General features: G+C 47.5%; 1 protein-coding gene across 7 annotated transcripts; it reads right to left on the bottom strand.

Moving 5' to 3' along the window:
* Positions 1-29,905: 29,905 nt before the first annotated feature.
* DISP3 (dispatched RND transporter family member 3) lies at positions 29,906-69,746 on the bottom strand. 7 transcript variants are annotated; one of them, XM_088066505.1, is made up of 21 exons: positions 69,546-69,746; positions 49,875-50,811; positions 48,446-48,665; positions 46,882-47,018; positions 46,319-46,453; positions 45,929-46,089; positions 45,489-45,628; positions 44,691-44,836; positions 43,116-43,277; positions 42,592-42,753; positions 42,034-42,156; positions 41,311-41,447; positions 40,626-40,807; positions 40,062-40,192; positions 39,802-39,977; positions 39,015-39,141; positions 38,048-38,193; positions 37,585-37,744; positions 37,090-37,203; positions 35,948-36,114; positions 29,906-35,311 (listed from the first exon to the last, which is right to left on the bottom strand). In XM_088066505.1, the coding sequence occupies exons 2-21, from the start codon at positions 50,800-50,802 to the stop codon at positions 34,946-34,948; spliced, it is 4,020 nt and encodes a 1,339-aa protein (XP_087922631.1). In that variant the 5' UTR covers positions 50,803-50,811; positions 69,546-69,746; the 3' UTR covers positions 29,906-34,945. The 7 variants fall into 7 exon arrangements, with proteins under 7 accessions (XP_087922631.1, XP_005528354.2, XP_087922628.1 ...); XM_005528297.2 differs by having other exon boundaries at positions 29,906-35,308; XM_088066502.1 differs by having other exon boundaries at positions 39,802-39,974; positions 69,546-69,656.
* Positions 69,747-71,553: the final 1,807 nt, after the last annotated feature.

Here is a 71,553-nt window from a genome sequence, read left to right as displayed (position 1 = left end):
TTGACTAGTGTCCCTGCCTCTCTGGGGATCTCTTCAAGCTCCTTTCCCCCAGTTTTTCTGGAGCTTGCCCCTCTCAGGCCCTGGGTCACATCAGCCTTTGTGTGACCAGCTCACGTTTGTGTTCAGGGAGGTGGGGACAGCTCAGGGAACCAAGGGGAAGCCACAGGATCCCGTGGCACTGCCCCCATCCTCCTCCCTGCAGCTGCCTGGGAGATGAGGTGACTATTATCTTGATATAATGAAGGTTCATTAATTCCTCCAGGCAGATGTTCCCCAGCAATGACAGCCCAGAGGTCAAAGCACTTTTTTCACTGAAATCAAAGCAGGATCATGTGGCTGAGTCTTCCCCATTTTTAATGACTGCTCACGGGGCATTTCAGGAGTCTCTTGTTTTGTCCCAGCTGGAATTATGGGCAGTCCTACTAAAAGGACCTTTCTGTGGTGCAGATAGATGCACTAATCTGTTTTAATGGCTTTTCCAGCAAAGCCTTTGACACATTTTCATTACAGTAATGCTTTAATGCAGAAAGCATCCATAGAATTAGGATAAAGTTTTCAGGATCACCTCTTTATGAGGGTTTCTTTTTATTCATGCTTTCAACTCACACAGCAGGACCAGCTTCAAAAAGCTGCTTTGTACAGGCCAAACTGGACCAATTCCATCCTTTAACAACAAAATAAAACCCCTACCAAACAAACCCCTAACTTCCTATTTACTAGGTCAGCAGCACAGCTGGTGTATAAACATGCATCATCCTCCTCCATAATCCTGGCCATGGCAGAGCAGAGTGTTTCACAGCCAAGTGCCAGCTCAGGATATTATCCAGTTTCCATAGTGTCTCAATTTCGAGACAAATTTCAGAAGAAAATGCCCTGGAATGAACATTTCCTCTAAGGAGAAAGGGCTTCAATAACTCCCTTTTCTTCTGCCAATGAGAGAAGAATCTTTATCACTCTCTGCAACTCCCTGAAAGGTTTCTGCAGTCAGGTGGGGTCAGTCTCTTTCTCCAAGCAGCCACTGGCAGAACGAGGGGACAAAAACTTCAACTGTGCCAAGGGAAATATAGGTTGGATATTAGGGTAAAGTTTTTTACACAAAGAGAGGTAAAATACTAGAATTTTCTGCCTGGGGAGGTGCTGGAGTCACCATCCCTGGCTGTGTTTAAAAAAAGACTGGATGTGGCACTCATGGTTTAGTTGAAGTGTTGGGGCTGGGTTGGATTCAATGATCTTAAAGGTCTCTTCCATCCTGGTGGTTCTGGGATCTTGGCTATATGAAAGCTCCAGCCAGGCTCAGCTGGCAATACCTGTGTTCCCCCTGAAGAAGTTTCTCCCATGAGCTAATGTTTTACCAGACTGGTGGTTGTTACTTAGGAAAGCAGCTGGACAGGGGAGACACCACTCCTAATGCTTTTCCTTCAATTATGCAAAGTTTTGGACTTGATGATCTCAAAGGTCTCTTCCAACCTGGTGATTCTGAGAAATGGGTATCAGGGGTTGAAAGTGAAAAAAACCTCCTGCTTATTAACAAATATATATATATATATATAAAAGCTTGTCCAGCAAGCATTACTCATCCTGCAATGATCCTGCTTCAGACAGGGAGGCTTATTTCAGGCTGTGAGCAGGCTGTCTCAGAGGACAGGTTTATTCTTAATGGGAAAAACAAGGAAACCCCTTGCCTCTTCATTTCACACTGATGATGTGAATGAATTTTCTATTGGCTTGAAATTATATTTCAGTGAGAGATGACTGCCAGCAGAGGGGGTGGTGGGTTTTCCATCTGCCCTGCTGAGAAGAAAGGGCTCTTGTGAAAGGCAGAGCTGGCAGCATTTCAGCTCCACTGGAGCAACAGAGAGAGATCTCTTCCCTCAGCAGCGAGGGAACAGTGCACAGTGACAGTGTGGAGAACAGGGACTGAGCCTCACAGAGGCAGCCCCAAGTCAGAGGGAAATACCAGGGATGGAGAGAAAATACCAGGGATGGAGAGAAAATACCAGGGATGGGGAGAATATCAGGGATGGAGAGAATGCCAGGGATGGAGAGAATATCAGGGATGGAGAGAATATCAGGGATGGAGAGAATATCAGGGATGGAGAGAATATCAGGGATGGAGAGAATGCCAGGGATGGAGAGAGAATGCCAGGGATGAAGAGAATGCCAGGGATGAAGAGAATGCCAGGGATGAAGAGAATGCCAGGGATGAAGAGAATGCCAGGGATGGAGAGAATATCAGGGATGGAGAGAATATCAGGGATGAAGAGAATATCAGGGATGGAGAGAATATCAGGGATGGAGAGAATGCCAGGGATGAAGAGAATATCAGGGATGGAGAGAATATCAGGGATGGAGAGAATATCAGGGATGGAGAGAATGCCAGGGATGAAGAGAATATCAGGGATGGAGAGAATATCAGGGATGAAGAGAATGCCAGGGATGGAGAGAATATCAGGGATGAAGAGAATGCCAGGGATGGAGAGAGAATGCCAGGGATGAAGAGAATATCAGGGATGGAGAGAATATCAGGGATGAAGAGAATATCAGGGATGGAGAGAATGCCAGGGATGAAGAGCAAGCAGCAGCTCCCTTCGCAGATGACATAACAAGGACAACACGTGTCCTCACGGGGAGAACCTCACTGCCTCACACCCATTTGGCTCTGGTGGGAGATGGAGCAGTGAGGTTTCCTGGACACTCTGGAGCCTGCTGTAGTCTCAGCTTTCCACAGACTTCACCACCACTGCAGAATAACTACAACCTCTGCAGAGCTATGTCCTGCCTCCAAGTACAAATCAACCCCAAGCTGAACAGTATTTCTACCAGAACTGAGATGAGACAAGTGTTTCACAGTGCTTCTGAAAAATGTGAGCAAGGGAAAAAGACAGTTCATTTATCCTCCTGTGTCTTACAACTCCCCACTGTGCCCACAGGCTGCACCCTCTGCAGTGCTGACCTTTCCTCAGAAGAAAGGAGGGTTTTTCCCTCATTTTTGGGGGTGCATGGCAGTGCTGCTGTTACTGACTGAGGTCATCTTTGCCCCAGCCTCCCACCAGCAGGGCAGAGCACCCTGATCTGTGCAATTTCCTGGCAGAAAACAGTTGTTACAGTGTTAATTGATTGCTGCCAAACATTATTAAGTGTGCAGCATGACAGTGGGATACAGGCACATCTGAGGCAGGAGCACCATCCCCATCTGGAGTCTCACTCTTCCCCATCACTGCTCACAAACAGCAGTGTCAGTGCAGGGCTTTCCCTCCAAACATCAGCTGATCAGAGGGCACTGCAGGAACAAGCTGAACAGGGTACCCCAGGTTAATGGGGAATCTGTCACTTGAAATGTCACCAGTAATGTTGCAATGATTAAATTCCAGTCTGAAGTCCCCAGCCCATTTTTTACTGATTAAATCAAGTGTGTTATATTGACAGGGTTTCTGTACACTGTGCCAAGGCACAGAGAAATCAATTCAGTATTAGACTAGCCAGGCCACAAAGGCAAATCTGAACATAAGATTCTGAATAAAAAACCTGAGAAATCTGGTGCTTTTCCTGCCATAATTCAATCCTACTCTTCACATTTTACCTCTGCCCTCAAAAGTCTGATGGATGCTGTGAGTGACAGGCACCAAGGAAAGGAGACACAGCTCCATCCCTACCCACTATCCCCACTCAACACCTGCCAGGGCTCTGCTCTCTGCACCTTCAGACAGTGCCCACTGGGCCAAAAGACAAAGCCTCTTGCCCAAGCTGGGAATATTTTAACTGTATTGTGCATCACTTGGCTTTCCTGAGGTTTATTTCTCTCTCTCTCTCTCTGTATTTTTTTTATTCACTTCAATTATTATGGTATTTTGCCTTATTTCAATTATTAAACTGTTCTTATCTCAACCCACAGGTTTTACCTTTTCTGATTTCCCCCATCCCCGTGGGGATGATGCCACAGTGAGTGGCTGGGGGTGCTCAGGTGCCAGCTGGGGTTAAACCATGGCAGCACCCTATTGATAAAGGGAGAAAAGCTGAGACAAAATGAGCCAGCTCTACATCTCGACAGCCTAAGCTGAACAAATATCCATTTTCCTCAGACATCTCATATTTAGTGCCCAGGTACCCAGTGGAGCAATTACCAGATGCTCTAAGCCCCTGCATCTTCTGCCAAGGGGTGTTTAAAGGGTTACTCCTGCCATCTCTATGCCACCCTCCATCCCCTCTAGAAATGGGATCACTCAAAATGAGCATTTCTGGAGTATTGGGCTGGACTAACTGGCCAGGCATTTCTCATGCTAAATGGGACAGAAAAACAAAACCTGTCAGGAGGGACATATAGCAACAACCCTCTGAGACAGTCTGTAAAAATATGGAGGGAAACAGCTATACAGCTGTGCACAGGAACAAACCATGGACCTGTCCCACAGCCTTTTGTTTAAAAAAAACAAAAAGAAAGAAAGAAAGAAAAGAAATTACTGTTATCTAACACACCATGATAGCAAAATCAATTCCTCTGCACCAAATTACCTGTATTTAAATAGATTTATTTTATGCCACTTGCCAGAGAAATGCATCTTCTATTGACAGTAAAGCAAGGCTCTTTGTTCCTTTTTAAAGGAAAGGAAGCTTTTCACAATGTGTTACCAGCAGGGAAGATGTTGGATGGGCTCTTATTTTCTTAGTACTCTCAGTAATAGGACTGCTTATGGAGCTTGAAAAGGAGCAGAGTTTTTACAGTTAAGAGGTACAGGGAGCTCTGCAACATCAAACAACCACCCCAGCCCTGCAGAATTGAGCAAAGTGTGCTCTTGCCTTCCCTGGAGTGTCTGGGGAACATGGGCTGGAAACAAATGCAGAACTGTCAGTGGCTGAGACCTGCATTCCCTGGCCACCAGAGACACCCCAGCCCCTCCATCTGTGTCACTCCAGCTTCTCCTCGTGGTTTCCTCATCCTCTTCACTGCTCTCCCAGGCTCAGGATGAACAAAGAGATGCTGTCTGGCAGGGACACTGCCATACCAGCTCTGGAGTCAGTCTGAGGGATTGTTATTGCATCTCTGTGCCATTAACCACTTGTTAATGGGTGGAAGGAGCATTTGCAGCAATAACCTCTATTCATCATCCCGTGCTCAGCTGAAGGCAGAGCCAGGAGTGCTCAGCAGCACTCCAGAGTCTTTCTTCTGCCAGGATCCAACGAGGCAGGGCCTCCACCAAACACCCACTGATGATCCAACACCCCTCCCCATGACACCCCAAAGAGCAGGGGCACAAGGGAGAGCCTGCTCAGCCCAATCACAGCAGAATCTCTAATAGAAACAAATTTCCCAGGACTGCTACCAACCCAGAGACTCAGAAATCCTCCCTGGCATCAGCAAGGCAGCAGAGAAGGCAGCAGAGAAGACCATAACCTTGAAAGGGGAGGACAGGCCAAAATTTAACTTGGCTCCTCCCCTGAGCCTGGAGGGGAGCATGGAGGAGACAGGCAGATAATCCATTTACTCCAGCAGGATGTGTACCACTGTTTTTTCCCAATTAAGCTCCAATTAAACACTGACATAGAGGAATCAGAGAACCCAATTAAGAAAAATGCTAGGACACAAATTCAGTTAGGGCCAAGTCAAGAGTACTTAAGTATCCAGAAATAAACATGCCTGACATCTGGATAGACAATTATGCTTTCCAAGCCATTGAGCAAGTACTGAGCACTTGGCCACCCCATTCTCCCCTGGACTGAGCAAGTGCAAGCCAGGCAATTCCTACTCATCAGCTGGGAGGATTCATCAAACCAGACCATGGGAAGAGGGAGGAAACCCAGGCATCAGCACCTGAGCAAGTCACATACATTTAGGTGCTTTTGCAATTGCTCATACCCCAGCCATGTCTGAAAGGCCCTGAATCAGCCCCTGCTCCTGCAGAGTGAGACTGAAAAGTGCTCCCTGCTTGAAGCACCTTGGACCACGAGCACACACCAGGAGGAAAGAGCTTGTTCTCATCACTCACAGATCTGCACAGGGCACGTGGGACCATGGAAAACCCCAGCTGGACCAGCCTGGCTTGCAGAGCCGCTGCCCTGGCTATCAGAAGAGAGACAGAGCAGGGGAGACACACAGACAAGGAGGCACAGTCTGGTCACTCTCAGCTCCTTACAGGACCTCAGGTTTCCCAGCACAGCTACAGGAGTCCTGGCTTACTTCACAGAGATAGTGAGGCACATGCAAGAAAGCTTTTTCCAGTCCTGTAAATGCTGACTTCCAAAACATGCCCTTGATTGCCCAAGCTGAGCAGGGTGGGAAAATACCATGTCCAAGAAAAGAGCCAAACAGTTTTACTTCATCCACTCTCACAACTTGCCAGGGAAGTTCACTTGCAGGCAGTAACTCAGCCCAGCAAACAGGAGCAATGTCACACTGCTGATCTCAGGCTGGGCAAAGCAGAAAATCAATGAGGTGCTTGGGATTTGTGTTAGTGACAGGGAAAGCATCAAAGATAAACACAATGGATTTTTACTTCTTTTCATCTGTTTGCTCCAATCGAGCTGAGATGATGCTCAGTTTAAATTCCACCAAGAAATGAGCCTGAAGATTGAAGTACACTTTCATATCCTCCAAATTCCTCCTCCTGCTCTTTCCAGTGTCTTTGGCCATTTTTTGAATTTCCTTAACAAGTCTTCTCTCCAGCACAGAAGAGCTGTTCTTCAACTGAATAGTAATGGGGCAGATTGTAGGGCCCACAGGTCCCAGCAGCTTACAGGGCAACTGAGAAAAATCCCAGACTCCTCAATTGGCAGATAAAGAACTAATCCCAACAGAAAATTTGTTTTCCATAATATTGTGCATTCTGCAAAAGGAAAATGGAAGAGGCTGGAGGGGGCTCAGATTGTACTCAGCAATCATTGTTATACTGTGAAACCTGTCTGCAAGGAGCTGAGCTGGGCCACACAGGATCCCTGTGTGAAAAACGAGGTTCACATAATTTTTATAGAATTTAAAAGTTTAATAAAAAAGACAATTAGGAGAAAAAAATAAAGTATACAGATACAGCCAGGTGTCTCTGCACTCAGCCAAGAGAGCACACCTTGCTAACAAAGGATTGTCCCTTAAAAACAGAACCCTACTACATATCCATAAATTCTCATACATATTCATCCATTCTTCTCAGGATCTTTGGTGTTCTTCTCTTTAGTTTTCTCTTGCCCCCTTCCCATTAGATCAATCTTCTTGGTGCCCTTGACATTTACATTCCCTGATACCAGAAATGCAATAAATTCCTCCCCCCCAGAGTTCTGGTCACTGCTGTCTTCATCTGGATAAGAGAGTTTATAAAAGGAAAAAAAGGTCTCCAGCTATCTTTTTCAGTCTTTGGGTTATACAGACAGAAGTAGTTTTTGTTTTAATGCTATGTCATAGCTTAACATACATGTATTATACCACTATTTCTAAGTTTCATTAATAACAGAAATAAAGAAGACTATATGATTACAGCTGAATTTTCTAATCTTATACATATAATATTCATTATAATACTTGCAAAAAGTCAATAATATGATATGCATTTATAACAAGAAGAAGGTGGCCAGCAGCAGATTGGGGAAGGCATCTTGGCATTCATTCATTCATTGGAGAATGAATTCAGCTCAAAACAGCAGCTGGGGTCAGTGACAGCTCTGTCTGTGGCTGAGAAGACCAAGCTCAGAACTGCAGGTCGAGGAACAGCAGCTGCCATTACCAGAGAAGCCCTGATAACATAATCCTTTAATAATACCAACATAATACCAGCAGCTGAGGGCAGAGCTGGGAAAGCTGGCCCTGATCTGGTGTGGATTGATGTGAGAGAGGACAGTGTGTGCCCAGGCTGGGGCACAGGTGAGGGTGGGTCTCTCTGAGCACAGGATGCGTGCCTCAATTACTTTTAATTACAATCAACTTTAATTACTGCTGGTTTTAACTTTTTCCCCACTCCAAAGGGAGCAGTAGGATTTGTGCTCCTATTCATGCCCTGAACTAACACTGCAGATGCCTGCTGGGAGAGGAGGAATCCCCTTTGGAGCTGGGGATCTTCACACTTGAAGAGCTTGGGATGAGAGGGCTGTGTCCTCCTCAGGCACTGCAGCTTTTCAGAAGGGGGGAGTTTGTGCAGAGCATTGAAAATAATGCAAAAAGTGTAGCTTGGCTCTTACTGGATGTGCTGTCCCTCTGCCCCCACTTAAGAAAATATTGCCCTCCAAATTCAATCCTGTAGCCCATTATTCATGAGGTCATTACTGTTTAATTTAATCACCAAATGTCAGCTGAATCCCATTTATTCTGCCAGCTCACTAGAGATTTACCTATTTATTTTACATTTCAAATGAATTGCTCATTATTCTGTCATTCTGGGATTTTATTCTGTAATTTATTTTGTGGGCCCTGACAAGTTGAAAATGAGCCCTGGTTCTTTCCTGTCTCACATGTTAATTGTCAGGTCCATGGCTCAAGTGTTTTCTTGCAGGACCAAGGGATCTGACCCTTAATTCAGGGAGGGAGGGCAGCCAGGCTTTGTAATCCCACAGCTGCTGGTGGTGATTCAAATGTGACAAGAAGGAAATACTTTTTCTGTTTCCTCCCTGCCACACCTCTTGGGTCAATGTGAAAGGACAAGTTATCCTGTGCAGCTTGCCCCTGGAGCACATCACAGCAAATCAGAGCTGTGTGGGCATGGGAATGTGTGCTTGAAGTCCTGAGAGAAAGGCTTTAAAAATAAATGTTGGAGAGAAAACAACATTTGAGGTATAAATCCCAGCCCTCTTTTAATGAGTTTAGGGTGAAATGGTCCTCAGTGAGGAATAATCCTCACATCTGCTATTTCTAGCTGCAGTTTTCTCTCCTTTGCTCTTGCTTTTGGCTTGTGTTGGTGCTGGACAAGACAGAGCAGGCTCCTGTGGTGTCCCTTCACCTGGATGAGGTTTGACTTTCTCTAGTAGGTCCAGGTCTTATAAATGCATATCATATTATTGGCTTTTCACAAGTATTATAATGAATATTATATGTATAAGATTAGAAAAATCAACTGTAATAATATAGTCTTCTTTATTTCTGTTATTAATGAAACTTAGAAGTAGTGGTATAATACATGTATGTTAAGCTATGACATAGCATTAAAACAAAAACTACTTCTGTCTGTATAACCCAAAGACTGAAAAAGATAGCTGGAGACCTTTTTTTTCTTTTATAAACTCTCTTATCCAGATGAAGACAGCAGTGACCAGAACTCTGGGGGGAGGAATTTATTGCATTTCTGGTATCAGGGAATGTAAATGTCAAGGGCACCAAGAAGATTGATCTAATGGGAAGGGGGCAAGAGAAAACTAAAGAGAAGAACACCAAAGATCCTGAGAAGAATGGATGAATATGTATGAGAATTTATGGATATGTAGTAGGGTTCTGTTTTTAAGGGACAATCCTTTGTTAGCAAGGTGTGCTCTCTTGGCTGAGTGCAGAGACACCTGGCTGTATCTGTATACTTTACTTTATTTTTTTCTCCTAATTGTCTTTTTTATTAAACTTTTAAATTCTATAAAAATTATGTGAACCTCGTTTTTCACATTCTCCAAAAACTCCAGGATCCCCAAGGATCCAGGGCCAATCTCTCCTTTCTCAGCCAAAACCTTGGCAGCCTGGGGAAGGACTTGATTCAGTGAGTTCATTTCTTTGTTTGCTTTAACTTTGTAATTCACTGAGAAAGATATGAAAAGTGAGGTTTCCTGTTGGTTCAAGTCCAGAAAATTCTGGTTTGTATCAAATGGAAGAAAAATAAAGACTTTGTTTTAAAACAGACTTAAACATTTCCAAACAAAATACAAATTCTGAAACTTAAAATATTTATCTTCCTGCCTCACTTCACCCTCCTGGCACCAACTTTGGCTCAAAACTTCATTTTGCAGGTATGCTTGAAAAAAAGCTTTTTTCCTCAAACTCAGATATGCAATATTGAGGGACAGAGGTTATCCCAAGATGGGAAAGGAGAATAATTAACTCATCAAGGTAACATCCAGTGTGGGAAATATTGCCATAGTTTGCTTAACCTACATCACAAAACATAGATGATTTGGTCAAGAAGAGTTCCTTTTACTAATGCAGAACAAACTTGCTGGTCTAATAACTTTTCCCCCCCTACAAATCAAAGCTAAGCAGAAGTGTTGCCACAGGCCAATAGATTGAGAGCAGGGAAATAAATCAAGACCTACAGAGATATAAAACCTAATAATTCTATTAAGACCAAGTTAAGACAATTAATTACTGGTGAGACATCAAAAAGCTAAGTAGCCTGAAGATGATGATTTTATAAATGAACCAATTCATTTAAATCTATGCCCTCATTAATTACATTTAATCCTTGCTACACATCTCAAGCTCCAAACCTCTCCTGCTGGAAGTCACAGTCCCAAGCATGTTCTGCTAAGAGAGTCACTGGGGAGAAGTGCTGCTGTCTTCACCTTGGATCAGTAAGGAGTGATGGTTGAGGAGCCTCAAAAGGTCTCTTCCCCCATACCTGCCTCACACACAGCCTCTGGACCTGCCAGGACCTGGAGATCAGCTCTCCCAGTTCAGATCCAGACCAGCAGCACTGCTGCTGGCACTCTGGTTACAGGCTGCCTGGCCCGTTTCATTCTGCAAGCCAAATGCCTTCAGAAAACCAGCAAAGTTGGTTAATTATTATTTATAGTTAATATTATTTATAGTTAATATTATTTATAGTTAATTTATGCCTTAGCCCTCAGCAGCCTGTGAAGTGATGGACATTCCTCTCCTGTAACACAAGGACCAGAGTTATCAGAAGAGAAAGTAACTTACATCAGTCATAAAAGAGATGAAGAGGATTTAAGTACACAGCTCTTCACAAAGCAAAATCCCTGCAATATTCCTGTAAAGGCTGGAACAGCCCAGCTCCTGTGAGCTCTGGGTAATGCTGCCTTGGACGTGTCTCAGAAAAGCTATCCCAAACTATGACTGATCCCAGTCACACTGCACTGTCAAATCAAATAATAAAAACATCAGATGGCTAAATCCCTGTACCTCAGCTCCTGATGCCTCGGCTGAGAGACCAAATTTCTGCTGATTCTGTTCCAATTCACAATATCTTGGAAGAATAGGACAAGTTATACAAATGAAAAATGTGACACAACTTACCCTCTCCTAACCTCTCTCCCCCCACTGCCCTCCCAAGGCTCCTTCTTCAGTATCTCCATGACTATCCACACCCTCCTTCCTTCTTTCCAGACCTGTAGGTTTATCAGGGATTGAGAACCCTGACAAAGAACATCTCTCCTTGAGATAGGAATGGAGTGTTTGGAAAGGGATGATTTGGGTGGGGAGATTTGGGAAGGGAAGGTTTGGGGGAGGGAATGATTTGGAGAGGGATGATTTGAGTATGGAATGTTTCAGTAGGGAGGTGTGGGAGGGGATGATTTGGATCCTGATAAATTTTGGAAGGGCTGATTTGGGCAGGTGTGGTTTGAGAAAGGAAGATCTGTGTGGGGAGGATTTGGGAATGGAAAAGGAAGGTTTGTGAGAAGATGGGATTTGAGAATGGAGGTTTTTGGGAAGGGGACATTTGGGCAGGAATTATTTGGGGAAAGCAATGATTTGGGTGGGGATGATTTGAGAAGGGAAGATTTGGGTAAGGAAGTTTTGGGTGGGGAGGATCTGGATAGGGATGATTTGGGTGGGGAATATCAGGGAAGGGATGATTTGGGAAAGGAAGGTTTGGGTAGGGAAGAGTTGGGAGGATTTGGGATGGTCTGCTTTGGGTGGGGATGATTTAGGAAGTTTTGGGAGGATCTGGGAAGAAATGTTTTGGGAAATGAGGATTTGGGAATAGAAGGTTTGGGAAGGGATGATTTGAATGGGGAATATCTAGGAAGGGATGGTTTGGGTGGGCAGGATTGGGGAAAGGATGATTTATGAATGATTGATTTGGGTAGAGCTGATTTTGGAGAGGATGATTTGGAAAGAGATGTTTTGGGTTGGGAATAAATTATTTGGGTTAGGAAAATTTGGGAAAGGGATATTTGGGTAGGGAGGGTTTGGGTAAGGAGATTTTAGAAAAGGAAAGTTTGGGAAAGGCTGATTTGAGTGGGGATAATTTAGGGAGGTCTGACTTGGGCAGGTGAGGTTTGGGTAGGGATGATTTGGGAAAGGAAGGGATGATTTGGGAAGGGATGATCTGGGTAGAAATGGTTTGGGAAGGGAGGATTTGGAAAGGATGATTTGAACACCTTGCAGGCTTTGCTCACATTCACCCACGTACTGCCTGCAAAGCCTGGTGCTCTGCTTGAAAACTTTTGCCAAGAAATCTAAATAGGTTACAGCTGAGGTTTCAGCTGCAGAGGTACAGCAGGGGAAGCCCAAGGAGCCCAAATACAGCACCAAGAGAGACTACAGCAAACTCAGCTGAGCATACTCACAGTGACAGAGCAACCTCACACTAAGACCAGGAATAAAAACTATCTTGGGGTGATTTTTATGATTTTTAGGATATTGCATTTCCTAATCCTCTGCTTCATGCCCAGAAATGGCTGCTGTAGCTTTAATGTGGATGCAGAGGAGGGGTGGGGAGCCTTGGGGGATCCTGTTCAGAGATTCCCTCTGGAGCAGCAGGGCTTCTGTGCATCGGATCTTACATTGTTGCTTTGGCTAGATTATTTATTTTGCTAGTTTAAGAAAGAAATTTCCTTTTTTCCTTCTCCTGGCCTGCACCAGCAATCCTTTCAGCAGCTTCTGTGTTGTTTTCTCTGGAACTGTTCAGCTGGTTTTTAGTCTGAAGTTGGGTGGTCGCTGATGTGATCTTCCAGGACCTGCAGGTCATTTCTCTCATTGGCACAAAAGGGAGGTTACTGAAGCCCTTCACTTTAGAGAAAACACTCATCCCAGTGTTTTCTCCTAAATTTGTCTCTAAACCAAGACCCTGGTGCCTTTAAATAATGGTTGGCCTTGGAGTGGGTGAAGATCTTTCTCCCCCTCAGCTCGTTCTGACTGATTGCCAAGAGCCAGCATTCCAATTTCTGCACTAACACATGCTCTAGCCTGGCAGTCACAGCACAGAGCCTTTGCCTCCCTCACTCCATGGCAGAGCAAGCCTTGATTCAGCAGCAGAACTGAGGTGCTCCAGCTCAGCTCCTCTGTGAGGAGTTCAGGCACCAGCAGAAGAGCTGGAACACAGCCCAGTGCCCCACTGCTGTTCCCATCCCTCGCTGCTCCTGCTCCTCCTGGAGCTGGCTCAGACTCCAGCAGTGATCCAGCTCCTGGGGAGACCCCCCCCCATCAGCTCTTCCTTGTAACTTTTCTCTAAAAAGTCTTTTTTCTGTTTCTTTGTTTCTGCTGCATCTCTTCTGTATTTTTTTTTTATTCTTGGATTTCTCAGCCTCCTTTGGACTGAATTCTTTTGGGATCCTCCCTCGTGGGGAGCCCTGCTTATCTCAGTCCTTATTATTCGATGAAAACTCCCGAGCTCGTTAGAATCTTGTTTCTCGTGTTTATTAACAGGTGATCACAAAACTTAACAGGTCTCTCCAGGCTGGTTACAAGGTTAACCTTTACAATTTGGCACATTTCTTTCTTCTGATGGTACAAACAAGGCCTTGTGGCACACTTCGTGTCTGATGCACAAAATGGCCCCGAAACACGCAGTTCTTTTATCTTTATACCTATTTTTACCCAATTAACAATGTAAATTATTTTTAACAATTACAACATGTAAATTATTTTTCTTAATGACCCAATGACCCATCACCTGTGTGCTGCACTGTGGCATTTTCTATCCAATCATTTACTATTACCCAAAAACCCCTAGGGGAAGAACATGAAGAAGAAAGAAGAAGGGACAAGGGACAACACCCTAAATCCTCCATCTTGTCTCCTATTCTCTAAACTAACCCTTTCACCCAGTGATCAAAAATACTTTCCAATCTACACACTCTTGTAGCTTTTTCTATCTAACTTTAACATTTGTTTTCATCTATCACCATGAAAACATGCTCATGAATTTCATATTATATGAAATTCAGTGTTTTTCTAGATCTTATGAGAAACAAGGGCACACACTCTGTATTTCAGACTCCAGCATTCCTGGGCTGTCAGCAGAGTGGGCACTCCACACAATCCTCCACACGCTGCAGGGGAAAGGCACATTGTTTACATGAATGCCTGGCTCAACCCTGGCATTTCCAACGCTTGTGCTCACTTTTCCCACTTAAACGAGTGCTGTTACAATAGGAGTCCCCCTGGTGAGAGCCTGATAAAGCAGATTATGTGCTTTAAGTCTGATTCCCACTAGGTCCCACTTGGCATGGTGTCAGATCTTAGCCCAGCTGTACAGCAATATTCACCAGGCATGTGCCAGCCTTGGCAGTCACTCCAAAGCTCCTCACAGCATCCAAATCCTTTTCTGGAGCAAAAGACAGAACCTTCAGTACAGCTCCCAGAGCACTGGAAGGAAAAGCTTCCCCTGTCCTTACATGCTTCACCTCAGCACTACAAGGAAGGGACAAAAGCATTTTGATTATAAAGAGCATTTGCAAAGGTCAAAGCACAGTTATTACTTGTAATTACAGTGTCCCAGTTCAGCAAAAGGACATCCTCTTATGCAGGTCTAACCAGTGAAAATGTTGTTTTTACAGATACCTCTTACCTTACCAAACAAAGACCTTTAAAATGCTGTTATTTTCTGAATTCTGCATTAGCCCATCATCTTCCAAAGTCTCCTTACAGCCTCCTGAAACAAAGCAAAGCCCAGTCCAAACAATATCAAGATCTACCACAAACAACCTTTCCAGCTATTATATTGCAGGTTTACATTCTGCACATTCAGCAGAAACTCTGCTTGCTGTAAAGGCTACAGTTATTAAAATACACATACATTAGTTCTTTAGAGCCCCAAGAGCCACAGCCTCGACAATTTACATGCACTCATTTTCATCTCTGCTACACCCACACCTTGCTGTTGCTACCCTAAATTTTAGTGAAAAGCTTTCCAGGTTTGTCCTGATGCAACAAAGATCAGCCCCTGGTTGTGAAGAGAGATGGAGCAGATGCAGGTTTTTTTTTATTTATGAAATCTCCCACTCTCTGCCTCCTGGCAAATCATATATCCTGCCAAGTCAGTACACACTGAAACCAAAATTAAAATACAATAAACTATCGTAAGAAAAAAGGGCTGAAAACTCACACTCATAACATTTCCACAGATAAATACAGCTGAGTATAGAGATCCAATTAGGAACAGAAAGAAAGGGCTCAGCAATTGGCCTTTTTAAAAGGCTGTATTTGCATGGTGCTGGCAGGATAGGGGAGCAGTGTCTGAGACTGGGACTGTCACCACAAGAACTGGCAGGTTTTGGCTGACCTACAAGTGTTAGGGGTTGGATGGAGGGAGCTGAACCCTAGCTAGGGTCATTCCACAGTGGGAGCCTGGACAAGTCCCAAGAAAATGATGGGGCTGCTTCAGCACCACAATCACCTGCCCATGTGCAGGGTGAGGCCAGTGAAGATCAGGGCTCTGGGCCAAGTCTCCAGAGCACCTCATTTCTGGTTCTCCCATCAATCTCCAGGACAGACTCAGGACAGATGAAGAGCAGAAACCTTCTCGTGGCACCTCCTAATGGTGACAAATGCCACACAACAGCATCTTGGTAAACAGGCACCTCACTTCCCCTGCAGAATGAGCTGGATACCTCTGTCCCCTGCCAGTCACATCCACTTTGAGTGTAATCCTTCAAACCAACTGCATCCTTCCCCTTCACAAGGGCAGTGGGCGGCACAGGGGAGCCCTGATCTCAGCCAGGCCAGACGAGCCCCCAGAAAAAGTAATAACACTGTAATCACAAGGCATATTACTCTAGCAGCAGGTGAAACCCCACATTATAAAAACCTCTTGCAGATCACATTTGCCCAGAAACCACATCAGGGGAATGTGAGTGCCCTTGAAAAGTCTGCTCCACCTTCCATCGCTCTGGAAGGCTATTCCTCACCTAAGATAAATAGCCCTCTGCTCAGCAGGGCATCAGAGTGTTTACAGATTAATTTTTCTTTCCCCAAAAGAACATCTACTCCATAAAACAACAATTAGCTGCACTCTGAATTTATGAGTGTAATTTGCAGTACTGTTAAAGCATGGGCAGCCGTGGCTTTCGTGCAGGGGTAATTGCATGGCTGTGAAGGAGCCTGAATAAGGCACACTGCTGGCTTTTGGGGATTGCTGGAAAAATGAGAGGCTCTTGTTCTTCATGGGAGAGAACTGCCACCACCTTGGTGGGCACACACTTGGTACCATTATCACCTGCAGTGATGCAGTGACCACCCCAAAAACATTTGATTAGATTCTGACCACAGAGAGTGATGGGAAGGATTATGTTGTGAGTTTTGGCTACCAGATTTCTCATCTTGGCTGCATCACCAAGAACCAGATGAGGCAAAGAGGACCAAGCAAAGCTGGAAGCTAAGCTTTTCAGAAAGGCAATAGTAATGAAAAGACTTTGCATAATTGAGACATGAAGGAAAAGCATTAGGAGTGGTGTCTCCCCTGTCCAGCTGCTTTCCTAAGTAACAACCACCAGTCTGGTAAAACATTAGCTCATGGGAGAAACTTCTTCAGGGGGAACACAGGTATTGCCAGCTGAGCCTGGCTGGAGCTTTCATATAGCCAAGATCCCAGAACCACCAGGATGGAAGAGACCTTTAAGATCATTGAATCCAACCCAGCCCCAACACCTCAACTAAACCATGAGTGCCACATCCAGTCTTTTTTTAAACACAGCCAGGGATGGTGACTCCAGCACCTCCCCAGGCAGAAAATTCTAGTATTTTATCACTCTTTGTGTAAAAACTTTACCCTAATATCCAACCTATATTTCCCTTGGCACAGTTTAAGATCCCCAGTGGAATTTAATTCATTCACATATCCAGCCACTCAGCATTAGCTTGTGCCAAATAACCATCTTGTGGAAAGATGCTTTCCCATAAATCTCTCTCTCTAGGTTCTTTTCAACACCTCTGGAAGCACAGGTAAGGCTAAAGGATGCAATAACTTCTCAGTTGGTATAAATTTCATCTTTACAATGATCACCCACTATTTAAAGGCACCTTTCCACTTGGTAAAGAGCACTGGTAGAAGGAAATTATAGTTTTATCTTAAATTATTTGAATCATCAGCTGGCATTTACAAGAAAGGTACATCTAAATGTGATGTGTATGGTGCAGGGAGGGAGATTTTCTCACTAAGTTTTGATAGTCTGATCTTTACATCCAAAATAAATTTTTAATGGCAAGGAGGAGGTCAATTTTGCAAAGGCTGGAAGCAATAGCTCATGTAAACATCCAGCCACAGACTGGAGACTGCACTCCACAAGTACTGCCAACAAAATCCATTTCCATGGCCTTTTAATTCACAAGTTATTGTGTATAACACTGAGAACATAATCCTCCAGGCACTCAGCCTGCCCATCCACGGCACCGAGGGCACTGCTCGGGGTGCTGCCAGTTTGGGCAGTACAGCAGAGAATCCTCCACAGCCTCCCACTCCAAACACAGCTGAGCCACGTGAGGGAAGCCCCCTTGTCCCTCCCATGACCTTGGCTGGACATCTCTCCCTGTGTCCCCCTGCAGTCACTCAGCCTGGGGTAGCACTCACCTCCTGGAGGAGGAATTCAGCAGAAATTCTTCTGCCTCATGCACGAGGGTGATGTGACACGAAAAGCCCAGACTGTGACATTATTAATGCCAGAAGAAGTCCAAGGAAATGCCAACCAAGGCAGCAGAGCTGCTCCAGCTGACAGCAGGCTGGACCTCCTGAGCACTGACCAAACTGGACCGTCCATCACTGGCACCTCAGGGCTCCGAGCTGCACCCCTTGTGCCAGCACACACAAACCACTCAGGCTGTCCCTGAAAGCATTCACAACATTTGCAGGCACAGTGAAATGGCAGGAAAAGAAAACCAAAGAGTAAAAAAAGCAAAGAGTCAGACAGACAGAGCTGACACCAGAGTGGCAGCAGGAGACTGAGGCTGCCTCCTGGGCTCTCACAGCAGCAGCAAGAGCACTTCAGCAACCCTCAGGCTGGCCTCAGACTCCACCTCAGACTCCTCACCACCCCAGTTTTAATAGATTTGGGGACACATTCCTCTCTTAAAACCATAACAAGAATTCAGATGTATTTTTTTACAGTGCTATGAACTCCAAGGCTATTTACTGCTACCTTAATGTTGCGCCTGGAGTTAACGTGTACCAAAAGAAAGTTACAATACAAGGAATATGCAAAGAGTGCAGTCTCTCCCAGAGCCTTTCTCACCTCCTGTTTGCTGCAGTGATGGAGACAGTCAGCACTTTTTTCACAGATCAATACTGAACTTAAATGTGACCACCACTCCAATTACTGCCTCAATTACAGACACAAGTGTACTCCTGCACCTCTACTCTTTTGTTGAAAAAACACCTTGCATAAGCTGTCCCTTGAAAAGGTACCTGTGGGAAATCATTAACCCACTAATTTGAAATCAATTTAAAGTCCATTTGCCTAATGACATGAGCACTGTAAATTATCTATAAATTGTTAATTTATGAGAATATGACATCAGAATTTTTGTTTTATTAATTGGCTTTTCCAGTTGCAAGTTATTTCTGAAGCTTTATAATCCAAGTCTCTCGGTGAGCAAACGTTCAAACCCACTTAATAAGACAACTTTTATGCCAAGAAGAAGAATAAAATGAGTAAACCAACTCCTGTGAACACTTCAGAATAAGGGTTTATGCATTCATCCTAGCAATTAGAGAAGAAGTCACAGAGAGATTGAAAAAAGGTCCTTTGAGTGTCTGTTCACGTTCTTGAACAAAATTGGTTCCAACCACATTTGCATTTTTCAGAAGCAAAACTCCTCTAAGTGCAGAAACCGACATCAGCCCAGGTCACCTCTTCCATCATCCCCATCCCTCCTTGGCAAGGACTCAGCCAGGCACAGACTGAGCTAAGAACCCATCTCTCAGCAAATATTTGAGTGACAGGCTCACTTGCCAGAGCATTTGTAGGAAATGATTCTCAAAGTCTGTGTTGTGGGACCACATTGTGATTTCTTTGCTGATATGGAGGTAGTAGAGAATAAATTTTCCTATCTACTACTAGTACAGGAGTGCAGAGACTTCAGATTATTTTCTTGTAATATCAGGTCCACACAAGTTAAGTATCTCATCACCTAACTCCTATTTCAGTCTCTCACTCCTGCTGGGTCTGTATTTTGATGTCCCATGCCGTACCACAGGTCCCAAATTTCCCTCCTACCCCAGAGAGCTGCTCGGGAATTGCTCACACTCTACCCACAGAAGTCAAGTCCATTTCTCTACTCCATGGTAACCAGGCAACATAACTGAAATTTTCAAATATCAATATTTATCGACAAAAATACAAATGCAAAGAAATCAGGGTTTGGCTGACCCCAAAGAGCAAATGCACCTGAGGAACCTGCAGCCTGCACCCAGACAATCCCTGGGCACAGATCTAGTGCAGATGAGTTTTTGGTACTCATCTTTACTGAACAATCAGAATTAAAATCTTCAGATGCACCATGACCTTGACAAGAAGGAAAAAAAAAAAAAAAAAAAGGAGTATAATGATTTCAGCTTCTGTCTGATGTTCAGCAAATCTTTCAGCACTGGGCTTTCCAATTTCAGTGTGATTTTAAGGGAAAGGAGTACAGGAGCAAGGTAATGGGAGCTCAGCAGAGCCAGCCTGGAAGACAGCAGGACAGCAGGGAGAGGCACTGCTCAGCAGTGCTTCAAAGCCTCAGTTCCCACCTGAGAAGAAAGACAAAGCCACGAGATCTTTCCCAGATGAGTCCTGCAGCAACTTGCAGGTCATCAGGCCAGTCAGCTTCAGCTGTGTCTGGAGAAAGGCAAGTGAGCCCAAAGCTGGTGACATTACTGCTCCTTCCACCATGGTGCACTCACACATGGTTAGCCAGCTCCATTGCCTCTCTTCCTGACCTTTTTAAGACTTGATCCAAAAAATTCCCCCAGTCAGCACGGAGGCCCTCAGGAGTGCTGGTGTGCACACAAATGAAAGCTTCTCCCAGCCACCCCTGCACTCCAGCAGCAGCTGGCATGCACAGAAAGATCCCTTTTTTTTTTTTCCAGAATAGAAAGCTGCAATCTCAAATCTTCCCCTCTTCCCTTAATGCTCTATTTAAGTTAGTCTTTGAATCTGTCTGCATTACAAACCCATCCTCTCCCAACAAAGGCCCTTCCCAGACAACCCTCCCCTCCTCTCTGTTAAATAGACACTAAATATAAATATATAGCCAGGAGAATGTGTTGGGGGAAAAAGAGGACGGGGATTTTTAAAGTCTTCCCTGTCCTTCATCTACTCCACAAACACACCAGAACAGAGCTGCTTTGTTTTTGGCTTTCATAGTTTCTAATTGAGAGTTCATCCCTCCTCTGCTGGCATTCATTGCCACAGCTTCTGCTGCAGAGTGCAGTGCTGGGAATACCTTTCTGCAGGGAATACCTTTCTGCAGGGAATACCTTCCTGCAGGGAATCTCTTCCTGCAGGGAATACCTTTCTGCAGGGAATACCTTTCTGCAGGGAATATCTTCCTGCAGGGAATATCTTTCTGCAGGGAATACCTTTCTGCAGGGAATACCTTTCTGCAGGGAATATCTTTCTCCTGGGAATACCTTTCTCCTGGGAATCTCTTTCTGCAGGGAATACCTTTCTGCAGGGAATCTCTTTCTCCTGGGAATACCTTTCTCCTGGGAATCTCTTCCTGCAGGGAATATCTTCCTGCAGGGAATACCTTCCTGCAGGGAATACCTTCCTGCAGGGATAGCCAGCTCTCTGCTGCTCTGCCCCAGCAGATCCCTGCTCTGCATTGACAGGGCAAATGATGAATGCAAGAGTGCTCAAAGAAAAACAGCCAGATGAATGCTGGCCCTATTGCCCAATCCTTTAGAGAAACCAATCCAGTTGGAAAAATTCTTTCCTGCTGATATGTGAATAGTGTAAACAAGCTTTAATTGTTTTCCCAACACTGCCTGTGCCACTTGCACACCCACACCAGCCTCCCTCTGCCACACCTGCCCAAAGAGAGGAGACACTGGCTGCTATGGGGCTGTTCTGCATGTCCCACTTGTGCTCTGAATGTATTTATTCTGGTGTGAAATCACAGCACCACCTGTTCTGATCATGTCAAAGTTCCATTTAAAAGATGAGGGCCTATAAGAGAATCCAGCAGTCCTTGTACTGTCTGCTCTTGAAAACAGGAGGGGAAAGGTGTGGGTGAAGGTGCTGGAGAGATCAGAGAGTGACACAGCATCAGGTGAAGGTGCTGGAGAGATCAGAGAGTGACACAGCATTGGGTGAAGGTGCTGGAGACATCAGTGAGTCACACAGCATTGGGTGAAGGTGCTGGAGACATCAGTGAGTCACACAGCATTGGGTGAAGGTGCTGGAGACATCAGTGAGTCACACAGCATTGGGTGAAGGTGCTGGAGACATCAGTGAGTCACACAGCATCCTTAGCCAGCCCACACTCCTCATCTGCAGCTCCCTCAGAACCCAGCAGTGACTGAGCTGGAGGTAACACACCTGCACGGGGTTGAGCTTTGCTGCTGCAGCTCTAGGGATGCAGAGGTGGCTGATCAGACTAATTCACCTCCTTTCCATCAAACATGTTTCCTCCAATTTTGTTCTGGCATTAAACAAGCATTTCATTTGCTCTAGCTTTCTGTTCAGAGAGGTTGTGGCTTACAGTCCCCCAGGCAAGTCACTTGAAGCAGCAGGATGATATGCCTGGCCCTCAGGAGGACTTTGTTGTCCCCACAGAAATAATCACTTTCCTCCTGTAGTAGTTTGTTCCCAGTCCCTCCCCTTGCCCTGAATTTGAGCTCTAAGCTCCCCCAATAACACAGCCCTGCTTCAGGCTGGATCCAAACATCACAGTTCTGCCCACACTGTCATATAATCAATGTTATCCAGGACAAGACCTCTGCAGTGTTCCCAAGGAAGAAGAAGTTTTTGACCAGCAACTCCTCCTCTCTCTTCCCCAAATTTTCTTTCCCAGCTAACACATCCTTCCTTGAGAGGAGGTTGCATAACCTGATGCAGATAAGACACCAGAGAACCTCAGTGTTGTCTCTTCCCAGGTACAATGCAAGGCTTTGCCAAGCTCCCTGGAAACATCTTTGGTTTTATGTTTATTTTTCAGTGTGATCATCAAGCAAGACAGCAAACTGACTCATCACCATCCATCACGACCTTCACTGTTTAGTAATAAGATGTATTGCCCCCTTGCAGCAAAATAACACTCCAGCCACAGCTCCCATTTGTTATGATCTGGCTGACTAGGACAGCTGTTCATGTCAATGCTGTAAACACTCCATTTGGAGCAGAGACAGCATGTTTTAACTGCTAATAAATGGGACAGCAGGCTGCAAGTGCACACGAGGTTAGCAGCTGGTCACCAGCAGCCTTCCCCAGCCAGGTTCCTGGAGCAGCTCCCAGCCAGTGCTGCCCTTCAAACACAGGACAGGGAGCGTGGCAGGATATCCCAGCTCTGTCCCACATGTGCACACAGTTAACCCTGCTGGCAGCTGCCACACCATCCCACAGTGCCCCCAAAATCCAGCTGCCACATGAGCAGATAGTTTGGTATGAGTCAGGTGGGTAAGGCAGTGTGAAAAACGAGGTTCTCATAATTTTTATAGAATTTAAAATTTAATAAAAAAGATAATTAGGAGAAAAAAATAAAGTATACAGATACAGCCAGGTGTCTCTGCATTCAGCCAAGAGAGCACACCTTGCTAACAAAGGATTGTCCCTTAAAAACAGAACCCTACTACATATCCATGAATTCTCATACATATTCATCCATTCTTCTCAGGATCTTTGGTGTTCTTCTCTTTAGTTTTCTCTTGCCCCCTTCCCATTAGATCAATCTTCTTGGCACCATTGAGATTTACATTCCCTGATACCAGAAATGCAATAAATTCCTCCCCCCCAGAGTTCTGGTCACTGCTGTCTTCATCTGGATAAGAGAGTTTATAAAAGGAAAAAGATCTCCAGCTATCTTTTTCAGTCTTTGGGTTATACAAACAAAAGCAGTTTTTATTTTAATACTATGCCATAGCCTAACATATATGTATTATACCACTATTTCTAAGTTTCATCAATAACAGAAATAAAGAAAACTATATTAATACAACAAAAATTTCCATTCTTATACACATAACATTCATTTTAATATTTGTGAAAAGCCAACAATATATGGATCTATAACAGCAGTTTTCTCAGCTCAGAGGAATGGGCTCAGAGTAGCTGTGCTGGAGAAAAAAAAATTACCTGTCTCCATGCACTGGGAGCAAGCTGAACCTGATTTTCTGTAGTTAGCTTTATTAGAAATGGCCCCAGCAAAACAGACAGCAGAGAGAAAATCTGGGAGAGCACTGGCAGACTTCTCCAGTAGCACACAATGATAATGTGGAGGACAAATGCTTAGTTGGGTGTCTCTGATCTGGTGCCCTCTCTGCTTTCCAGGGCTAAGCCATGCTCTTCTCTCAGGTGATTACCAGCTGCAGATTGCTCAGCCCTAAAGCTCCAGAGCAGCAAAGGCCCAGCAAAGCTGAGGCTCCAGCAGCAGCTGGGAGATGATACCTGCATATTGGAGGGTGAGATTGGTCACCACAGCAGATGCCTAAACACACAGTGGGGCAGCTGAGAGCATCCTCTGCCCACATGAACTCCACTGTGGCCAGTGTAAGCCAGCACCAAGGAAACAGCAGTGTTCCCATATTCCCAGCCAGTGAAAAGAGCCCTGGGACATGCTGACAGTGCCTGCAAAGCAGCTGAGCAAAGGCAGAGCAGCCCTAGATGATGCATGAGGGTCTTCTGGCAGCATCCATCAGCACATTTCACTGAGGTCACAGCCTCACATTAGACACAGATGTCACTTCCATTCTTACATCAGGAAAAATGAAGCTTAAAAACATACAGACACAAAGCACTGGCAAGATATCATGATTTATCATCACTGTCACTCCAAGCATTCACAACAGCCTTTGGCTGCCTTATAGCAGCTCCTTAAAGAGCTACATGAATGTAGGGGAAAGATCTGTTTATTCACACCTATGTCTGTGACAAACTAAAACCTTCAGGAAAACTGCAAGAGTTAAATTATTTTAAAAATCTGCAGCCAACCTTAAAAACTGCCATCAGGAGCAGTTCACCCCCAAAGAGAATACAGTGGGAACACTACCCAGAGTTAGCTCAATAGCAGTTGCAAGGAAAATAAAAAGCTGGTCTAGCTCTCCCAGAGTTCAGTCAGACCCTTGGACTGTCTCAGGCAGTGTCTCAGTGCCAGAGTGCAGAGACTGAGCCTAAAGACAGAACTGGTAAAGGCAGCAAACATCACCAAAGCAGCACATCTCCACTACCTTCCCTTGAGCAGTCAGGCAGCTTAAGAGGGAATTTCTCTAGTTGGAAACTTCCCCCTCTCCAAACAAAGAGCTGGAAAGAAAATCCCCCAGGCAGCATTTGTTGGGCTGTATCTCATCCAGAAAATGACCAGGTGGTACTGAAGGTGATGAACTGCCCCTGCTCCCTTCTCAAGAGACAAAACTTTCTTGTCCATCAAACACAAAGTCTGTGGAGCAGAGCAGCCACAGCAAACTCATCACACCCTGAGTGCCACCAAGGGCCAGCCCTGTCTCACAGCACCTTTCTGAAGGATGTTACAGATACAGAGTGTAATATTGGCTTTTCACAAGTATGAATTGATGAAATCAGATGAATCAGATGAATGCTATATGTGTAACATTAAAATGTTTGAACTGTGTGCTCAGTTAGGATAACATTCAGTGAACAGATGATGGGGACCCTGCTGATTATCAACACTCACCCTCTGTGGAAAGAAGGAGCCAAGGCCCAAATTAAAAGGTGATAAGAAGAGGATTAAAACCACAAGCCAAGAAACACACGTGCTCTAAAAAGGTGGACCCAAGGAGTGGCTAAACAGTTCCTGGAAAATGTAAACTAGTTAATAGAAAAGTCTGAATATGCATGAAGATCTATGGACATGCATCAAGTTGATGCAATAGAAATGTTCTATAAAGGGTGTTTCCAAAACACCAGGTGTGCTCTTTGCAGAGTGCCAAGCACCCAACCATTTTAACCCTTTGCTTTATTGTCTTTGACTCCTATTGTCTTTTTTATTAAACCTTTTAAAATTTACCAGAACAGTGGATTTTTTTTTCACAAGGAGAGCCTTTAATGTATGAGATAGGTTGTGATTTAGGCAGGCAGTAGAAATGTTCTGTTTGTAATTTAATTCACTCTCCTCCTCATCCCACCACAAGCTGTTTGCTGGCTGCTGCCTTCCAGCCCAGCCAAGGGTGCCCTTCACTGCCAGATTAATCCATTGTCAACCCCACCTGGCAAAATAGCTCCTCTGCTTCAAATCTGGGTTTGAAACCAAATCTCTGGCAATTTTTTTTCACCCTAGCTAAAGACACTTCAGGCCTTATTCAGCTCCTTCTCTGCTTTTCTCCAAGTCAAAACACCCATCAGAGTGCTATAAAAGGCTTCCTGGCCCTGCCTACTGCTTGTTGCAGTATTCAATTTTAAATTTTAATGTTTATTGCATTCAATAAACTTGCTCTGACTTGAGAGAGAAAAAAAAAAAATAAATAAGGCAACAAGAAATAGGCATTATGGGCCAGCACTTAGAAAATCACAATCCACAAAGCTCTGGGGCTCCCATTGCTTTGGGCTCAGCTCCTGCAGTGGCTGAAGGAGAGCCTGGCACAGAGCCTGTCTGGCTTCTGCTCATCACCATCCTCAGCTTTATTCAGTAGTAACTGAATAAATGAGGATAAAAAAGGAGCATCCCAGAGGCACAGCTCCCCACGGGGCAGCCAGAGCTCTTGGAAAAGCCACTAAGATGTGTCACTTACAGGGTGACAAATCACTGGGGAGGAGGGTGACTGATCCTGCTTGTCTGCCCTCTGTGCCAGAGGGAGAAGGCTGCTCCCCAGCTACTCAGAAATGGGTAAAGAGCCATGTGGGGCTCTCAGGAACCAGCCAGGGACCAAACTCAAATGCCCCTGGTGGCTCTGTCTCAGAAAGGATGGGCAAGTGGCAGCCAGCACAGCATGGGGCAGAAAAACATCAAGGAGTAAAACATAATTTTAAAAAAAAACCCTATTTTTTATATATATTAAAATATAAATTAATATTTATTTATTTATATTTATTATATTATATATATTATTATTATATATATTTATATTTATTTATTTATTCATTTATATTATTTATATAATATATTTATATATTGAAACCTATTAAAAACCTATTTTATATATATTAAAATATAAATTTATATTTATATAAAATGATATTTAATTTACACATTTATATATATACTTTCTATTTTAATTTATATTTAATTTATATTTATTAAAAATTTATATTTCTGTAATTTTATATTTCTATAAAATACACATTTATATTTTTTATTTTATTTATTTTATTTTAATATATATATTTTTTCCCCCTATCAGCATGACTGGGTCAAGCAAGGGTAAGGTTTAAAAGCTATTTCTGTGCTTAAGCCACCAGCAGCAGAGGAGAAAGGGAAGTGGCCCAGGCTGGGCACGGTTCTGAGGGCACAGACCTTGACATGGAGTTTCTCCTTGGGTTGGCACCAGGTGTGTCCTGTTGGAAGCAGCTGAGGTGAAGCAGCACACACACCCCCTGTCCCCTAGGAAAAGATAAAAAGATAAAAGATAAAAAGGTAAAAAGGTAAAAGATAAAAGCAGCCCCCTACCCCAGGCCCACTTCAGGCTCTTCAGCATTTTCCCCTCAAAGAAAGGGGCACCCACGAGCCCAGCCTACCTCTCCAGCTCCTCAGAAACCCCACTGGGACAGGGGGGTCACACAGGTACATCATCATCATCCTCATCATCATCATCATCATCCTCATCATCATCATCCTTATCATCATCATCATCATCATCATCATCATCATCATCATCCTCATCATCATCATCCTCATCCTCATCCTCATCATCATCATACTCATCATCATCATCCTCATCATCATCATCGTCATCCTCATCATCCTCATCCTCATCATCATCATCATCATCATCATCCTCATCATGATCATCCTCATCATCCTCATCATCATCATCATCCTCATCATCATCATCCTCATCATGATCATCCTCATCATCATCATCATCATCCTCATCATCATCATCATCATCATCATCATCATCATCATCATCATCCTCATCATTGTCATCCTCATCATCATCGTCATCATCATCATCATCATCATCCTCATCATCATCATCATCCTCATCATCCTCATCATCATCATCCTCATCATCATCATCATCATCATCATCCTCATCATCATCATCATCCTCATCATCATCATCCTCATCATCATCATCATCATCATCATCATCATCCTCATCATCATCATCATCATCATCCTCATCATCATCATCCTCATCATCATCATCATCATCATCATCCTCATCATCATCATCCTCATCATCATCATCCTCATCATCATCATCCTCATCATCATCCTCATCATCATCATCCTCATCATCATCATCATCATCCTCATCATCATCATCCTCATCATCATCATCATCATCATCATCATCATCATCATCCTCATCCTCATCATCTGACAGTCTGGCAGAGAGAAGGAGGCTTTTCCCTTTCAAAGGCCCTGAACTGGGGGGTGGTTTTGGGCTGGGAAGGAGTTTGTGGGAGAAGGCACCAGGAAGCACAGGCAGAGCCCCCAAAGGCTGGTGTGGAGGTACTGGAGACCTTCCTGTGCCAGAGGCTGGCAGCAGACACGGGGGAATTCGCTGTGTGTGATGAAGACTTTGCTGCAGACCCGCTCACCAGGAAGGAGAGATGGGGCTCTGCTAATGGTAGGCAGCAGGTTTTGGAGTGTGGACTGTCAGGCTGAGCCAGCAGCCTGTGTTGGACAGGCTCCCCCAGATGGAAACACAATTCCTTCCCTCCTCTGCGAGCTTAAAATGAACACCAAGCAGCTGTCACCCCTCCTCCAAGCTCCTTTTCGCTGTCCCAAACCCTTCCTCAGTCCAGCAGCTGTTTTCTGAGGAGCTGTGGACACCCAGCCCATCTCTGGCCATGCCTGCAGCTGGCTGAGCCCATCCCTGTGCCCTCATTCCCTGGGCACCCACCACTGCCAGGTGGTCCCACAGTCCTGGGAAGGGCACCTTGTGCCTCCTGTGGTCCACAGGTCTCACAAATCTCCCTGCCTGTGCTGTCACAGCTGCTCATGGGGCCAGGGACTGAATTTGTAACCAAAAAGAACCCATTTCCAGCCCTGGCAATTTCCCAGCAGCAAGGTCAAACATAAACCCTCCCCTACCTGCAATCCCCAACTGCTCATTAGAGGAAACACACTCCTCCTTCCTGTGGATGCTGCATTTTTTGTACATGTCAGGCCGTGACCCAGAGCCTTGCTGGTGCTTAGTAACAAGAGATTTCACCAGAAATGTTGGCCTCAAGCACACAAACGAGGGCTGGAGGTCACAGGAGGTTCAGTGCTGCCCTTCCTGTTGGAGTCTGAGATACAGATTGTGTGCCCTTGTTTCTAATACTTAGTTATAGGATTCAAGGGAAGCACTGAATTTCATATAATATGAAATTCATGAGCATGTTTTCATGGTGATAGATGAAAACAAATGTTAAAGTTAGATAGAAAAAGCTACAAGAGTGTGTAGATTGGAAAGTATTTTTGATCACTGGGTGAAAGGGTTAGTTTAGAGAATAGGAGACAAGATGGAAGATTTAGGGTGTTGTCCCTTGTTCCTTCTTCTTTCTTCTTCATGTTCTTCCCCTAGAGGTTTTTGGGTAATAGTAAATGATTGGATAGAAAATGCCACAGTGCAGCACACAGGTGATGGGTCATTGGGTCATTAAGAAAAATAATTTACATGTTGTAATTGTTAAAAATAATTTACATTGTTAATTGGGTAAAAATAGGTATAAAGATAAAAGAACTGCGTGTTTCGGGGTCATTTTGTGCATCAGACACGAAGTGTGCCACAAGGCCTTGTTTGCACCATCAGAAGAAAGAAATGTGCCAAATTGTAAAGGTTAACCTTGTAACCAGCCTGGAGAGACCTGTTAAGTTTTGTGATCACCTGTTAATAAACACGAGAAACAAGATTCTAACGAGCTCGGGAGTTTTCATCGAATAATAAGGACTGAGATAAGCAGGGCTCCCCACGAGGGAGGTATCCCAGAGGAATTCAGCCCAAAGGAGGCTGAGAGACTAGGGAAAAGTTATATCCACAGAGAATTGAGCCCAAAGGAGGCAAGGAGAGAGAAATTACACTTCCCAGCTGAGGGGCTCTTCCTCCTGCCCCACTGCTGCTCTCTCTCCATCGGCTCAGTGGGGTCCTGGGAGGTGCAGAACAACCCTGCAGGGCAGGACAGAGGGACAAAACCTCCAGCAGGAGCTCATGCTTTGTGTGATGTGGGAAACTGAGGTGCTGCAGGAGCAGGCAGATGAGCCCCATCCTCACGGAGTCAGAGCAGGGCAATTTTCACACACTGGAAGAAGCAGAGCATGAAATGGAGGAGTAAAAACCTTCCACAAACCATGGCTAAAGCTCCTGCTCGAGCCAGTCCTCTTGCAGACCTGTGGGGGTTCTTGCACTGCCTTTTCCAGATTGCCAGCTCTCCTGGAAGTGATAAATTGGCTTCAAGGGACCCAATTTCAGCAGTAGGAGCAGACAATCCTGTGCACTGTGACCTCATCCCCAGTGCATTCCCCACACAACACAGATGCTGTCAGTGCCGCTCTGGCTGTCATGAACAGCAATGTGACTGAGGGACCCAAACGTGCGAATGTCAAAATCTTTTTTATTTACAACAGTCTCCAAAAAATCAAGGAACACTGAAAATAGTGAGGGTAGGAGACAACTTACAAAAGTGACACGCATAGATGGGGAATTGTGCTACATCACTCTGGGAACTGACACTCGAAGGTCCGCACGCGACGCGGTGGAATGGCAGCGCCCTCCCTCCCACTGTCCATGGGCTGCTCACGCCTCTTCTCCCCTTCTGTTTTGAACCATCCTCCCTCCCATCTGTTCTGCTTCTGCCTCCAAACCTTTCTGCTCATCTGCTCGTTGCTCTGCCTCTGGCCCTGGTCACTGCCCCCCACCTCCCTTCAGCAACTGCCCAAAGGAGGAGCAGAGAAGAAAAAGCCAAAACCCTCTGACCTCAGGATGGAGACAGGAATTGGAAGAAGTCTTAGCTCTGGGACCCTGGGTACTAATCCAGAGCAGAGTAATTAGCAGAAGCTTTAGAAATATCTATGAACTATGGCTTATATGCTATCTGGGGTGAGGAGTGATTCTGGAAGAAGTAACCAAGATGCTGAATTTGTCCTGCCTGGCTGCAAATCAGTCTGCACAGCTTCCTTGGTGGACAGCGTGGGAGGATAGATCTGTGTCATGGGGTTAAACAAAAAGCCTTTTATAACCTTCCAAAAGGGCAGGCTGCTCTGCTACAGAAATTCAGTGCAGGGCAAGCTAAAAGACACTGTGACATAAAGCAACATCCCAGTTTGCTCCAGTGGAGGCAAAGCCAGGGTCTCTGGAGACCATTGCCTCCAGACTGCTGTATCAATGGTCCCAGCAGCTCTCCAAGTGCCAGCATGTCTTTCTCCTTGGGGATATTTCTCAGGCTGCCTTTGCTCTGGCATATTTTTAGATCCAGCAGGAACTGAGAAACACAGTCCAGCTCAGCCACTGACTCCTTTCAGAATCTGCAGCCCTGGCAAGTGCTGAGCTCAGTGGCCAAATCTGATGCCCCAGTTGCCCAAGCACCTCAAGAGGCACCACAACGTACAGAAACAGAGAGAGGTGTCGTGGATCTTTTCCTCCCTCTGATGCTGAACTCTGTTCCTCCCTCCTCCAAAGCTGATGTGGGCAGGGCTGTTGTGAGCAGGGACACTTTCTCTGAGTGTCCACAGCCATGGGGAGCCCTGGACTCACTCAGTAGCTCTACTGAAGGCAAAGAGCAGTCACACCAGCTCTGTGCATGAATCTCAGAACTTCAGCAGCAAGGAGCAGTGTCCTTCTGCTACTGCCCTGCACTGGAAGGGAGAGAACTTCTGGGCAGGACAAGACCCACTCTGTTTTGTAGGAGACTGCATAGTTCCAGAATGACCCCCTCCTGAAACACCACCCTAACTTTTCAGAGGTTAAGCCTCAAACCAGGATTTACTAGAAATAAAGGAGTGGGCAGTTAACAGGCAGATTCCATTGCCATGTGCTAACTGAAAATTCCTGTATGCTTTTTAATTGCACCAAGATCGTTTTGAAATGGAAAATTAGAGCATTTTCTTCCAAGTAAGGCTCATCTGATGTGTTCTGTTTAGAAACATCGAAACTGAAAGCTTTGTGCAAAGCTGTTTAACTCCCTGGCTTCCTCTTCCTGAGGAAATTCTCAAGACTTCTCCAGCCACTTTCAGTCCAGACTCTGTGAGCACCTTAGGCACAGACACCTACCATGGAGAAGGCTGAACCTTGCTCAGCAAGACAGCAGGGCCCAGGAGATGGCCTGTGGAACAGAGGAGAAAGAAGACAGGAAGATGTGGGATGAATTAAGGTGAACATCTGCTCCTGGAACAGCACCAGAGAGGCGAGGCCTTGCTTTTTAATGCTATGAGCATCTGCCTTGGAGCACCAATTCCCAGCAGGGCCGTCAGCTCCACCTCCACACTTGCACAGATAAAGCCATCCCTTTTCTTACCTCTATCATTTTGTGAGTATTCTGTAATCACAAGGATGACACTGCCTACGTGGACATGGATGTACACATCTGCTACTCATTTGCTGTCTCCACAGATGTCTGGGGACATCAGGGTGTTTGAAGTGTTTTGCAGAAGGCTGGGCCTCACCTTTAAGTCTCTGTCACTCCACTACATGTGGAGAAAGCACCAGCCACCCTGACCACAGAGCTGTGTTTAATCAGGGTCTCAGGTTACAACATTCACTGAGTCCTTGCAGTGTAAAACATCACCTAGGATCCTCTACTGGCTCCTCTGCTGACCTGCTACAACTGGTGTAAGTTCCTCCTCCTCTCCTTGCCTCAGTTTCCTTCCTGGAGGGGCACAATCTCCTCAGCATGCCTTTGTGAATAATTTCCACTTATCCTGGCCTTCCCTCTTCCTTCTGAATCGTTCTGGCCATTGCATTCCCAGTACCACTTTGGGCAATGAAAGCCAAGGTGATGCCCTGCTCCTGCTAGTGCCAGCCAGTCCTTCTGCACTGAGGGAGCCTGGGCTGCCTGCAGAGGAGGAGGGAAAATTATAGCTTGTCCTTTTCCCTACCTGCTTCAGAAAACAGGATGGATCCTGTCAGGTGCCAAGAACTCCTGTTATTTTTGTCTGCAGATCAGACACTGTCAGATCAGACCCAAGAGACATAAAAGGTTTCCCTCTACTTTAAAATTAGTCTTTGCCTCCCCACAGTGCCTGAATGAATGTTCCCAGCATGGCATGTCCAGAATCACACTGGAGGTGGGGGTTTATGTAGCCTCTTTATAGCGAGCAGGAACACAGGATACCAGGGGCTTACACAGCCTTTCAACTTTGCAGGATTCAAAGCACATCTGTGCCTTTCCTTAAAGGCCTTTAAAGCTTTCTTCATACTTACAGAAGGAGGAACTTCCTCTAAGGGTGCCCTCAGCACCTTATTCTTTTGTCTGCTGACCTGGAAATATCCATCAGCTTTAATCACCCAGAAGAGGTTTGAAGTGTTTGCTAAGTTCAAGCCAAGCCACCAGCCAGGGCATCCTTGGCCACAGCAGCAGGGACACCTCGCTGTCCCCTGCAGCACCTGCACAGCCACACAGGTCCCACGGGGCTATCACTCTTGCCCTCCCCAGTCACTGCCACTTAGGAGTGCTCAGGGCACCACCAAGAGTTAAATCTGGAGCACAGGCGTAGGGAACAGCATGGCTTACACATCAAGGATGGGGCTGAACTGTGCACAGCTGCCATCAAAGCAGCACAGCTTAAGGAGAGTCAAAAATCCTTTCCAGAAGCATTTCTCCATGGGCACAGTGCTCATTATGAAGGAGCTGGTGCAGATTAGAGGTAGGTGCCAAGAAACATTTAACACTTCGCAGAAAGGGGTGATTCAGCTGTGCCACGGGATAGCAAGGAGTAAACCAGGCTACTCACGTTCTCAGGACCCTCACAGAGCAGGATTGCTCTGAAGTCCACCTGGAAACAATAACTCCTCTCTGCAGCTTGGGGAACCGTGGGGACACCTTGGGGAACCTACTTTAGAAACAAGTATTTGATCCAGTTTCACAGGGATGACACAATGTGAAGGTGTAAGGCTGGCAGGGATCAGAGCAGGGATGCACTGAGCCAAGCAGAAGCAGCTCAGTCTCTCAGCAGTGCAGGCCCCACAAATTGGCTGGCAGTGGGGTTGGACTTCCTGGAATTTTCATCTTAAAAAGAGAGGATTGATCCAGACAGAGAACACAAAGCCACCAGGATATGGAATCTGCAAAGAACTTGAATCAGGCTGCTTCCTGGCCACATTACTCTATTTGCACCCTTGTAAATACTGGTTAATGCATCTCCCAGTGGGCCTGACCCTCCCCTGCTGCCAAGGATCAGATGTGCTGTATATTAATGCACACTTAGCTATTTCAATTTTAAAAATACGATAGAGTCAGTGATGCTTAAAATGTACTTGTTAATGGCAGCAGTTTGTGATTTCATTTTACTTTAATAAAAACCATCTGCTCAGAGCAGACAGCAGCTGCAGCTCTGCTGCCCTCGGGTCTCCTCACAGGAGGTGTCTCTGAGCTGCCACAGAGGATGCTGTGCCTACCAGCAGCTATGGGCTCTGCCTGGCCCCAGGGGCTACCTTGTCCTCAGGCTAAGGGCTGACTGCTATGGCCAAAGAGCTCTGCAGGGACCTCAGGGCTCTCTTTTCTCTCCACCAGGAAGAGCAGAGGCGGTGACTGGTGAGGTGACATGGGGGACTGGGCATTGAAACTGCCTTGAGCTCACTACTGAGATGAGGGAGAGGAGGGCAGGCTGCTGAGGGCACCATCTGCTTCCTGATGGATGGATCCTGATGGATCCATGAGATCCCAGCACAAGGTGCTGTCCCTCCAGAAAGAAGGGGAATGCCGTGTGTCCCAACATCCTCCCTGAATCATGAAAGCAGGTTCACTGCAGGTGGTGCCACCCAGCAGCTCTGGTTTGGATCCCAAAGTGACACCCGTGAGAGCTCCTGTGCAGCAAGTTTTGGGTCCAGGGCCTGGCAAAGGGATCCAGACAATGCTCTTCCCCAGGCCTGTCCAACAGCTCTCTGCTGCTCTTGAAGGCTCAAGTAACGAGGCACAGGCTTGGTGTGGGAGTAGGACATCACCTCAAGAGTCATCGTTGCAATCCTGACCCTGAACAAGTGGAGGGGAAGGATGGAGGGAAGGGTTTTTGACAGGATCAGATGACCTTCCCAAATTCTCCCATTTTAGCTTTGTGGGTCCAGAAAGCCCTGTTTGTTAAAAATAAATTAAAATACCAAGAAAAGAAAAGAAAAAAAAAGCAGAAAGAAAACTGAGAGAAGGAAACCTCCTCCTCTACTGTTCATGGGCTGAGGTATTCCCTGGGCAGCCCTCACTGTCCATCATCCATCCATCACTACCCAAAATAAATACAAGTTTAGAGCAAAACCCATTAGAGAAAATAAAGTGCATCTGGAGTTGAAAAACTTCATGAAAAAAGGGACTTTTTTTTTCCTCTTTTTTTTCTTACAAAAAATATTCTTTAAAAAGAAGAAAAAAAAAAAAAAAAAAAGAAAGAAAGGGAGCAAGAGAACAGAGAACGTGGCTCTCGGCCTGGGGTCTACAGGACTGTCCCGTTGGGGAGGGGGATCTTAAATCCACTCTTCAGCAGGGCAAGGCAGATGCAGAGAGCCAGCAGGCCGGCCAGGAGCACCCCCAGCAGTGCCTTGAGGCAGGAAGTCCTGCTGCGGGTGAAGGTGCCAGGCCCCATGACGCTCAGCAGGGCCGTGCTCACAGTTAACGTGTACAGGATGGACACTCCCGTGTTGAGGGCCACGATCTTCCCAAACTTAGCAAAGGGGGCAATGATGCAGAAGAAGAGAGGGACGGTGGCGATGACGGTGGTGACGGCGCTGGACACCATTGCCACACCCACGTGCCGGACCGCTTCCATCGTCCTCCACTGGCGGCACGCCGTGGGGTCCTGCTGGAAGGGACAGCCCTGTTATTTTAGCACTGGTATTTTAGGCTACCTCAAACAATCTGTGAGGTCTCTCAGCAGGCTGAGCAAAGAGGCACAGGCTCAGAACCCAGCAGAGGCTGCTGGATTTTGTGCCTCCTTTCCACCACATCAGCCTGATTGCTGGGCCTACACTGCACAGGGACTGCATGCAGACACCACACCTGGCATCAGAGATCCCAGGCTTTTGTGATCTCCATCTTCCCAATGAGACAAAAGATGTTAACAAGGCCAGAGGCGAGCTGGTGGTCCAGCAAAACAGTTGTCACCCCAGGACAGCAGTTTTCAGAGGTTACAGCTAGTGCAGAGCTGTTCCAGCACAGACATTTCACCTGGACATGAAAACAGGCTGCTTTGGACACAGCTGTGGCCAGCAAGAAAGGGACAACCATGTGGGCTGGAAACCCTCATCTGATTTTACTGTGCTCAGGTACACAAGCTCACAGTCTGGAGCAGTCAGCAGGACAAGCAGCAAATACCACAGCCCAGGGATGCTCTGAGGGTGCCAGGACATATTCCCCCACCTTGCTTATCACATGTCCTTCTTCACAACTGAGTGGCACAAGAGGAATGAAATGCAAGGCTGCAGGAAGAAGAGCTCACCTGTGCCTGGTGGAGTGGCAGGTTCTCCCCTGCCAGCAGGTAGCCCTCCACCAAGTGCACACAGTAATCCACAGAGGAGCCAACGAGGATGGAGAGGGAAATGGCTTCCACAGCTCCCATTTCCCAGCCAGACCAGTACATGATGGTCACCACAAGGCAGACGACCCCTGTGTGAGGAAGGTGTTGTTAGGCAAATTAAAGGACTCTGGGACTGCTGCACAAGCCTGCTGGTACAAGTGGATCCCTGGGGAGTTTGGGCTCAGACCCCACAGGTCTGTGTGCCACCCAGCCTGACTCTGGCACCCACTCCCCTGCCACAGAGACAAACACTTTCCTCATCTTCCCTCAGCACAGGGACACTGTGTAAGAGACCAGACTTGCTGGGACTAGTGGAACACCCAGTTAAATATCAGGCAAAATGACTGATGCCAATCTAAACTCTTGCTAAGTGAATCCAAGCCCAGAGAAGTGTCCATGTGTGCACACAAGCACCACAGGGAAGTGAGCCTGTTGTTTTGCTTGCTGGAGTTACACAAAGGCTGAGCACACTTCTTTGAAGGCAAAGAGAACTGTTGGTTTGTGAGTCATATGTGGGAGACTAAGTGCTTCCAAAATGATAGATTTGATTTTTAAACTGAGAAGTTTAGCAACACACTTAGACCACAATATTACCAAATCACCAGCCAGGGAGAGGAAACTATTTACAATTTTGCTTCAAATACTAAAACACTGCTAAAATACTCAGCTTTTAACACCTCCCACTGCTTGGAAATAGCAGCCGTGGTGCAGGTTCTTGGAAAGTAGTGCAATTGTTATTCAGAGCTTGTGGGACTTAATCACATTATTATACATAACAGGTAGAGATGGCATTTGTGTAGCTAAAACCCTCATTTAAACAAATAGAAGGGATTGTGTAGATAAAACACGCTGGGAACTAGACACACAAATCTACTTTCCCAGTGAGGTTCCTGTGCATTTGTTGAGAGTTTCTTCTGTTCACTTAGCCAGTCTGTTCTCCAGCACTGGCTCCTGGAAAGCCAAAAGGGTTTACACAGAATACGAGAGACAGAGAATCAGCAGTGCCACAATCCAACAATTCCAGGACAAATGAGAGCCTGACACATTGGAATTGGTGTTTTTACCTAAGATGCTGAGCAGCACTGGCAGCAGGAGGAGGATGTGTGTGGTGAACACTGCCACGGCAGCCACACAGATGACCAGCGAGAGGACGAGACCATACAGGGCACTCTGCACTCCTGGAAGGAAACAGCCAGCTGATATGAATCCTGGAAGGTGACAGCTGCGATGAGAAAGGCACCGTGTTCCTGCTGGCAACAAGGCAGGCAGGGACTCACACTGGGGAAGACAGGAAGGGGAGGATGAAAGCGGAAAGAAGGTGATCGGTTTCTTGAATCTCGCAGCAGCAGGGCTGAGTCCCTTCCCTTACCTGTTCCCTTGGGCTCTGCCTAATTCTGACAATTCCCATTGCTTAGGGCAGGAACAGGCTTTAGGAGTTTGCACAGCAATGGCAAGGGACTGCAGATATAACCCATGCCCACCATATGGGACAGAGTGTGCTGTGAAGACGTGTCAGAGAGCGTGGGCTCCCCCAGGGAGAGAAATATGGCATCACTTGCCTATAATCTCCATGAAAATCTGCTTCCAGTGCTCACAGGTCTGGAAACCATGCCGGAGAGCAGAGCCCTCTGGGAAGAGCTGGAGCTGCTGCTGCAGGAATGTCTCCCATTTCAGATAGTCAGCATATGTCTGGAAGGATGATTTCCCCTTGTAGGTTGTCTGTAACAAGATAAACACATCACTCGTGTCCTGCTCTTTGGGCAGGGGATGCATGGCAAGGAAAAGGCCAGAACAACCTAGAACAAGGAGTGGCAGCACCAGGCAGAACTGGCAGTGGCATTTGGGCAAACCTGCCACTTCTACCAACTTGTGAGTGCAGGCAACTGTCTGCAACAAACACTAATAAACACTAAATTATGGCTGCAAATGGAAGTGGCCAGTGCAGAAAGAGCAGAGCTAAACCCCCAGAAGTCACTGTCACCAGAATGACAACGTCACCAGGTGATGCCATGTGCTGCTCACCGATTCAAATGCCATGGAGATCCACTGCACCTTCCCATCCTTCACCCCCACTGCCCCATGAGAGAGCTGCCCAGGCAGCAGGTTTGGCTCAGGGATATTCTTGCACTCAGGGTGCAACATCTGCAGGAAGGAGGAGATGCTGTAACCTGGAGAGAAAGAAAGGGCAAGAGATGGAGTGCAGAACAGGGAAAGGAAGCACACTGGAGCAAGGGGATGAAAAAAACCCCAACCAACAACCCAAAATGAGAGCCCCAAGAGTCACAGGACCCATCTGTCCACAGCTGCTTCCCCTTGCCACTCTGGTTTGCCAAAGCCCTTGAGGTCTCAGCATCACAGCTCTCATGTGGCTCTGTCAGCAGCATGGGACAGGACAGTGCCACTGCTGTTTGTCCCCAGCTGTCAGGAACAACACAAAGAGCAAGGGCTGAGGGATGTCTGCCTGGCCTGGCAGGGATTTGCTCCAGGCATGGAACTGACTTTTAGCCTCAAGACAATGTACCAAATGCCAAACTACCACAACCTGCTAGCTCAGCTCCACAACCTTGTGACCTCTGAAGTTGGGAGAGATGGTCACTGGTCAAGTGTGCAAAGCCAGAGACAGTGAGCAGCCTCACTGCAACGAGATCAGGTGTGAGTTCACTGTTATTCAGGAGCTACTAAGAAGATATTTACTGAATCAAAATGTTTTCTCTCAAGCAATACCCATGACTGGAAAGAACAAATGCAATCCTGTTCTTATCTTTCTGGATTAAATCCCAAAGAATCTACCCAGCGTCTTTGGCATTAAAGAGACCACCTTTCTTACTTTCTGTCCCAAAAAGCACAACCAATGACATGTTCTAGAAGGGTCAAGCTGCCTTGGGAAGAAGAGGAGACAGCAAGAAGCAGTCACCCTTTCTGGTTTGCTGTTGAGGACCCCAGCTGAAGCAAGCACAGGTAGGGCTGCAGAGGAGTTAGTCTAACCTACCCGAGGGCAGGCACTGAGCCCCTCCGGGCTTCACCAGCTCAGAGTTGCTGGCAATGGCTTTGCAGAGGCGGCACAGGTTGCCAATCTCTTTGAAGAGGTCAAAGCTGTCATCGTAGATAACACTGCCCTTTCACAAGGAGACACAATGACAAGAGCACCGCACGTGAGACACACACACAGCAACTGGAGCTCAGCTGCCTGCATTTCTCACTGCCCCTTCAGAGGAAACAGGCAAAGGCTGGTTCTGCACACTACCCCCAAATCACAGAGCAGGAAGAACAGCAGAAAGCTCAAGTGCATCAGCCAAGCTAAGCATAATTTTTCTAGGGAAAGACTGTCATGTGTCAAGGTATCAGATCTCAGAGATAAGCTGTTCATAGAAAAGTCACATTTAGTAACCTTTCCCTAGAGTAAGTGATTTTTATTTTTTCTTAGTACTTCACAACAAGATATATATATTATAGAAAAATATCAGTTCCCTCAGTCTTGAATTTGTAGTGAGATTTTGAGACGGGTTAGTTTCTAAAACCCTCAAGAAAGCCAGGTTTAGACTCAAAATTAGAAGGTTATATATTGCACTCAGAGGGATTTTCTGGAAAATCTGAAGTGGCTTTTTTTTTCAGTAAGGACTTCCCGATCTCCATTATTTTGTCAAATTGCTAAAACAGAACTGTACTGGCTCATCACAATGCTACAACCTCTGCCCTTCCATCTGTCCACCCTGGGCTGTGGGTATCAACTAAAAACCATCCAGAGAGCCCAGCACGGCCTGCCAGACCGGGTGTACCATGTCTCCGATGACGTGGTTGTCCGGGTGTCGCGTGCGATTGACGCCTCTGATTCCGAACACCACGAACACCATGGCTCCCGTGTCCACCAGCGGCCGCACCGCCGGCTTCCCGCAGCCCGCGTTCACGCACGGGTTAAATCCAGACGTGGCCGACAGCTTGGCTTTGGGTGCTGCTGTCAAATACAGAACAATTGGTTACTTCAGGTGGCAGAAGAAGGTGTGATGGTCTGGATCTCGGCGTGGTTGAACGGTTTTACCTTTCTCACTGGGAACGTACAGGATGCCTTTGGTGGGTCCGTCTGGGCTGGAGCTGAGCAGGCAGCCTGGAGGAGACACACACACTCGGCCGTGGTAAGGTGGCTTGTGTGACTGGGCAAAGTACAATTTCCTGTGCAGCAAAGAAAGTTTGTTAAGGGGGGACAGAGGTAGAGAAGATGAAGCATCCAAAGTATCACGTGGAAACAGATATTCTCAGGGACAGAAGCAAAGGGAAAGGTGAACATCTGCAGACCTGGAACCCTAGCCATTGCATATTCTGTGCTGCCCATTCAGCCCAAGAGTTCAGGTGGGTAAGGGCAAAAAACAGGTCAGCAGCATCTTTCTGCCACCCAAAGAAGCCCCCAGACACAGTCTGTCAAGCCTTTTGCATGTAAATGATGCTGTGGGCCTGCAAAGTGACTGCAGAGATTGGGTACACGTGCAGCAAAGCAATTCTAGAGCCATGGATGTCACTGATTGAGGGCAGGACTAGCAGTGGCCATGAGGCATCTCACATCAGCCTCTCAGCTGGGCTGTTCCTCAGGGGGGTTTGGGAAGGTTACCGTGTTCGCTGCTGCTCCTTGGAGGCCACGTAGAAACTGAAATCGAACTTCCAGCCCTTCTTGGTGTCACAGGACAAGGTGGTCATCATCCACTTCCTGGGGCTCATCTGCTTAAGCAGCCCTACTGTGGACACACAAGCTGTCAGCTTCCTGGTGAAGTTACCGAAAGGCACTCTATACACCTAAGCAATGGATTAATGAAAACAGACACTTAACTCCACGGGGTTGCAGCCTGTTGCACATCAGCATCACACTCTCCCCTCCTCCCTGAGCGCTGGCACAGCCACACAGAACGAGCACTGCAGGCACAGCCCCCAGCCTGCCCCTTCCCAGCGATGGGCAGGAGTGACAGGCCCCTTAACACCCCCATTCCCAGTGGCCTAGGCTGAATGGTGGCTGTTCTGCCCAGGGTGAGGGACATCTGCCCTAGAGACACCCACAGTTTTGCTCCCATCACTGAGAGTCACCTCACAACAGCAACAGGTGAAGTCTTGTGGCACTCCAAGGTATCGTCTCGGATGATGCCAAGCACAATGCCTTCTGTGTTAACTACCCTACTGCAGTGCCCTGAAAACGTCACCCAGAGCTACACAGGACCCCATGGAGAGACAGGAGGAGGCTCTTGTGCTCACCTGCTGCGTGCTGCCCTCTTGCTAGAGGGGTCCAACATCCTGGACTGACTTACCTGGAATGAAGGCACCTCCCCGTCTCCCGGTGACACCATCTGCCAGGGCGCAGGGACACTGGCATTGAGTGAGAATCTGTAGATGGCTGGTCTTCCCTTGTTCCTGGACTTGGAGATATACACAGTCCCCTGGAGCTCTGAAGAAAACAGAGGGCATGAGGTTTGGTGGTACTTGTTAAATCAGCAAATCCTACAGACACAGGCAGAGCAAAGGAGGGTTGTTATTCTCTGCTGTCTGCTCTGGGACACCAGGCACAGCCTCTGCCTTCTGGCAGTGCAGCACACATTTCAAAGGCTATCACAAATACACCCTGAGCTGCAGTAATTCCTGGTGGCTTAATGATTCATGTCATCTTGGGACCTGGCCCAATAACTGTTTTATCCTCAAAATCCCCTGCAAACTGAATTTACTCTCCTGTGACCTGCCAACAAGGTTGTGAACGGGACTGGGATGTGAACTGTACTCAGATCAGAGGGATATGACACTAGACACTGCTGCCAGCTGGGTTATAGGACCATGTCCTAGGGAGCAGTAGGTATTCAGGGAAAGGGGGATTCTAAAGATGCTCCATACATCCAGCACCAACCTAGGGCTCAGTGGGGCAGGCTCTGAAGAGAATTATTCCACATCAGCTATTCAGAGAGCATGTGCTTTAGCTTGTACCCCAGTGGATCCTTGGGCCCTGGCTGCTAATGTGGCCAGAGCCACCATGCCCCACTCACCTTGCTGCCCTGTATCACTCATGCTGCCTTTACTTCCCCAAGGTGACCCTGAGCCCCTCTTCTTTTTTTCCAAGGAAGTTCGGATGTTGTTCTGCAAACTGTGGGGCTTTTCCTGAAACAAACCTGTCCCACAAGGTTAGTCAGGGAGGCCAGAGTGAATGGCATGAGAAAAGATGCACCAGGCCCGTGTGTACCACAGACTCTGCAGCTGAATACCAAACCCTGAGCAGGCAACACAGACCCTCAGCTGGGCACTGACATGAGACCAGCACTTATGAGTAAAAATAGTCAGTTTTCATATCAATCCCTGTGAAGGGATTGCTCCAGAAGAAATACTCATGCAGTTCATGGCTAAAGCAGGGAGTACTTTTCTGAATACCCCACTCCTACAGGCAATTCAACCATTCCCAACGTGTGCCTCCTTTCCACGAGCTCCATCCCATGCCCAATGAGATATTTGAACATTGTAGGCATCTGCCTCACATTTCAACTCCTCCAGTCCAGGACTTGGGCCAGGCTGGGCTGCACCCACCATGGTTTGGGGATCAGTGTTCTCACCTGAGCAGGTAATGCAGGAGATACCTTCAGCACTCAGGTTGTATTTCAGGTCCAGGAGCACCTGGATGTTTGTGTCTGGCCGGAACAAGACTGGAGCACGGCTAGCTGGATGGAGGCGGCTGGCAAAGAATATGGACAGGAGCAAAACAAGGAGAAAGAGCCCTGCAAGGAGAAACCTGGGTAAGTGTGGGACCCTACGTGCACTTCACACATGCTCAGAGAGCAGGGATGGTATTTTCAGCTGGAAAAAGAACAGCCACTAAAGCACAGTGGCAGCTGGGCTTTCTTTTCCCCATGCCTGGAAAAAGCTCCATCGGGATTTGCCACTTCAGATCTGAGTGAGAAGAAAGGGATGGAAAAGTCCCTCAGGGACTGAATGTTCAGGGAGCACTCTTCCACTGTGTTAGAAGCTGTCTCCCATGTCCCTTTTCCCACCTCTTGTCACTAATAATCAAGGCTTGGAGACTGATTGAAATGTCAAACCCCCTAAAATCCATGCAGGTGCAAATCGCCTCCTTCCTTACCCACAATCACCCATCTCCTCTTCACTGCAGACCACAGCACCCAGTGTTCCAGCAGCTCCTGCAGATGAGTTATCAAGTGACCCCTGTTGCTCTTCTCTGAAGAGAGCTGCAGATTTTCTGGCATCACAGACACCAAGGGGACATCCCCCATTTCCAGGGAGACTAGAATAGAGAGAAATCAAAAACAGTCTCAGTTTTATGTCTCTCAGAGCTCTCTGCCCTCCTTTATCAAACCTTCTGCAAGGTGCTGTACAACTCACTCAAGCTAAAGAGGTGGAGTAAGACCCTGGCAGAGGTAGTGATTCCAGGATGTTTTAAGCAGCATCTTTGTCAAGTCACTGCCATGCAACAGCTACAATGTAAATCCACAGCTTAGTCCAAATCTGTGCTTCAGGCTGTTCCTTGCTCTACCAAACCCCACAAATGTTGTCCATAAGGTCACAGGGACACTGCATGCTTCTTGGGCCAAGCAGAATTTGTCCCTGTCCTACTAAATACGTCTTCCTGCTAATTACACACAGCTGACCTCTTCCTGACTGCAGCCTGGCTCCTCCCTGATTCTCTAATCTCCAGATCAGGGATGCCAAGGGAACTGCCCTCTTCTCTGTGTGTGACAAGTGGGCACTTGCTGTGTTGGGATGATGCCTGGCACACTGCAAACCACAAACCACGCTTGGTCAGCGACTGGAACAAGCTGCTTTGCTTCTTCACAGTTCCCTGATGCCCAGGGGCCCTGGAGGAAAACATTCTGGTGTTTGCAGGGAAGAGGGGGATTATTTCCATACATCAGCACTGCATGTGGCTCTGGCATACTAAGGAGAACTCACAGAGCCAGAGCTGCTCTGCCTGCCTGTCAAAGGCATCTCAGAGCCTACTCTGCAGCAAGGGCTCTGCACATGCCATGGAACTGGTTTAGTTATCTCCAGCTCCAGTTTGCTTCCAGGCCTGAAAGGTACTCACTGCTGTTGGGGGTTTTAAAAGGAAGAGAATCCAGCAAGTTTTAAAAGCCAAGTACAAAAGAGCATGACCTTTTTCTTGCCATCAGGGCTGGAAGGATTATCTCCTGCCAACAACAGACAGGGAATTTCTGGGCTTTTTTTCTAGATTGCTTATGTGATATCAGGCAAGTCCCTGCCCTCTTCATACCATAATGAAGGAGCTGCTCTAGGGGGCTGATGCTGGAGAGCAACAATGCTCTTTCTCCTGCTTCCCAAATGCAGAGCTCCAAATGGCAGGGAAGAAGGGAAAACCTTTCTCCATGGTGAGCTGTCCTGGTGTTATGGATTAGATGTTTCATGGCTACATCCATGTCACAATCAGTGATTCCAGACAGAAAGCAGACCACAGCGGACACAGAGAATTAGCAAAGTAGTTAAGAAAGCATGCACTGACACTCACTGAAGACCTCAAAGCAAACTTATGAAGAATACTGAGTTGTGACTCCTACAACCTCCCATGATGGCTCCAGTTTACACTTTGGGGTACTGAGGCAAGGACCAATGTCAGGGGTAGGGAGAACTGCAGGATGCAGAGGGCAGTGTGATCCCCTAAAGGCAGCACACAGCACACACATACCAGGCTCCTCCTCCACGCTGAGCAGTGGGATGTCATCATCAAGGTAGGGAAGGGTCTCTCTGCCTGCTCTGGAGGTGGTGTCTGAGGTAATGAAGAGATCTTCAGCCAGGTGCAAGGCACTCTTTTTGGTGCACTTCTGACTGCAGCTGCATTGAAGCAGGAAAGGAGACAAAGGCAAGAGTTTTAAGCCACATACCCTGTGAAGAGTTACCAGTGGGCTCCTTCAGTGGCAAGGAGCGCAGCAACAGCCTGCTCCAATTAATTGGAAAGAACAGGCACTGCCAGGAGCAAATTCCATTGCTGAGTGCTGAGAGGGCAAGGGCTGGGCTGGATACACAGAGCAGGGCTGAGCCATGGACACTGGGTGCTGATGGGACTTTCAGCACTTCATCTCTCTGCTAGTGAATTAAATCAGGCCAGGTCACCTGCAGTGCTAAAGAGCAGGGGAAGAGGAAATGTGCTGACTTTCAAACACAAATCTCCACGTCCTGCTTGTGCTCACAGGCAGGAGCAATGGTGATCTGCCTGCCTTGCAGGGCTTGTGTCCACTGCTTGAAGGTTTAGCTGTGCATTAAGGCTCTGAGGAAACAAATGGTCCAGTACTCCATGGGATTCAACCAAGAGGACTGAGAGAATGAGATAGGGACTTGACCCTTCCATTTTGCTCCATCCTTCTGTCAGAGCCAAAGCCAAGCTGCTTGAGGGGAATGAGGACAAACTGACATGATAGGGAAGGAATTTGCAAACCTCCTCGACTGCAAATTCCACAGCTTCCCACCCACAGGCTCCAGGGCTCACCTGGCTTGGCAGGAGCTCTCTAATGGGGACACATAAAGGGTCCATATTCCAAGAGCAGCTGGCATGGTGAAGAGCACAGCTACCCAGCAGCAGGACACAATCAGTGACATGAAGAGTCCGAAGTCGTGCACAGCTGGGATCTGCACGAGGAGAGAGAACACAGGGGCTGGGATCAACTGGGGCAGGATTGCTGGGGAGGCAGCAGGCAAGGAAGAGATGTCTGGAGGAACCTCAGAATAGCACATGCTGACCTCAGTCATGATAACCAGCAAACCTGGTAGGTAAAGCCCTGAGACAGAGCCTGTTTGATCAGAAGTATTTCCTTGGATAATCCACTGCCTTACAGCAGGTAAGAGACAACCCTACAGGTCTGGCAGGTTCCTGATCCATCGGGCCTTTTGGCAGAAATGGAAACCCCAAATGCCAAAGGTACAGGGTACCTGAGAGAAGATGTTGGCAGCATATGCTGCAGCTGTGGTCAGGGAGGTGAAGAAGGTGGCCTTTCCTGCTGTCTGGATAGTGTGGATCATGCGCAGGCGCAGGTCCTTGAGGTGGGTGGCTTGGCGGTAGGTGTTGATGAAAACAAAGACATCATCAACCCCTGGAAAAAGACAGCAGAAATATTGATACTCTGCTCACAGAGGTGATACCTGCTGAAAATCTGATTTCCCCTTTGGCATTTGACCTGCAAATATTAAGCTTACAGGTAATGGAAAAGGGCCTGAAAATTCAATCTGCATTTGCCACCATCACCTTCTTCTCTCCTGCAGACAGAAGGCAGGGCAAGGCAGCACAGGTAAAGCACAGGCTCTGAGTAAAGATGAGCTTACCAATCCCCACGATGACAAAGGCAGCCACACCATTGAGTATACCCAGATACTGGATCCCAAACACGACGTGGTACAGGAACAGAGCCACCAGGCAGCTTAGCCCAATGCTGGCAATGCCAAAGAATGACAGAAACACTACAGCAGAAAAGAAACATGGAGAAAATAATATCTCTGACCAAGCCCAGGAGAACAACACCTCCCACCTGCCCCGCTGGGATACTGGTTCCCATGAGTGTGTTGGTGACAGAGAACAGTTCAAGGCTGCAGGATACTGCTTGCAGACTCTTTCCCATGAGGCTCATGCAAAAAATTACATCAGATTTATGCCAGTGTTAGTAAGATGTGCATTCACATCTTCCTGATTTCCTGTGAGTCTTTCCCTCACCCTGCCCATAAATCTCTGCTCTGGAGAATGAGACTGGCTTGCCCTTCTGCATGCTGCTGTGCCACACAGCCACACTGGTGCCAGGGCATCAGAGCCTCTCCCTGGGCTTGCACAGACACAGACAGACACTGCACATCTGGATTTGTGTTAGAACAGGGTAGCTGTGACTCCAGCCTACCTGAGCAGGAGGTGAGGATGTAGACCAAGACAGCTATGCAGCTACTGCTGATGAAGGCCAGCAACATGTCATTGTTGAAAGTCCTCCTCACTTCATAGTCAAACAAATCTGTCCCTCCATACAGCACCTGCACTTTGCTAGGGTAGGAAGATATGAAAGAAGAGGAATATTTGAGCACAAAAGGAGCAGAGCCCAGTGGTTTAAAGCACAGTATCTCCTCCAGAGCCAAAGGAGGTCACTGCTCTAATGACCTGGCATTAGTTCTCTGAGAAAACAGAGCAGTGAGAGCAGGTTGAACAAAGTTGCTGCTGGAGGTGAAATTCACACAGGGAAGGAGAAAAATAAAGAGCAGGTCTAATATTTTTTAAATTCCTCCACTGCATGATGGGTCTTGGGCACTAATAAACAGCTCCTGGAGCTTTCAAAGCCAATTCCATCTGGAATCCTAATCATTGCTTATTATATTAGCACAGCGGATGCAGGCAGAGTGAGAGCTTAATCAGAAACCATATGATTTACCAGCTTCTGCCTCTGGAAGCAGGCTCAGAGCAGAAGTAATCCAACATAATTTAACCAGGACTACAACAATGCTGCACCATAGGAGGCTATCAGGGCTTTGGAGCTGAGCCTTGGCCTCAATTCCCTTTTGGCTTGTCAGAAGCACAACCTGCTTTCCCAGCCCATTGCTGAGAATGCTCTGTGGCTGCCTGCATTCCAACCTGCTTCTGAAGATCAGCATCCCTTCGTTCTGGGAAGTACTGAGACTCAGAGCAGTAGAAAGTCTGAAGTCTAAGAAGGTACAGAGACTTCTGTCAGCTGCCTGAGTACTGGGATGCTCTTTTAGCTCTTTTTAGCTCTGTTTTATCATCTCTCTCACACAAGCACTGAGCAAAGTTCTATCCAACCAAGTCATACAGACCTGGTGGTGAGAAAAGCCTGCACTTCCTGAAACTTATCCTGCCCTGAGACTCCCCACCCCACCTCTCTGTACAAAAAGCAAAAGCAGAATTGGATCCACACGTTGAGCAGCCTTGAGTAAAGACCATTTCATCCCCTGCATCAAACCAGTGGTGGCCAAATTCAGAGCAGGAAGGCAGTTCTGTTTGAGTGGTGGAACTGGATTTGTAAGATGGAAGCAAAAAGATCCAATGCCACACAAGGACTCAGTGGAAAGGCAGGCAGTAGATTCAAACTTTGTCTCCTTTTCATTGTCTCTGCTGGTGTCTCTGGCATGTTGCTGCAGTAGGAAGTGGCAGCACAGGGGAGCAGATGAGTAGTTTTCTGCCATATGCTCCTCACCATCATTCACAGCTCCAGCTTCAGTGGAGATGCTTTTTCTCCTTCATCTGGAACATTTTGCCATGGCCACTGTTGAAGTCTGTCCAGCAGTCCAAGCTAGCATGTCAAGCCTTCCGTGCCCGGTGCCTTCCCAGTGAAGCCAAATGGAACACGGCTATCAGAATGGAACAGGCCCTCCTGCTCTGCTGCGAACCTTAAGGCAGAGCTTTTGCCCTGAAAGGTCTATCCCATCCTCTGCCCTTCCCTCACCTGCACACACCCTCACCTCGTGGACTGCTTGGCCAGCATGGCCACATAGGTGATGACAAAGTTCTGGAACTTGCGGCGCTGCTCCTCCCAGCGATCCTCCACCGAGTAGTAGTTGGGCAGCGGTGCCCCGAAGAGGATCTCGCTCCGCAGCAGGGAGCTCTTCATGTTCTCAGCAGACAGCCCTTCATCCACGTACCAGTAGAACTCAGGGTGGGTCATGGCCAGCTCCAGGGACCCTGCAGGAGAAAGCAGAGCCACTTTTGTTAGGTCCTGCTTAATTGTCTTGGCAAGGCACAGGGTCTAGTGTGCAACAGGGAGAGTGGGAGTCACCCTGTCCTTCATCAGAGCGATGCTGGCAGCTGCTGCTGCCTTCCAGAGACCAAGGAGGGCCAGGGAAACCTGGATTGTAAAGTCTCACATCCTACTCCTGTTCTGTGACTGCTTGTGTTGCTGCCCACACACACTTCCCCATCAGGGACACATCTTCCACCTGACTGACCTGACCCACAGCACCCCCAGCCAACAACACCCCCACCAATACTCCCACTGCTGCTTTCTTCTCTTATACGGAGACAAGATTTTCTCCATTACACCTGGAAGCCCAAGAAGTAAACAATGCCTATGGAAGAGAAGTCCTGGCTCTGCTGTGACCTGCTACCTCTGCCATCTGTGAGGGATGCAGAGATGGAGGCACTCAGCTAGTTCTTACTAAGAGACACTGCCTATCTATTCCCAAAATCCAGCTCCCTACAGTTCATACCAGAAAGATCAGAAACTATGCTCTTTCCTGTTTTGGTAACAAATTGTTACTGGAGCAGATGGACTTCATTCTTTGCTTGCTCCCTGCATGGCTCCTGGACAGGCACCCTCTGCAGCCTGGCTTGGGAGACAGATGGAGGGAACATCCCACAGCCACATCACACCCACAGACTCTTCATGAGTCACCTCTCTGTCACCACTCAGAGCCTCTGTTCTAGGAGAGGAGCACAGAACAGGGCCCAGAGCTGGGAGGAGGCGGCAGGGCCTCTCTCCTCCTCTCCTTATAGAAACCTTTCCAGTTGGTGACTCACAAGCTGCTGGAGCAGCCCACAGACCTCTTTAATCTGCTCTGTACCGCAGGGAAGCTCATCCCTATTGTCTTTCCAAGCCCTGGCATTGCTCCAGTTAACCACAACCATCTACAGGGGACAAGGGTCAGCAGGAGACATCTGTACCATGCAGGACACTCCCTCACTTGTCCCTCTCGCTCGCCTGTGGGGGTCTGTGTGACCTGTGACTGGCACTGCAGGGTTGAAAAGGAGCCCTGGTGCAGAAAAGACAATTCCTGAAGGCACAGCCCAGCATCTTCCTCTCCATACAAGGCAGTCACTCCTCTTAGCTGCTGCCTGAACCTGAGAGAGGCATTCCTTGAGCATTCCAGCCCTTGCCCATGGCCCTCAGCTCACCTTGGATGTCAGCGAGGTCTTGCCCCATGCCATCATAGTAAATCTTCCCTCCTCTCTCAGTGGGGAAGAAGTAGGTCATGAGGGAGCTGGGAGGGGAACAGTAGGAGTAAGAACCCAGGGGCAGATCCTTCAAGACCTCGTGGGGCTTCCAGCAGAATTCCCTGAAGCGAGGGTGGTCCATGATCTTGCGCTCAACCTCATGGATGGTGACCAGGCGCTCGGTGGTGAAGATGTTGTTCTCCGAGTCCCCCCGAGCCAGAAAAATGAGCTCGATGCGCCAGTGAGCGTGTGTCTGCGTGTTGGCACTGAGGTAAGTGCTGGAGTAGTCCCAGCGTGGGGCTCCCCTCCCGACCCTGGAAGTCTGGTTTCCTGTGCCCAGCCGAGGCTGGGGCTGCACGGAGCTCGTCCTGACCCGCGGCGGGCTGCGCTTGACCCGCGCGCTCACCCCAAGGTGGGAAGCGTTGAGGTGAAGCTGCTGGAGCTGCTCGAAGATGAGCCTCTGCAGGGTTTCCGAGGTAAAGTCAGCCAGGTCCCGGCGGTTCCTCCCCCACGACCCAAACTGGGATTTGAGGGCCAAGGCGAGGGCGTCGAAGCGCTGCGAGGACTCGTGGTTGCGGATCTCGAAAGCGTTGTAGGAGATGTCAATGTCCAGGGCAGGGTAGTGGAGGAACATGACAACAGCAAGCACGGCAGGGATGGCACAGCCCAGGAAAAGTATGAAACCAGCACAGTATGGGTTGGTAAACACCCAACCAACAATATTCCAGAAGCCAGACACAGGCAGCGTGACACACAGGGGCCTGACTCTGCACGGGCTTTTCCCACACAACAAAGCACCCTCTCGCCTCTTCCGGGAGCTGAAGGCTTCCTCTTCATCTTCCTCCTCTAGCCAGGCGTCCTGTAACAATGGGTCATCCTCTGTGTCCATGTCAGGCACCTGCACACAGACAGAGCAGGGCAGTCAGCAGGACCCAGCAGCGGTGGCACAGGCACAGCTGTCAATGCACAGGCTCGCAGCAGCACAGCCAGGCACGCTCCAGCTCCCTCAGGAGGAAAGAATCACTCCTTCCAAACCCCACAGGTCTGCTACAGCCACTGAAACAACAGCCTTGCCATGAGGTATCCCACACTCTGCCTGGCAGAGGAACCAGAGAGGGAGAAGTGACAGTCCCAGAGCCCAGTGCTGTGGCAGGGGAAGGCTCTGCATGGCTCCAGCAGCACCAGGCATGGGGACTGCAGGGATTCACAGATTCACAGCTCCTGCAGCAGCAGGGACATTTAATTAGCTAACCTGGAACATTTAATCAGCCAACCTGGAACATTTAATCAGCCAACCTGGAACATTTAATCAGCTAACCTGGTTCTCACACCCAGGACCAGTTTCATGCTACCAGAATGATACAAAATGCTAAGGGAGCATTATCTCCTCCTTAGAACTGGCAATGATTTCCCCCAGCTGTTTACAGCAGTATTCATCTTTCCCATGAAGTGTGCTTGTGCTTGAGCATACACCCACACCTGCACACATCAACCCCTCCCAGAACTCACTGTGACCCTGCTCTGGTTCCTGATGGGATATGCACTGACAACATAGGAAGGGAAAGGGCTGAACAACCTGCTTTCCCTCCATTCCTGCAGGATATTGCTAGTGGAGTGTGTTCTTCCCATTCCTACAGAACAACCGGGAAGAAAATGCAGTTACTGCTTTCATGGAATGAAGGAGGAAACCCTCCCTGATCAGCCCAGACTTGGCCAGGAAAGAAAGGGATAATCCCTGGGAGGTGCTCTCCTTAGCAAGGGTTTCCCAGGTTCCCAGACTTACCCTGAGTGTCTCACAGGGATCCACTGGTGGTGGTCCCTCAGAGCAAAGCCCTGACCCTGGAAGTGTCCCTCCCTTTTCTGGCTCCAGGCAGCAAAGCCCTTGGCACTGAATGAATGAACAAACAGGCTCAGTTTGTTACCTGACCCTGGGAGTTGAAAGCAATTTACACACAGGCCTGAAAAAATTTACGAGCTTTGCTGCTAACCAGTGTTTCTATTTTAACTGGCCTCATGTCAGCAGAAAGATAAATTGCCCATACCTGTTAACTCCACATCCTCAGAAGGCCTAGGAGCTGCATGAACTTGAACTGAGAGGAGAAAGCAATGTGACAAAAATGTTCTCTGGCAGAGGAGCATTGGTGCAAAGCAGCAAGGATCACAGCAACCTCTCTGGCTCTGGCCAGTCTGAGCAATGCCAGTGGCTTTGCTCACAGAGAGCTCACAGGGTCCACAGCAGCTCCCATGGGATTCAGCCTGGTGTGGACAGCATCTGTGCACATCTGGGCAGAGGTTCCCTTCATCACAGAGCCTGTGGAGAACAGGGAACCTCTGAGCTCCTGCTCCCTGCTCCAGCCCACACCAAGGAAAGCAGGAATGTTCATCAGTGCCTTTAATCTGCACCTGATCTTGTCCCAAAATACCCCATCCTGCCTGTCAGAGTGAGAGCAGGGGCTCTCCCAGCCCCTCACCCTGGCTAGGCTCGTACTGTGGCTCTCCCACCTCAAGCTAGACTGTGGAGACTGTGCAGGAGGGCACCTGTGAGCCTCCTGCAGCTCAGGACAAAAACCACTGCTGGCAGATGGCCACAGCCCCTCTCCTGCCAGACCTTCAACCCTCAGCAGGCTGAGAAATAGGGAAGAGAGGTCAGCTCATAAAACTCTTCTGTGTTGTTGCTCCCTTCACATGAAGGGCTGAGACAGCAAGAGGAAAACACAGGGTGGGTGGTGTCTTGTCAATCCTCTGGAAAGGTTAGGAGTAATCTAGCTGGTTTTAGACTCCACTGAGATTAATATTTAGGATGCATAATCCTAAACAACCAAGGAGTGCCTGAAAGATTCCCTGAATACACATGGATCACTGTGTGAGCCCTTTGCACTGGGACAAAGCCAAGAGTGTCAAAATGCTGCTGCCCAGGACAGGCAGGAGCTGCTCAGCTTCATGGGAACACACACCCAAGCACTCTTGTGCTGCTGCTTGCAAAGCCTGATTTGCGTCATGACAGGGAGGAAGCTTTCCCAAGTCTCTGAATCTGCAAATTAATCCTCTCCTGGAGGATTCTTACCACAGAATTCTTACCTTCTCTCTCACACTCTACACTCCCAAACACAGCCATAATCCCATCCAAGATGACAAGATACGTGTCCAAAGGCTGCTGGCATGGCAGCCCCCAAACACAGCACCTTGTCAGCCCCAGCTCACAGCTCACCCCACACTGCTCACCTGTGCCAGGCATCCCCAGCACACCTGGTGTGTGACCCCCATCCTTCACTCAGCTGACAGGGACTGGCACCCTTCAGCCTCTAAGGGACAGCTCCAGGTCACATTGGTGTGGACTGATGCTGCAGGAACCCAGGTGTAAACCTCAGCCATCCCCCTTGGGCAGGTTGGTGTGTACCTGCAGGTACCTCCCCTGCACCCCCAACTTCTCTCCCCATGGCCTGGGCTCTCCTTCAACAGAATGGAGTTACTGTGAGATCTGAACTAGCACACTCTCTGTAATTCTCTCTTTAGAAAGAGAGGTTAAGAGCCATAATACTTTCCCATTTTACTGAAGAGAAGGAGGGAAAAGATTCTTATCCTGAGACAGAAGAGCCCGTATGTGACAAGAAAGGGAAATGAGAGAGAGCAACACAATAGTAAGGCAGCAGAAAAGGGATCACACCATCTTCTTTCTTAACCAAGTGCTAAATCCTCAGCTTAAGGATGGGATCAGATCTCAGGCATCTCCCTCTGACTTTTCCATCAATTGTCATGGTGAAGCAAACCCCAATTTGTAACACATGGGAACTTGTAATGTCTGGTGACCAACATGTGTTACACTCCAGCTGCAGACTGGCACAAATTCTGGCACTGGTGTGAACTCCAGCACAGAAATTTCTGGAGAAGCCCCTATATACACTCACATGAGCCAGGGAAGGATCAAGACTTGATCTGGAACAGCGGCAAGGGCAGGGTGGGTGGCACCTGGGCTGTCCCCAGCCTCCCTCTGCTCACAGGGTACACACATGCCTGCATCCACTGAACCATCCATCATCCATCTGAACCCCCTGCAGGAGAGCTGGTCCAGCTCCAAAGCCAGACATGGCACACTCAGCATTGCCCTTGGGGCTCATCTGGCTTTGCCACCTTCCTCAGATCCTGCCTGGGTCAGGATGAAAGCCTGTCCAACCTAAAACATGGCAAATGGAAATGGCAGGGGAGATAAACCCTCAAATCATCCAGAAGGGAACTGAAATGCATTTTTTCTGCTTGAATTTTACTTAGGGACTGGCCTGTTTTCCCTCCATCACTTTTCATACTATCCAGAGACTCCCAGCACTGAATCAGGGCCCAATTACTTTTTCAGCTCCAGGATATACACAGAGAACTTAATCCTGCAGCCTTCATTAAAGCTCTGCCTCACTCCTGTGCAAGCTTAGCCTGTGCCTGGTTGAAAGAGGCAGAGGATTAAAGCACTCCTTGGAGTCCTGGGTCTGTTTCTTTAGAGAGCAGGCACTGATTCAGCTGGTTTGGGTAGGCATTAAGATTTCTTGGGTTTCCCTCTTCTATTTCCAAAGCAAACAGGCTTCCTGCAGGCAGGATCCAGCTCAAACCCCAACAGCCCCACAGGGATTGTCACTCTCTTGCACCTCAACCATGCAGCTCCCACAAGACAGTTCTTTTTCAGTGACATCTAGGATAGAAGAAAGTCATTGGCAAGTTGGAGAGAAGCAGCGACAGATGAGGAAGCTAATTACACCCGACCTGACTAATTAATGCTGACTTTCACATTAAAAAATCCTCACTAGTGTTCCATTTCAATTACCCAGTTGTTCCTTCCTACAGGAAAAAGGAAGCCTTGTGCAACAGCAAGCTAGAAAGAAAAAATGAAAGCAAGCTCAGGACTAGAAGGGAGGGAAAGACAATTTCTGTACTATAGGAGATTCTCATTGACAAAATAATCAAACTTCACACTGGTTTCTCCCACAGGCAGAGCTTTTAGAGCAGAGCCAGCAGTTTTGTGTTCCTATTTATATTCCTGAAATCTCCTGGAGTTTCTACCAAAGGCAGCTTTAGCCCCCTTTGATAGCTACACGAAGTTCCTTATAAGAGGGAGAGAAATAGCTTTTGTGCTTCCAAATCATCCTAAGAACACCCAGGTCCTGCTGAAAGCCACAGAGCTGCACACAGCTCTGGCCATGTAGAACAACTGGAGGGCATCATTAATGTACCACACTAAAGCAGAGCTCCACAGGGACACCAGGACACAGCACCACAGCCTTGCTCTACACTTGAATCACTGAGATTAATCCAGAAGTCTAATTTAAAAACACAGCCAAGAAGGGTTTTCTCAGGTCCCTGTTCTCCCTTATCAACACAGCTATCATGGAGTCCCTCTCCCAGTGTAAATTTCCTTTCATAAATTGTTAAACAAAACAATAGGGAGAACTGGACATGGTTTTCCTCTAATTGGAGTATTGCACTCCTGGCAAAGTAAAGCAGGCCATGGACACAGGACCCTGAATCTCCTATAATACTTCTCAAAACATTGACTTAATTCAGCCACAGATCAGAACCTGTGCCTGGGGATACAGCACAGACAGAACCTGTTTCAGTGGGATATGAGCCCAGAGATGCACATTCTGCTCAAAAGCACTGGTTTGATCTGCTGGCTGAGCTGGCTCCACCATTATTAGTTAAGCAGGTTCACCTTCCAGTTGCAAGCACAACACAACAACAAGGCTTTAATCTATTTTCTTTCTGTGTGCTTTGCATTTCCCTTTCCACTTGCTTTAAATTCTTTACTAAGATGTAGAAAAACACTGCTTGACCCCAGGCACTTTGTAGATCAGAATGATATCAGAATGCTCCAGCAGCACAGAGCTGTTGGAATTACAGTGTAATTATATAAATATGTGTTTGCTGGAGGAAAAAAAAGTTCAACAAAAGTATTTTAAACACATATATATATTAAAACTCTACAGTCTATAATTCCACTTGCCCACAGAAAGCAAGACAATAGGCAGGGCTGAATATAGGAAAGAGGATTATCAGATCTCAAGCTTTGTGAAATCAAGCACAGGCACATGCAGCCTCACCTCTTACTGAGGTGTTCCCTTCCACTGCTGACTGTTGCACCCCTCTTCCACCTTACAGGAACTTTCACACCCTGGCTAAGATAAGACCAGCTGGAAACAGAAGGATCCTTGATCTTACCAGATTACATTCAATGATCTTTTCCAGCCTAAATGATTCCACAGTCTCTGACCAGCTTTCAGACTGGACAAAGGCTGCTTAGGGCACTCTCAACCTTCTGTGTCTCTGCATGCACCTGCCTGTTGTTCCAGGCTTTGACAAACACTGATTAGATCTACTCATAATTGCATGCCAAAAACAGTGAGGAAAGGTTAGCTGCAAAGTCGAGCACTCACCAGTCAGGAAATGCCAAATTCAGGGCCAACACAGCATCCTTAATTTGTCCCTCTTTCCTAAATGCTCTGCAGTGTAGTTTTGCTCCCAAGCTCAGTGTCCAAGGCAAGGACTCTGCCTTCCACCAGTGCATGCGATGGATGATGCTCCCCAAATCCAGTTATTCACCCTGTTCTCTCCTCATCATTCAGCGTGTGGTCTCATGCCTCATTTCCTGCACGCCGCTCATGCCTGCCTCACAGGCAGAATTATTAATTTCCTCGTGAGCTTTTTAACACTGCCTGTCACGACAGAGTCTGAGGGCTGAACAAACGGGGCTGAACTGAATCTTCTCCCAGCATCTCGGGGAAGGAGGGGGTGGTGGAGTCTGCATCTGACAGATGCTGGAGCTCAGGAGATGAAGGAAGACGTAGACATTTATTTTGGGTGCCTAGTTTGACACACAAGATAGCGAAAGAGGGCAAAAATGGGGGCTGTGTGCAACAAACCACAAACTCTGCCGTGTTCTGCAAGTATAATTTGAGCTGTATCATCAAACACAACCATCACTGTGCAACATAACCTTTATGCTGGTGAGGGATATCCAACCTCCACACTGAGAGCCAAATTCACACCATTTACATTACCAAAAAGAACCCAATAAATTGCCCCAAAATACATGCTTTAAATTACTGGAACTGGCACTTTTCAAAGGCAAAGGTCACCAGGATTTACTGACATCAAACCATGCACATTTAGTGCCCTGACATCCTGGAATTGCTGCAGAAGTGATTGAGCACTTCGCTAACATGCTTGTCACTGCCAAAGAAAGTTAATTTCCTGATAAAATAATTTACTTCTGGTTATTGTAACTAATGATTGTAGGTGTCAGAAGCAGTGTCTTGGTTATAATCTCACAAAACGTGCCTGGCAGCCCTGTGCCATGTTTACAACTCACGTTACTTGTTTGTGCTGGTGATAAGCTCTGCTGTCACTCAGGCATGTGGCACTTCCAGCTTTCTGCAAACAGGTACCAAGCAGCTACAGGCTCTGATATGCTTCAGACATGACTTACCTCACCACTACAAAAATGACTTCGATTTTGACTGAACCCCAGCCAGTTGTTGCTGCTAAGTAAAGGGATTGCTTCTGGCTCAGCTGGGTGCCTTGACACATTTCAAAATCCGGATCCCACCTGCCAGGGCCCAAAGGAAGAAGATTCCCAAAGGTATGTGGATTCCCACACTCCACTGCCTACCCCTAAGCAGCTGTGCTCAGAGCAAAGCTTTTACAGATCATTAAATGGAGATGGCTGCCACAAACCAGGGCCCTGCTATCCCACCGCTCCAGGAAGGAATGTCAGATCACAGGAGGGAATCATCAATTCCCAAGCCAGTGGAATAATCCCCAAAGCTTGTGTGCTGCTGTTTTACAGATACACCCCAGCTTTACACATCACTGTCACCCTGAAAAGGAAAGCCAGATCCTGCTGGCAGAGCCTACCAGTCATTTATTATTCTAACCCGTGCTCAGCCTCCCCAGTTTAAGTTCACCACCGTGTTATAGATTACATTTTATATTGTTGGATTTTTGCAAATATTAAAATGAATGTTATGTGTATAAGAATGAGACATTTTGTTGTATTTATATAGTTTTCTTTATTTCTGTTATTGATGAAACTTAGTAGTATAATACATATATGTTAGGCTATGGCATAGTATTAAAATAAAAACTGCTTTTGTTTGTATAACCCAAAGACTGAGGAAAAAAAAAAATAGCTGGAGAACTCCTGAATTTGTAAACTCTCTTATCCAGATGAAGACAGCAGTGACCAGAACTCTGGGGGAGGAATTTATTGCATTTCTGGTATCAGGGAATGTAAATCTCGATGGTGCCAAGAAGATTGATCAAATGGGAAGGGGGCAAGAGAAAACTAAAGAGAAGAACACCAAAGATCCTAAGAAGAATGGATGAATATGTATGAGAATTTATGGATATGTAGTAGGGTTCTGTTTTTAAGGGACAATCCTTTGTTAGCAAGGTGTGCTCTCTTGGCTGAGTGCAGAGACACCTGGCTGTATCTGTATACTTTACTTTATTTTTTTCTCCTAATTGTTTTTTATTAAACTTTTAAATTCTATAAAAATTATGTGAACCTCGTTTTTCACAACAGGGACTGATCCCACTCTGTGCTCAGCTGCAGGATTCCCATGCAGACCCCTCTCCCCACACCCATCCCTTGCAGTGAGAGGAAGGACACAGACAAGGGCTGGCTGTGCAGCCTCATCCATGTGCAGTTCTCCAGCAATACCCTGCTGGTGTGCACACCACTTCTGGCACTGACCAAAACACCCTCTCCTAAAAGGCTCCTCTCCACATTATTCAGCTAAGCTGCTAGTTCATCGCTGAGAAGGAAAAACTCTTCCTCACCCTCCACCTGAGCTGTTTCTCTCAGCAGCTCAAGCAGCAGAGGAGGCTTTGCTGGTTGTGGTTCTGTGGGCAGCAATTCGAGAGTTAAGGCAGGAATTCCAACCTGTGCTGCCAGACCTTCCTGCCAACCACAGCACAGGCAGCTTGTCTTGCCACTCCAACTTAAAAAGTACAATGAGGTTAAAAGAAAATGTTTCAAGTGCTCCACCTGAAGAGTGCACTTAGCCAGTTCTGCTCCTTGTGCTCTGACCTTGCAGAAAGAGGAGGAACAGGCACAAAGTCCCATCTGCACGTGTGGAGTCATGCAGGTCACACTGCCTCACTCCAGGTTCTACCCATTTACATGTAATGGATCTAAAGGTCTTATTTTTCACGGATACAATTTACTGACATCAGAAAGGGCCAGATTTGGAAGAGGAAGGCTGTAAGGCTGCAATCTGGGGTGAGGACACAGCTCCCATGGTATTTCAGTCACATTCACTTTTTCAGCAGGGCTTTCCACACACCAGCACGAGAGGAGTGGGGGATCTGTAGCACTCTCCCAAAATGAGGGAGCAGCAGGAATACTGAAATACTCATGCACCATTCCAGCTCCATGCACTGAGCTGAGCTCCACAGACACAGCCTCCTGTTTCTCAGAATGTGAGGGTGAATTCTGGGGGGAATTCATCCTGACAGCCACTACAACTGAGTGAGAATAACTGCAGCAAAACATACTTTATAATGACCCATGGAAAACTTGCTTCTGGATCAGGAGGGACTCACACAGCAGCCTTTAACTGGCTGGCTTTCAGCAGCCTGAAAAGTAGGATCTGAGCAGGTATGTCTTTCTTACCTCCCCACACATCTCTCCCTCCCAAACAGATGCACCTACCTGCTCTCCTCCCATGAAAAGCCAGTGCTTGTGGAATTAGATTAATTAGCACTGCTATTTCTCATCTTCCAAGAATCAGTGAGCAATCTGGAAGCAGATGTGCGATATCCAGAGGCTGTAGAGCCTCTAGTGCCACACAGCTCACTGCTCCGGAGCAGGACCTGGGCAAGCACAAGGTTTTTCAGAACAGAAGGAAAGCTTCTTGAGGGGAAGATGTGGAGACAAGACAAGCTGCCTCAGTGCCTGAGCAGCAGGTCAGCAGATCCCCTGCCAGTACAATGAGTTAAAGCTTATTGCCAGCTGCACCAGCCATGCAGAAACTCACATTAAATATTACTACAGCTCAATGAGCACAGTCCTGCAGACCATTAGCAGAGGAGGGGGCAGGGTCTCAGAATAAGCAAACAGGCTTTAATGACACATTTATGTCAGAAAAAGTCCAGGATGCTTCCCAATACAAACAAGAGACACCATGAGCTGGTTCCTATTAGTCACTGTGCAAGGGAAATGTTGCTTGCAGCAGCTCCCAGAAGCTGCCACGTCTCTAGGATACAGATTTAGGCCAGCAGAACTGAGCTGAGACAGCAGGAATGTCCCTCCTGTCTGCCCTCTTCTCCTCCCTTCCCAGCACAGACCTGGAGCTCTGTGATCTGAAGCAGTTCAGAAAGAGGCAAACATCACCCTTGTCCTTATTCCCCTTCTGCCACCAAAGATGCAGATTCACAGGAGCCACAGGAGCTGCACGGGACCTGCTCCTGAGTGACAACCAGCCAACCCAAAGGAACAAGAACTGCCACCTGGAAGGCTCAAAGAATTTCAGCCAATTGTTCCCAGCTTCTTACTGCATCCCACACTTCCAGACAGATGTTCTCAGGCTGAGATGCTACTTGTGCCATCTCAAACGACCAAGTCCTGCAGTTAAAACACCAAAATGGAAAAAAAAAATCATTTGTGGCTCTACTGTGTAGTTTTTTCAGCTTTCCTGAGGCAAAGCACATCATCTGCTCTGAACTGCTCTCAGATTTTGGAGTTTGAAACTTCCATCCTTTCACAACATGCCTTGTTCAAAATGGGATTCCCCTTCACAAGGAAACACAGGCTATTTTTGCAAAGACATTTGTAAACTGATTTTCAAGGGACTCACTCTGCAGCCCTGTGTGGATGTGGAACTGTGCCTGGCCCTCTGGAAACCAGGCTGTTGGCTGAGTACAAGAGGAAAATCACTGCAGGCACTTCCCAAATCAGCCAAAGAAATGGAAGTGCAAAATCAGGATCCACAACACAACCAAATAAACGAGCAGGTAGGCAGGCTGGTGTACATGCAGGAATGAATTTAGCTGCATATAAGCCAAGATTTGGATCCAGAAGAAATTATCTCCCCCACAACACATCAGAAATACAAGGGACTGCAAGAGGTCTGTAAAGGAAATGTCATCAAAATCTTACTTGTCTGCTACTTACAGCAGAGCTCTCTGTTATTGGCATCTAAACAAGACCAGATGCTTTCCTGTGCCACTTACACACAAACCCATGCTATGAACTCTGCAGTTCCTGTGAGGAAACTTGCACCAAGGAATTGGTTCCAGACAGCAGATTTACAGGAATGAAGCTTTGCTTCTTTGGTGTAAGCACTGCCACAGGGGATGAAACATTTACCTGCTGATATATCTTGTTCTCAGTTGTTGTAGACTGGTGTTTTATAGCTCCCTACGATGCTGCAGCTTTTCTGCCACGCTCTGAGCATAAGAACATTGGCACCACAGACCAGCATGAAATGGACCAAAAACCACCACAGACCCAGCTCAGCTGCCCATCTCTGAGCCCTGAGTGAAGGGACAGAGCTGAGGTGCAAGGCGTAGGATGGGGAGAAAGAGAAGGGATGGCCTTGGATGTAAAATTCAGTTTGGATGTGGAAAGAAATGGCTTGCAGCATGTACATCAGATTCTGAGACACTCCACTGAGTGAAACACATCCAGGAGTGATGCTCTGGACGTCCAGTCCGGTCTGGATGGCAAGTCCAAGGCACTGGCAGCTGCTCTGTGGGTCCTGAAGAAGCCCAGCCTGGAATGCCCAGAGGTTGGAAATTGCAAATGTTGGCAGGAAGCACCAGAAGGAGCAGCTTTCACATGGTCCAAGAGCTAGTCTGAGCTTTCAGGCAAAATAAATCTAGCTTCAAAAACAAGTTGATGTCCATATTGTCCAGACTCCCAGTTTAACTGGAGCCCATTGTGTTACTGAGTCACTTTGATGCTCCATTTCAACTCAGCTATAAAAACTGGCTTGGAGATTAAACCTGGTGCCTGAGTTTTAGCTGGAGAGCAAGTGGGAAGGTGTGCAAGGCGGGAGGTGGAGGGAAAGTGGTGGCAGTGGAAATATGAAGACAAATGGCCAGGTCTGATTTATAAGCAGGAGTCAGGGTTGCTTCAGGCATCTCTCAAACATGTTAAAAATGCCCCATTGGGCTCTAGTTCAAACCTGAGTCTGCAGCCCCATCTACTTCAGTAATTCATTTCCCTTGTTAAAAGGAGGAACAAAGAGAGAACTTGTTTGATTCAAGAAACCAAATGTGCTGCATGTGCAGCAGTACCCCAAGCACCAGAAGGGCTAGGTGTTATTTTGTGGGGTTTTATTCCAAATTGTCTCCAATTATTTTAATACAGCTCAAAGCAGTTCATTTTCAGCTCCTGGGTATAACACAGAGCCAAGAAACAAGTCAACATCCCCCAGGAGCAAAGAGCACTTTGTGCATCATGTATCAGAGACTGCATAAACCCTTTGCAAACACCTATCAAATCCAATTCTTTATTGCTCTAGGGAAATGGATAGGATTATATGCAAGTTCACAAATGAATTAAGCAAGGTTCCACAGTCAAGCTTCATCTCTGATGGAGTTCATCTGTTACTTTTGCTGATTTTCACAGAAGCTAAACACAGACCAAGCAAATTATAGCTTACATCATTCAGCTCTAGTTGCCAAATGAGGAGCAGCAGTGTCACATTTGAGAGTGACACAGAGACCCTCTGACATGCTAGCCCAAAATCAGCCCAGTGAGCTCAGAGTAAAACTAAAGATCTCCCAGAACACTCCTCTTTGTTCAAGTCAAAGAGATTTCTGCTATGCAGAAGTAAGATGGGGAGTCTGTGGCAGCATCAGACGGGATGCCCTGAAGCCCAAATTAGTTTATCCCAGGTAACATTCCCAGTAACATCCAAAGTGACCTCACTGAGTGACTGCAAGGGAGATGCAGCTGCAGAACCAGGCCCCAGAATCAACAGCATTCACACCTTCAAGTCCAGGCAGAAAAATGAGGCTCACCCCTTAAATCTCCCCTCATAAAGCAGCAGAGAGTCAAGGCCAGCAGCAGCTCAAGAATCAGATGACTGCCAGTGTGTCTTTCAACCCCTTTTAAACACACTGGCCTCTCCCCTTTCTGCACTATGAAACATGAGCTGCCTTCTATTCAGGAGAAGCTGTTCTGTATTAACAGAGCTTGGCAAAGATCAGGAAGTGACTGTGCCAACTTTCAAGCCTGCTGCCTTTAAGGCAGATGGCAGGGAAAGTATCCCAGCCTTGTCCCCCAAACCACTTCTCCCAGCAAGCAGAGAGAACTCAAAAACAGGAAAAAAGGGTGAGGTATCTGTGAAACCCTAATTTCAGGGCAGGAAACAGCCTCTGTCTGGGGTGCCCTGCTCTGCTGTGGGTGTGCTTCTGTGAAAAACGAGGTTCACATAATTTTTATAGAATTTAAAAGTTTAATAAAAAAAAACAATTAGGAGAAAAAAATAAAGTATACAGATACAGCCAGGTGTCTCTGCACTCAGCCAAGAGAGCACACCTTGCTAACAAAGGATTGTCCCTTAAAAACAGAACCCTACTACATATCCATAAATTCTCATACATATTCAGACATTCTTCTTAGGATCTTTGGTGTTCTTCTCTTTAGTTTTCTCTTGCCCCCTTCCCATTAGATCAATCTTCTTGGCACCATCGAGATTTACATTCCCTGATACCAGAAATGCAATAAATTCCTCCCCCAGAGTTCTGGTCACTGCTGTCTTCATCTGGATAAGAGAGTTTACAAATTCAGGAGTTCTCTAGCTATTTTTTTTTTCTCAGTCTTTGGGTTATACAAACAAAAGCAGTTTTTATTTTAATACTATGCCATAGCCTAACATATATGTATTATACTACTATTTCTAAGTTTCATCAATAACAGAAATAAAGAAAACTATATTAATACAACAAAATTTCTCATTCTTATACACATAACATTCATTTTAATATTTGCAAAAAGCCAACAATATAAAATGTATCTATAACTCTTCTCTCCCCACAGGAAAGCCAAGGCTGCCAGAATCTGCAGGCTCAGAACAAAGGCACAGGTGGCACTGGAGTTTTGATATGTTGAGTTACAACCAGAAGGAGGAGATGTCCTGCCCCTCTGAGTCGATGATGCTGCCACCATGAAAAAAATCAGCACTGCTACTGGCTGTGCTGAACTGAACTTTTATGGGAAGGTAAATCCCTCTGGAGCAGCTGGCAGGACAGAATCCCCAGGTGCTACCTGAAAACAAGAGCTGCAGGTGCAGAGCATCCTCTGGTTCCCAGCAGCAGAATTGCTCTGCCTTTCCCACATCAGATCTCCCAGGGCCAGCTGCAGTCCCTGGGGGTTCAATTCACCCCAGGAAAGCAAATCACACTGGCAGAGCAGGAACAAGTGGACTCCTGAGCCGAAAAGGCTGAGTGTCCAGTTGTGGTGAGATCCCTGTCACAGGCAATTGCCCTGTTCTTGCAGAAGGAGGGCACCATTCCTGCCTCCAAGCAACCAAAATGAAACCTTTGAATCTTGTTTTGCCCATCTTTTTGTGCCTGTATTTTCTTCTGTTAATGGTGTGGCACTCCAGTTATTAATCTTTTCTGGTTTTCAGTACTATAAAAGCGTGACTCAGTAGCCATGCTCAGGCCTCAGGAAACTTCCCTTAGGTGCTGCAGAGGTTTAATGACAGTACAGCAGGCAAGAGAGTCAGAAAATAACATTCAGCTGGGTGCAAATGCTGTAGCTCATGCCTGAAGCACATTGCTATCAATGGAACAATTTACAAACTCACACGTAGTTAAGCTTTGCTGAAACCTATCCTGGACAGGGGTCAATGGAAAGTCTTTTGCTGACTTCACCTAGAGCTGGATTAAACACTTAACTCTTACACTGTCTCCTCCATACTCCTGAATTATTCATTATGGGCCAGACACTGCAATCCATAGTCATACTGAGCTTAATCTGTCCTTTAAATTGACTTGCATTAGTCTGAGTCACAGGCACCACAGCCTTTTTCTTCAGCATCCTCACTGAATGCAGCAGAGCTATTCACGAAATGAGGCTCTGCTCTGGAAGAGGAGGCAGGATCCTTCTCAAAGGAATGGGTAAAGGCAGATCTGAGAGAAAATTCACCCCGGTAAAGCTACAACAAGATGAATGAACTCAGGTAAATCTGTGTGAAATCAATCATTTAAAGAGATAGCCCGTTCTGTGGTATCACGGGGGGAGATTGAGTGAGTTCTAGGAACTAATATTTCATTGCTCAACTTCATCACAAGGTCTGAAAACACATTCCCAGGCCCCTGGCCACACACTGACAGAGCAGAACGAGTTTTCACACATGCCTTGGGAAGGGCTGCTTATCTCTGGAGAGAGAGAGAAACAGCGAGGGATGTGGAAAAGAAGAAGGCAAAGGACATCTTCTGCTCTTCTTGACTGGCACAGAAGCAATAAAAAGTGCCCAGGACTGCTGTCACCGAGGAGGAAAGGAGAGCTCACACTCAGTGAAAACTCCTTCCTCTGCCAGGCTCTCAGGACACTCCACTTGCTCCAGTCCTAAAATCCCCTCCAGCTGTTCAAACCACAGATAAACTCACATCACTCCAGAGCTGATTACCCACACCTTTCACCGCTAAACCCAAATCTATGGTCTGATACCTCTAAACAAACAATGGATTAAAAAAATAAGCTAATCAGGTAAGTAAAAGGAGAAATATTTTGCATTGAGAAATGTAACGGGATTTGATTTTTTAGAATTAACTAATCTGTTCAGTTCTCATTTATGTTAGTGCTTGATAAAATTAGAGGATTAAACCAATTGTATGCTGAATACTTTGTGCTGAAGAGAGTCCTGCCAGGATTCACTGCATGCACAGAGACCACAGCAGCATCACCCAGAGACCCTGGGACTCACAGAAGGATCTGTTCAAACTTCAGAAATAAAAATCACAGCTTATCCAGATCTTCCATATGCACCAGGGTATGAACTCCTATCCCACTCCACTTTCACTCAAGCTTAATTATTAAGTACTCATACCCAACAGGCAAGTCTTTGTATAAGCAGCACTTATCTGGGAGCACTGGCATCACGAGAGGATTACAGATGTGCTCTGGCTTTTTTGGATGCAAAATGTTAACACTGTGTGCATACCCTCTCCCTGTGCCAAACTGAAATGCACCCATCCTGTTGCTCTCATGTGATTTGATCACCTACACCACACATTGCAGCCATCCCAAAAACTCCTGCAAAATGCAGCTCGTTAGCAACACTTCATTTGCAGTTCAGAGATGATAGATACAGAAGGGGTCAGAGTTCTCCTGTAACTTAACTGCCTCTTCTGTTGGTGTGACAAAGGCATTTGTGATGATTAATTCATTAATGCTGAAAAAATACAAGATCTTGGGAGGCACAGCCAAGGACACACCGGGTATTGAGAGAATTTTTAGCACCTAGCAAACACGTTTCCCCCAAACATCTGAAAACTAACAGCAATTTCACCAGTGTGAAATCCCGCATTTATGTGTCCCCAAGTTACACAGAACCAATCAGATATTGTCACCTTGACTCCCTTTAAGTGCCCTGTTCTATGGTAAGGGACTATGCACAAAAAGGGTAATCTGCACAGAGTGTCAGTGACCTCAGCTTGTGTTTGGGGCTGTGGTTTGGGGCTTTTTCCTACCCCTGAGGATGAACTTGCCCTGTACAGTGCAGAAACTGAATCACAGTCATCACCACTGTGGGTATCTGGAGACTGGATGATGCTGATGCTTCTTCCCAAACTCCAGTGCAGCTCTCACACATTACACTGTTACACACTGCTCTGAGCCACTGCTCCCTTCGCTTTCCCCTTGTGCCTCGAGGTGAAAGGGACACAAACACTGAATTTCCCTTGAATTACTTTCCTATTAGACAAGCATTCTCTCTCTGTAAAGAAGTATCTTCCCCATGGGAATACTGCAGGTATTCACAGGGGCAGCAGGAAGAAAGGAAGAATGGATCTTTTATCATATTAAGCATTTCCATTCCATCTGTGTTGTCTTTTTCACTTGCTCAGTTCTGTTTTATTCCAGGCTTAGGGAATCAAGCTATAAGGCTCCAAGGGGTAAAAAGACTTGCTTCATGAATCTAACCTCTAAAGATGCATCCAGGGTGATAAAAGAAGTGTAGCTATTGAAACATCTCCTTTCAATACAGTTGTTGTGTTGCTAGGTTTCCATCTAGATACACAGTCTAAAAGAGCAATTAAAGGAAGCTGATGCTGTGGATTCTGTCTTTATCAATGCTTTACAAGGTTGCTGTCAAGAAAGAGGGAAAAATATTGTCCCCAAGCAAAGTTGTTCTGATTAGAACAGGCAGCTAGTTTCAAAAGCTTACACAAATTTTCATGGGGAAATATTTTTTAAAAGCCTGAGCTTCTTGGCTTCAAAATCTGCTTCTAGGGTAGCAGATTTTATGTGTATCAGGATATGGCTTTGTGAGCAAAAAGTCTGTGTGTTTGTCATTTGAATTGCTCTTCCAAAGCACAAGTCCTCACCCCACTTAACTAGTCTGTCTTACCACAGCAGACAAGGGCATGCATCAGCCTGGTTTGAAAGGAACTTATTTGTTTGTGCATGACATTAAACACTAGCAGACCCTGCACAGCTGTCAAAATACTACTCTGATAATTGCATAAGTGAAGGTCGTTAACCAGCACGCTGCTACGTCTGTGCACAAAACAAAGGTGCAAGAGACACAGGATGAAGCAGCAAGGCAGCTGCAAGGTCCCAGATGTGCCTGGAGGACCGGCCACTTGCAGCTCACCCTGTCTGGCCTGGAGTTTTTTGGTTACACTCAGCTCCCAGTCACTCAAATGCTCTTAAATACTTGGGCAGTAGCAACCAGCCCTGCTCATTTGGCTGGGTCATCGCATCACCAAGGAAAAAACAGATCCTTTTCTCCAGGACAGTGGCTGTTTTACTGGCACATCTTTAGAGACCACCCGAATGGTCATAAGGACCAAGCTGAGTTGGGACTGTTGCTAAGCAATGAAATGTCCTTATTAAGTGGTGTGGTGTTTTTAGACAGGAAAAGTCCATTTCTGCACAAGCTGGTATAAAACAGGAAGGTTACCTTACGTGCAAATGAAGCTCTATATATCTTTTGGGCACATAGATGAAAATCCTGCCTGGCTGGACCTGCTAACACCACTGAGTACGGCCAATACCCCACTGACTCTGCTCCTCCTCAGGGGAAGCCTCCGAGCAGCCGGGGACACAAAGCTCCTCAGTTTTGGCACCCAACTTTTCCCCCAGGAGAGCAGCCCTGCTGCAGGCAGCTCATTACAGAGGCAGCCTCCCGGGAAACGATCTCCCTGTGCATATTCATGAACTATCCAGAGCTTCTAGGGAGAGTTGGCTAAACACACAACTGAGGGATTTAGCTGCTGGATTCCCAGGAGAATGTGGGGAGAAGGGGATGGGGAGGGGGGTAAAGGCACGATTGCAAGCGCTGCAAGTTCCGAGCGCTGCGGGACCCGGGAGCCCGACCGACACCCCGGGCCACCCCCCCGGGCAGAGCCGAGCGCTGAGAGCTACAGACCGCGCTCACAGACCGCCAAGCCCCCCGCAGACCCCCGGGGCCCCGGAGCGCATCACTCACCTGGGCCCCGCCGGGCGGCAGCGGCGCCGGGCTCGCGGCGATGCCGGGCAGCGCCGGCTCCCGCGGTACCGGGGCTCGCTGCAGCGGCCGTGCCGCCCCCGCAGCCCCGAACCGGCCCCGAACCGGCCGTGCCGCTCCCGCAGCCCCGAACCAGCACCGAACCGGCCGTGCCGCTCCCGCAGCCCCGAACCGGCCCCGAACCGGCCGTGCCGCTCCCGCAGCCCCGAACCGGCCCCGAACCGGCCGTGCCGCTCCCGCAGCCCCGAACCGGCCCCGAACCGGCCCCGCCGCCGCCTTTTGAAGCCGCTCCGCCGAGCGCCGCGGCCGCCGTGGGCGGAAGGGCGGGCGGGTGACCGCCAGATCCCGGTGCCTGCCGCGGAGCGGAGCGGAGCGCTGTGGAGAGGAGCCCTGTGGAGCTCTGTGGAGCTCTGTGGAGCCCTGTGGAGCTCTGTGGAGCCCTGTGGAGCTCTGTGGAGCTCTGTGGAGCCCTGTGGAGCTCTGTGGAGCGGTGCGATGTAGTGCGGTGCGGTGCGGAGCGGAGCGGAGCTGCGGGGCTGCCGCCGCCCCGCCAGGCTGCGGGCGGCGCTGTGGCCGCGCTATAAACCCCGTACATAAACCGCGTGTTAAACCGCGTATTTAAACCGTGTGCATAAACCCCGTACATAAACCGCGTATTTAAACCGTCTGCATAAACCCCGTATATAAACCGCGTATTTAAACCGTGTGCATAAACCCCGTACATAAACCGCGTATTTAAACTCCGTATATAAAGCCCGCATATATAAACCAGGTGTATAAACCCCATATATAAACCCCGTATATAAACCCCTATATAAACCGTGTGTATAAACCCCTATATAAACCCCGTATATAAACCGGGTATATAAACCTCTATATAAACCCCGTATATAAACCGGGTATATAAACCCCGTATATAAACCCGGTATATAAACCCCATATATAAAGCGGGTATATAAACCGTGTATACGGGCCGTGCCCCGTGGCCCGGTGCGGTGGCGGTGGCCGGGCAGACCCGGTGGGGAGGCAGCCGCACCCCGAGCCCGGCACAGCCGGGAGAGCGGTGAGGATGCTGCGCTGAGGATCGGCCCCGGTGCCAGCCCGTCCCGCAGCGCTCCTGAGCGGACAGCGCCGGGAACGGAGCCAGGAGCTGCGGGGCCCGTGTCCCCTCCGGGCCCGTGTCCCCTCCGGTCCCGTGTCCCCTCCCTGCCCGTGTCCCCTCGGACCCGTGTCCCCTCCGAGCCCGTGTCCCCCTCCGGGCCCGTGTCCCCTCCCTGCCCGTGTCCCCTCCCTGCCCGTGTCCACTCCGAGCCCGTTTCCCCTCCCTGCCCGTGTCCCCTCCCTGCCCGTGTCCCCTCCCTGCCCGTGTCCCCCTCGGAGCCCGTGTCCCCTCCCTGCCCGTGTCCCCCTCGGAGCCCGTGTCCCCTCCCTGCCCGTGTCCCCTCCCTGCCCGTGTCCCCTCCCTGCCCGTGTCCCCTCCCTGCCCGTGTCCACTCCGGTCCCGTGTCACCTCGGACCCGTGTCCCCTCCGGGCCGCACAGCGAGCCCTCGGTGGACGGGCTGCCGTTCGGAGAGGGATGGTCGTGCCTCGTGTGAATCATTGCAGGCTGGGGATGGGAGTCCGGCTCTGCCATCACCCCCAGACTGGGCACGTCCCGAGACAGAAACTACCAGAAGCTTCTGCAGCACCTGGGTAGTGCTGCAGGTCCAGCCCGTCTTAGAGCCAGGACTCAGGGAAGGACTCATCACCGTAATGCCCTCACTGCTAGAGAAATGCTCTGTCCAGGAGATATCTACATGCATTAAGTGGCAGAAAAATGCCACAACAATCCCTGAATTAAGTAAAAGTCATTAAATGGGAGGAAACAAGACTTATTAATTAGGGTGGTAGAGAAAATCTTTTATTATACATTCATACTTGCCTTTCATGGAGGAAAGCATTCTGCACAGATGGTCAGCTTGCCCTGCCCTTGCCTTGGCTTTCAGGAGATGGAATCCCATCTGTGATAAAGACATCCCTGAGTGCAGGGGCTTTGCTTAGTGTTGATGGATGGTTTCCCTTTACTGTGCTGGATACAGTGGTTTTGTATTTATTTATTTTGTGCTCTTCTGGCTTTAGAGGCAAAGAGAAAGAAAAACAATCCCCCCCATCCTTGGCCTGTTTATCACTGACCTGTTACTGTAATGTGGACTCCTGCAAGAACAGGAATATATCAGTAAATTGCTGAACAAATAGCCAATGGTAATGGCTTTTAATTAGGCTACATTACCTCTGTAATGTAGCCTAAGCTTGTTTTGCCCTATATTCTCACTTATCTGAGTGTTGATGGTGCTTGGGAAAAATATCTATTTTCAGACAGATGTCAAGTCAATAAGAAATAGAAAGCAGCCCAGTAAAACAGGACCATCACCCCAGTCTGTCTCCAAGCAGGCTGCGTCAAAAGCTCTTTCTGATGCATTAGCCAAAGTGAACAGGAAGTGAAGCAGATAAAGCCAGACCATCATCTTCCTTGTGGGGCTCCAAGGAATGCAAATTTAATGAGGCTTCTGAAGTAAAAATGCAGAGAAGGTGACAGTGTGGGGTTTAGCAATTTCACTGAGTGTACAATAAAGGGAAAAACTGCTTTTCCTCACTTTGCTGGTGATGGAAGCACAGCCCACCCTGATGCGAGGGACAGCACTCAATCAATCACCCAGCAGAGCCCAGCACACTGCAGGAGTTACCAGCTGCTCCCAGGCACTCAGACAGCACCAGGAGCCTCCTGAGCAGTGTTTCTGACTCTGACAGCCTTCCAGGTACAGACAGACACACACCCCATGAGCTGGCCCTGCTCACCTCTGGGCTCCCCAGGTAGTGTGATGCAAACAGGAGAGAACAGCCACAGAGCTCTGCTGTTCTGTTCCCATCTGCTCTCACCTGTTTCCCACCTCCTCTCTGCACAAATCAACTCGAATTCTTCAGCTCTTTA

Source organism: Pseudopodoces humilis, chromosome 24 (assembly GCF_049639895.1).
Source record: "Pseudopodoces humilis isolate 2021_Gansu_Grassland_sample_001 chromosome 24, ASM4963989v1, whole genome shotgun sequence".
NCBI lineage: Eukaryota > Metazoa > Chordata > Aves > Passeriformes > Paridae > Pseudopodoces > Pseudopodoces humilis.
This window is presented reverse-complemented; position numbering and strand designations above follow the sequence as displayed.

Coding starts and splice junctions, on each gene's coding strand:
- DISP3 (XM_088066505.1), bottom strand. CDS start 50,802: ATGGACACAGAGGATGACCCATTGTTACAGGACGCCTGGCTAGAGGAG. Junction 45,629..45,928: donor CTGCCAACATCTTCTCTCAG/GTACCCTGTACC, acceptor CTCCTCGTGCAG/ATCCCAGCTGTGCACGACTT. Junction 40,193..40,625: donor AAGGAGCAGCAGCGAACACG/GTAACCTTCCCA, acceptor TTTGCTGCACAG/GAAATTGTACTTTGCCCAGT.